A 72,089-nucleotide genomic window follows, 5' to 3' on the forward strand; every position below is an offset into this window, starting at 1 on the left:
TCTGGTGGTCATTGTATACTGAACTTTCAGTCACTCCTCCTCATTCTAGAAAGATTTTCCTTACAGGTTTACTGTCATTCTCTCTAGCACCCCTCCTAACACAGACTTCAATGTCCATACAGATGGTACTTCAAACATGCTGGTCTTTCAATTTCATGAACTCCCTTCCACCTAAATGTTACCTTTTGTCCTACCATAGCCAACTGTTTCCCATGGGCAGACCCTATTAAAATAACAACAGCCCCCCCTCCCACATTATCTAAATTTCATGAATCCTATTCTCTGACTTCCCACCTGTCCCCTCTAGTTCCCATTCCAGCAGATTGCCTTGCTTCAATGAGATCGAAAGCCCATTAATATTAGCATCTTTTCATCGTCCTTCACCTCCTTTATTCTCTCATGTGTCTTGGTCTGTCATTTGCTCTTCATCATATTCTTCATATATTCTTCTGGAAAAACCTCAAGTTATAGGGGAAATATTTATCTTTTCATAAACTTCCATTAGAAACTAAAGCTACCAAGCTGGCAAGTGCCATTAATAATGATCACTATCATCATCATCCACAACATCTTAGCTCACTCTGTGCCTGGCAGGGCTCTAAATGCTTTAAAAACATCATGTTTGTTCTTCATAATACCTCATATAATGAGGTAGGTGCTATTAACTTCCCAATTTTTTTAAATTGAAGAAAGAATGTTCTGAGAAGCTAAATAACTTACCCAAAGTCACATAATGAATGAGTAGTGGAGTTAGGACCTAAACCACTGTTCGCTGGCTCTGATGTCTGGGCTTTTAATTGCTGTCCCATATTGCTTACAACTTAGGATTCACTCAGTAAAAAACATAAATCAAGCCAAACCAAAAAAGAAAAGAAAAAGTAGATGTGTTTGTGTTGGGAATGTTAATTGAGATCCATGTAGGGAGCCACTCCAAGTACTTTCATCAGGCTCCTTGAAAGTGGCTTTTTACAGTCACATTTATGTGTAGCCAGCATGAAATGAAGATCTGATAATGGTTTTTCTACTTCTCTATCTTTTCCCCCATTATAGGGATGGAACTTTTCTTCCCACACTTATTGGGGGAACTCCATCCATGTAACACTCTTGCTCTCTCTCTGCCCTCTCACGCACTCTGCCCTGGGGGGTGGAGTGTCTCATATGGCTGCCATGTTTGGGAGAATAAACAGAGCAAACATATCCCAAATTCTTTCCCTTCTCTCTTCTTTTCCTCCTGGGAGTAACTTCCTATGGGGAACGCTGGTTCTGTTCTGCTTCCCTGGGGGCTTAAACGGGGTGTCCATCCTGTGTAGCAATGCTGGCTGGGTAAGTCTCTAACTCTGATGTTCAGTTTTAGGTTTCCCACTTGCCTAGAGATTTAAGGCACGTTCACTAATATTGGCTCAATCCGTGAAAAGCTAATATTTTGCTTTTCCATTTGTTCCCTCTTTTGTCTTATTTTTTAAAAATATTTATTTATTTATTTTAGTACAAGAGTGAGAGAGACAGTGGGGGGGGGGCCATGGGAGAGGGAGAGAGAAACTCCAAGCAGACTCCCTGCAGAGCACAGAGCAGACATGGGACTCTATCTCATAACGCTGAGATCACCACTTGATCCAAAACCAAGAGTCAGATGCTTAACTGACTGCTCCACCCAGGGTCCCCACTTTTATTTTATTTTTTTTTAAAGATTTTATTTATTTATTTGACAGAAAGAGACACAGCAAGATGGGGAACACAGGCAAAGGGAATGGGAGAGGGAGAAGCAGGCTTCCCATTGAGCAGGGCTTGATCCCAGGACTCTGGGGTCATAACCTGAGCCAAAGGCAGACTTTTAACGACTGAGCCACGCAGGTGCCCCTTGTTTTAATTTTTAACTGACACAGAACCAGGAAGAAAAGAGGCATGGTATTTATTGGATGTTATTGAACTCAAAAATTCACTCATCTTATAGCAAAAATCCAGCATTTCCTTCTTACAGGTTCTTCAGACTTCCCTTTACAAAAGCCCTGGAGACTTAAAATCCAAAAAGGTAGTTGCACGGTGAAGTGGTTCTGAATGATGATTTCCTTTGCTGCCACTTGGTTTCCTTGATGAAGAATGACCCTACCCTGCATGAAGGGCAAGGTCACTGAAGCAGTCCAAGGCAAGTGATTTCAGTCTCCCTATGATAATTACCCAAGGTGCCCCTACTTCAGCTCCCAAACTTGCTGCTCTTAAAGCTCAGTTCCTTCAGTCTCCATGCCATACTACCTCTCAGGTTCCCCTTGGCCTAGGAGCAATTCCTCAGAACTGGTTCCCTCATGTGCGCCTTCAGGCCCTGAACAACCCTCCTTTGCCCTGAGATCCATTTCTGAGCTACGAAAACTTTCTTCCGTTAAGTTATCAAAATGCAAAGGGGCTGCTATTCTCTTAATTTTTGTCTTTCTGTATGATGGTGATATTTGCCCTATCTTGATTCTCTGTGATTGTTTGATCATCTGCAAAGTGGTATAAAAATAGTAGAAGTATGAAAAGATTATATATTATTATATACATTATATATATCATGGAAGTATGAGAGGATTAATGATTTAGTACATGCAACTTGTATATAGTAAGCATTTATTAAATAATGTGGAAATTACAATTTCTTTTTAGAGAAGGGGAGATGTTCTTATTACTTTATAATAGGTAATTGGCAGGGGACTGTAATTGACTATCATTGGTCATCCTTTTGTGGGACTAAGTAGACACCAGCACCAAGAAGAGAGAATACAGAGGAGGAGAATTTGGGAGGATAAATTATGTTTGAGCTGACTGACTGAAAGACATTTTCAGTAAACTTGTTTGAGTGTATGTTCCCTGCTCACAACTGCCCCTTTTCTTTGAGATCCACAATGCATCTGGCAGCCATATTTGTTGGTTTTCTCAGGTGTAACAGTCAGGAAAATAGAAGCCACTTTAGATATTTCATGTACACAAGATTTTTTTTTTAAAATTTATTTCTGTACACAAGATTTTAAGGAAGGGAATTAGAGTTTGATTCAATCAATGTTGGGAGCTATGGTCAGGTAAACTGCCACTGACAATGTCAGCCTATAGCACTGTGCTGCGTGGTTTTTAAGACTGATCCTGAAGGAGCTATGAGTTGTAAAAACCTTGAGAGGCTTCTATGGATCACTTCAGTTTGTGGAACTAAGGTGGGAAATTCTCTGGAAGCTTGCCCAGAAGCTTCTCTGAACCTCATATCTGTCCAGGTGCCTGCTTCTAGAGGATAATGGCCTCCCCTCTCTTCTACTTGAATCTTGTGCGTGTACCTGAATTGACCCATTCTAACCAGGTAATATACAAAGAACAGGATTCTGGGAAATGTAGTTTCTGGCTTCATTGCATCATCTCACCGGTGAGTGAGACCATAGAATGCATATGGGTTTTGGAAGGCTGACAGCAGGTGATGTCCCTACTATTTTATAAAAGGTAATTGGTAAGGGACTGTAATTGACTGTAATTGACTGTCCTCTTGGGGGATTGAGTAGAGATGATGCCAGCACCATAGAAAGAGAACACAGAGGAGGAGGCTTGGATGGATCAGTTAATTACATTGGAAATCCTGATTTATGATTCAGAGACAGTCGAGTCTCTGCCTCTGGCTAGAACCACAGGACAAGTAAAAACTCCAGAGCTCTGAGGTGGCCACCATTTGTCCTGTGAGGGAAGAAGCAGACAAACATGCATTTTGTGGAAGAGAAAGAGTGAAGCAAAGGGGAGAGGTGAAAACTCATGTAGTCTACTGTCAGAAAAAGTGAGAATGAGTTAAAAGGTCCTTTGAACTAGGATGAAATTTCTGCCTTGAATTCTCTGAGCAGAACCTGGTCCCTAGAATAAATTACCTTTTTTTTTAATGTTTAATTTTAATTTTATTTTGTTGCTTAAGGTAGCTCAAGATGGTTTTCTAATCCTTGTTAATAAATGATTCTTAAGCAAGATGGTATCCCATCAGTGATGTCCACATGGAATAGGATGTGTGGATCAGAGATTCAGGAGAGAGTTCTCTGCTGGAGTAGACTGAGGGGCTCTGAGCATAAAGAAGTAGTAAAACTGTAAGAATAGAGGAGCTTGGACAATGGCTTCTTTATTCGAAGGTGAATGGCAATGTAGATATAAAAGTCATAAGTGGATCTTTAAAATATTTTAGTGTTAGCACAAAAAAAATAGTCTGTGTTCTATGAACAAATGAATAAAACTGTATTGTGAGATGAAGTTGGAAGGATGGATAATATAGACAAGAATATGAATAAACAAATAGGTTTTACTTGATAAATGTTAGGAGTAAAGTATGTTTACCTGCAAGAATGCTTTTCAAGCCTTGATTTTTGGCACACACTTGATAATGAATGAAAAAGTCAAATTTCTAGCTTTTTTTTTTTCCAGTATAACTGATCATAAGTTTGAGCTTAGTATTTTTATTTATCTATTTTTTGTTCTGAGAATGCTGTACATTTTTTATGGTACTAGGTTATAAAACTTAAAAATTAACAGTTAAATTTTAACATGTACACCTATAAGATAATGGTAGTACCTTGAAAGCAATATTTATATATCTTTTATTTTAGGAAGAAGATACATTCCTATGTTCAAAAAACAGAAATTTCAAAGCTGGAATAACCTATTTCATCTACATACTAATGCTAAAATGTGATCCTGAGTTAACAGAACATAGTATCTAAGTTTAAAATAACCACATTTTTAAAGCTAATTTGTAAATAGAATATATGAAATGGACACCTATTATTTGTTTGTCCATCATCTTTTCTTCATCTGTAGAACCTAGTTTATGTTGTATACATGGTCTATTGAGGATCACCATATTTTTAAAAAAGATTTATTTATTTATCTGAGAGAGAGAGAGTATGTGTACATGCATACGTTTGGGGGTAGGGGCAGAGGGAGAGGCAGGATCTCAAGCAGACTCCCCGCTGAGCATGGAGCTCAATGCAGCCTGATCTCAGGATCCTGAGATAATGACCTGAGCTGAAATCAAGAGCCGGATGCTTAACCAGCTGAGCCATCCAGGTGTCCTGAGGATCACCATATTTTTTATGACTCCATAGTTAATTGTTTCTGGGGTAGGCACATGACTCAGTTTCGACTTAAGTCTCCTACTTGAATTTTTCTGGATGACTGCAGTAACCTCCTAATTGGTCTCTCAGTTTTACTCTTACTTCACTGGAGCCAAATTTCCTGATCATGTTAAAACATAGTCATTTCATTTCACTCTCTTGCTCAAAGCCCAACAGAGACTATCTCATTACGTCAAGAATAAAGCCCCAAATTCTTTCTGTGGCTGCATGATCTGACCCCTGGCTATTTCGCTTCAGGTCCAGCCACACCACTTTTCATGATATAACTCAATTCTGGCTGAAGAGGTTGACCTCAACCCAGGAGGACATTATGTCAAGTGAAATAACCCAGACACAAAAAGGTCAATATTGAATAATCTCATCTATATGTGGGATAACACAATTTAAAAATGCCAAACTCATAATGACAGTGGTGATTAAATGAAACAAGAGTGTGAGGGAAAAGGGAGAGAGATGGGAAAAAAAAAAAAAAAGGGAAGTAGAAGGGTGGTTGCCAAAACTTGGTGGGTAGTAGTTCATGGGGAGTTATTGTTTTACAGGTACAGAATTTTAGTTTTGAAAGATGAAGAGTTCTGGAGATGGATAGTGGAGATAGTTTCACAACAATATGGATGTAATCCATGCTGCTTATATTTAAAAATGCTTAGGATGGTAGATTTTATGTCATGTGTATTTTACTATCATTAAAAAAAAATAAGACAGCATTATCTCCTTCTCCTACTTTGGTTTTTCAGACAATAATCCCTACTTGACATTATATTGGTCAACTATGTGTTTAGGTATTGTCGCTCTCCTCCACTGGAATGCAAGATCCATGGGACAGGAGTTTTGTCTCTTTCCTTATTAAATGCTGCATCCCCCAGTGCCTAGAATGATTAGACATTGATAAGTATTTGATGAATTAGTTACAATGTCTTGAACTGGAATTTAAAAAGAAACTCTATTTGGGGGGCAAATATCTGTGAAATATGAAGCTTTGGAGGAATGTCTGACAACCAAAGTTCCTTCCAAGTGAAGGATGCTGCTCTGTGTAGGCAAGATTGAAATCATCTCATCAAGGGAAACAGAGATGAGAGCCAGAGAGGCAAGTCCTGTCAATAGTGGAGTCCCTGGTTTCAGCTGTCCCTGAGGTTCTACCCCTGTTGCTTTGCTTGTGATAAACACTCCTCTTGGATTAAAATAGTGTAGCTGGGATTTCCATCACTTGCTATACAAACAGTCCTGACAAATGTAACTTGTCAGTATACTGTCACTATTACCCAAAAATAAAGGACATAATGAAAATGTGGGGGGAAAAAAACCCTCTTAGGGAATAAATTTAAGGAGTGTTCACAGAATTTACCATTGTAGATGCAGCCAGTGCCTTGCCCTTGTCTTCTCAGGAGGCTCCTTTGCTGTCCTTACCCACTGCACTGAACTCTAACAAGTTACTGATTCTGAGGGTTTCTTTGGAAGTCCAAGGAAGGCAATGTCCCTGTGTAAGAGGAAGAGTTGGAAAATAAATACCCATACTTCCTTGTCTATTGGGTAGGACATCTTTAAGATGTGTTCTCTGCCATCGCCCAGGGGTCTTTTGTGGTGTGAGCCCTGTTGCCCACAGTGGCTCCTGTTTGTAAACCCCTCCCTCCACAGACTTCCTCCAGCTCCTGAGTTACCCCGTCCCTGTCTCCAGGCATCAGCACACAAATGATCCTTGCCTCAGCTCTGCCTGATATTGGTCAACCTAAAATAGTTTTCTATATAGGAAAATTTCCACTGGACATGAACAAATAAAAATGAAGAAATGTATAAATACAATTATTGAAATTGGTTTCCAACTGAAAGAAAAACATGAAACTAAAATTTAAAAAGTGAACACACATTATTCTTACTCTATGCCAAGCATTGTTCTAAGATCTTCATGTGAAACTTTTTGATTCTCACAAAAAATCCTGTGATGTAGATGCCGTTATTTTCAGCTAAATTTAGAGAATTTAAGGAACTTTCCCACTTTTACCACAACCGATAAAAGATGGAACTGGGATTCACATGTAGTCTTGCCTCTATGTCTGTGTGGTTAGCCATGATACTATATAGTGAAAAAATAATTTTTTTAATTAACATATAATGTATTATTTGCTTCAGGGGTACAGGTCTGTGAATCATCAGTCTTACACAATTCACAGCACTCACCATAGCACATACCCTCCCCAATGTCCATCACCCAGCCACCCTTCAGTTTGTTTCCTGATATTGAGAGTCTCTTATGGCCTGTCTCCCTCCCTGGTCCCATCTTGTTTCATTTTTTCCTCCCTACCCCATGACCCCCTGTCCTGCCTCTCAAATTCCTCTTATCTAGAGAGATCATATGATAATTGTCTTCCACTGATTGCCTTATTTTGCTCTAGTTCCATCCACATGGCAAGATTTTGTGTTTTTTTGATGGCTGCATAGTATTCCATTGTATATATATACACCACATTTTCTTTAACCATTCCTCTGTCGATGGACATCTAAATTCTTTCCATAGTTTGGCTATTGTGGACATTGCTGTTATAAACCTTCAGGTACACATACCCCTTCGGATCACTACATTTGTATCTTTAGGGTAAATACCCAGTAATGTGATTGCTAGGTCATAGGGGGGCTCTTTTGTCAAATTTTTGAGGAACCTCCAAACTGTTTTCCAGAGTGGCTGAAAAAGTAACTTTTAAAAATAAATGTTCATGACACCATGTTATCATGCCAGTATTCTGTACAGTTAAATTGCATATATATATATATATATATATATATATAAATAATAGAAAACTAATGACATTTGTGATCACTATAATGTCAAGGAAGAGAGAGTCCTCATATAAATAGGAGCAGTTATGATATGAACACTTTCCTTAAGTGCCATGCCAATCAATCAGTTGTCCATGAGAGTGACTTGTCATTAGCATGTAACTGTGAGTGAGCATGGTCAGCTGCCTCTGTGATTGAGGTAATATGGCTCTTAGGAAAACCATGGGCAGATCTAGTGTCAAAATTCAGCACATATAATGACATATCACCCTGTTAGTTAGATCGGGCACTGAGCTGTAGCTAAAAACTCTAGATGTCTTCAGGCTTGTCGCCCTGGCTAAGTGGCCTTGCTGGCTTCATCATCCAGGCTTGGTGGTCAAGACTCACTAGACTCTGGAGCATAGCACTGAGCAGGCCACTCTGAGATGGACAAGGAGTCTAAGATGTAGACTGTATGTTCTAGGACCTTAACGTCTGGTGAGGGAGGCAGGCCTGTAAGAATAATTTGGATTTTTTTTTCTTTTTTATGAGAAAAATTTCAGGTGACATTATCCAGAACATTCCGCCTCATCTGGATTTACATGCATTTGCACAGAGTGTCTTCCTTGGCTTGAGCTGTTGCAGCTGTGGTCGTGGGTGTGACTGCCTCAGAAGAGGGGAGATGCAAAACAAACTCTTGCAGCTCTGGGAACTCTGCAGGTGTTTTTCTTAACGTTCTTCAACTAAGAGGAAGTCAAACAGCCTCTCGGTGTTTGACTCGGTGACAGAGAATGCTGCTCTGCCACACTGTCGCTAAAGGCCTTTGTCGTCTTGCAGAGGCTGATGTGTCTGTGAGTGGGCCAGACACTGTGCTGGAGAGAGAGAGGAAGTGGAGGGGGATAAGAGCAATTTCCTTCTTTCTCAGGGACCCGCAGGAAACAGAGGGGAAGTCAGGTCAAACTGGCTTGACACCTCTGTCCTGGGAAATCCTATCAGGTGACTGAAAAGAAAACTCACCTCGCCAAGTTACTGCTCTTTGCCAAGAGATGGAAGGTGCCTTGGGGGAAACCCCCAACCACAGGCCTGTAGAACTGAGGGAGGCTGGTATTGCTGAAAAAAAAAAAAAACAAACCAGAAAAGTACTTGTTCAACTTCAGCCTGGAGTGACAAATATTTCCATCTCGAGTCTTTTCACTTTCCTAATGGAAGTATAGACTGAATGCTTTGTAATATGTCATTTAGATTTCCCCTCTTGTGACTGTTGTTTTTTTTTTTTTTTCATTTTAGGAAGAAAATAATCTGAGAGAATGTGGGGTGTGCGTGTGTGTAAAGCATTTCCTAACGAAAGCACAAATGCGACCAGCATACAAGTCATGATCAATGACTCCAATTAGCAAATGACGTCTCTAATATTCAAGAAGGGCAAATCATATATCACTCAGTTTGAGGAAGCTGAACCTTAAATAAAGACATTGACAAATGCTTAGAGCTGTCTGGAGTAATAAATCTGCTATAATTGGAAAAGAAGCAAGATTACCTGAAGAAGATAAAAAGACGAGGTCTTCGTTTTCTTGATGTTTCTTTTCAAAATTAAAAGAATGAGCAAAATCTTTAAATGTCACCTCAAATCCTTTGTGGAGGGAGGGAAACAAGTTAAATCAAGTTAAATCAAGCAAGCACACAAGCAAATGAACAAAATATAGGAAGAAAACGAGAAAAATATAGGAAGTAAAGATACAAAATTGAAAATTTCAGTGCTTAGCAAATAAATAGACTGGCCTTACAGACTTCTCTGATTGAAAATGTCTTGGAGCTCCTATGTGGCTCTGTTGGTTGGGCATCTGACTCTCAGTTTTGGCTTAGGTTGTAATCTCTGGGTCGTAAGATCAAACCTCAGTTTGGGTTCTGCCCTCAGCATGGAGTCTGCTTGAGATTCTCTCTCTCTGTCCTTCCTTCTGCTTGCTCTTTCTCTCTCTCTCTCTAAATAAATTTTTTTAAAAAATCTTTAAAAAGAAAAAGAAAAAGTCTTAAGAAGGTAATCCTCAGAGGAAAGTGCGTGGACAAACATACTTCAATGTCAACAGTAAATATGAAGAGAATAGTTTTTAGGAGCAATGTAAGTCTGATTTCACAGTGACAGTATTTGCTTTAAAGCCTTTAAAAGGCATCTAAAGTTTTATTTGAAAATATGAAATACACATATGTGTTTATTTAGGTAAAAGCTGGAGTCAAGGTATGTGGCTTTAGTAGCTTAAATTAATGTAAATGCCTCTAAAATATATTAATAGCCAAAATCTAATAGCTTATTTCTTTGTCCAAAGTGAATATGTCAGAGAAGCAGGTATCTTTCCTCTTAGGAGCACCAGGCCCCTTTCATTCTGTGGTTCCACCATCTTCAAAACTTAGACTGTGGGTCACTGTGCACATTTGTATCGAGCTGGGATACAGAGAGGAGCAAGGAAGGTTGCACGTAGAGGGTGTCAAACATCAGTTACACTCACACTCCATGGGCTAGAACTCAACTCTGTGTCTACACATAACTGCAAGGAAAGCTGGAAATTTGAGTTCTGTGCCAGGAAGAAATAGGTTTGGTGAATGTCAAGTTAGTTTCTGTCCCCAAAGTCTTCCCAAGTGGAATGTACATAGCGGCTTCGGTACTGAGCAGTTACTGCAGTGAAGAACCTCTGTTCTCTTCATTCAAATGTTAAAAGCTTCAAGGGTTGCCCTAGACTGTTAAAATGAAAGAAGTTTCAGAATTCCATTGAAGGTTTTGCCATTCCATGAGGTCCTCTGAAAGTCCCTAGAGAGGCCGTTTTTCTTGTGGAACCAAACATCATCCCCCTTTCTAATGGCCCTCTTGTTTCCTTTTGGAGACTCTCATCACCCTCAATGGGTGTAGTCAGCCTGGTAAATCTGGTTTCCTATATACTCATCATAGGGTAACTAACTGGAAGATCCTTCTACCAGATTTTTGCTTGGTAAATCTGGTCTCTTATTTACGCATCAAGGGGGTAACTAACTGGAAGATCCTTCTCCCAGATTTTTCCCCCCACCCCACTCCCCCCAATCCATCACTGTAGGATTGACTGTCATTAAAGGGCAATCAACTGAGCCAAGATGAACCAATTTGACCCACTTCCTCAGGGTTAGAATTTGATGCAAAGATAGGAACAAAAGCTTTGTCGTCTGATTCATTCCTTCCAGGTGCCCTCAAGAATCATGGAGTAGTTTTGGGGCTGAGACGTGGGCTCACCAGGTACAGCTTACCTGTTCTACACATGGTTCTTCAGCTTCGTGGTCCATCCATGAGCTCCTCCACATACTTTCAATACATGCTCTATTTTAACTAAAATTAGTCAGATTTGTTTTTTTAATAGGTGTAAACAAAGAACCTTAAGTGATATAATATTGAACACGTCAAGCTTTCAGGACCACCTGAGGGAGCAGTGAGCAGCAGGCTTTCTATGATGGAGTACTGGCTTGGTTGCAGCCGAGTGGTTAACAGCAAAGCAGAGACCTCGGCCACACTTGGCTTTGTCACTTACCAACTCAGAGACCTTGGATGAGTTGTTTAACCTCTCAAAAAGCCTCATTTTTTTTTCCTTTATAGAATGAAAATTAATTTGTCTTTTTTTTTATTAACACATAATGTAATATTTGCTTCAGGGGTTACAGGTCTGTGAATCATCTTACACAATTTACAGCACTCACCATAGCACATAGAATGTCCATAACCCAAGAAATTTGTCTTTCTTAGACAGTTGTCATCATTAAATGAGATGATGCTCATAAAGCACTACCATGGGTAGCCATTACTCACTATTAGGTGTCAGTCTTTTAACCAGCAGAAATATTTGGCTGCACAAACTTCTCTCTTTCTTTCATTTCCCTGAAGTGAAATATAAATTTACTGAGATTTTCTTGCATTTTGCCTTCTTCACACTGAGGTTAGAAGCCTTCAATTCATGTACTGTTTTCACTTACAATGGCCTCATCTAATCTGAGAAATATTATAACATATACGGGAGGCTCACTCCAAGTAACCACAACTAAGCAACAATATATCACTTAGACAACATTAACAACATTTAAAAAGTAATTTATACTTTGGGGAACCTGGTGGCTCATTTGTTAAGCATTTGTTAAGCATCTGCCTTCAGCTTAGGTCATGATCCCAGGGTCCTGGAATTGAGTCCCAGGTCGTGCTCCTTGCTTGGCGGGAAGCCTGCTTCTCCCATTGCCACTCCCCCTGCTTGTGTTCCCTCTTCCACTGTTCCCTCTCTCTGTCAAATAAAAAAATAATAATAATTTCTACTTTTATCAAAGTAATTCATGTAGAGTCATTGCTGTCTTTTTTTTTAATTTTAATTGTTTATTTCTTTTCAGCATAACAGTATTCATTATTTTTGCACCACACCCAGTGTTCCATGCAATACGTGTCCTCCCTAAGACCCACCACCTGGTTCCCCTAACCTCCCCCGCCCCCCGCCCCTTCAAAACCCTCAGGCAGAGGCATTGCTGTCTTAACACATCATGTTTTGAAAACTTCATGTTCTGCAAACTCTCTAAGAATGACAGGGTTTTGGGGAACAAGTAGGTTTGGGACAGTCTATTTAATACCACTCCAGCTTCACAATCAGAACATTAACAAAAACAACAAGAATTCTCATCAAAACACAAAGATTGTTAAATCTCTAGAGAAGTTTCCTCCTATCATCACAGTGTATCAATCCTTTGTAGCCTTAAAATCTTGCTTCAGCTTCTTCTTTTGAGATGTAGGACCTGAGGACATTTGCCTTTGATAGAAAGCATTTTTTTCCAAGTAAAAACCTATCTGGGGTGCAGCTATTTTAATTTGTCCATTATTTGTAAACAGGAGGAAACATCTTTTCAGTTTCTTCATCTGTACTTCCTGCTTCCCAGAGAGTAAAAGGTAACAATTCTTGAACTCATGAAACCAATCACCACCTGCCCTAATATAAAATGCTTTTGTGACTTTCTGACTTTTTTCTTAAGGTCTTCAAATATCACAAAAGCTTTCTTGTAATGGTGAGAGAAGTTGTACTTTATTGTCTTTTCCCTTAAAATGGGAAGAATCCAGGATGAACCAAAGTGAATTCCACATTTTATTAACATTGTTTTTTTACTTACCATTTGGGTAGGAGGTAATCATATATATTATACATTTATATATGATTATACTATAATATACATATTATAAATGATATTAATGTTATAGCAGAAAAAACTGTATAAAAAGAAAAAAAATAGTATTACCCAATAATGAATTAACCTTGTCCAAAGAGAAAGATGGCCTTTGTCCTTCAGCTGCTGGGTGGTAACCTCTAAGCCTTGTTTGATGAGTATCATTGTTTACCTGGGACCTTGGGCTATGTCAAATAGTCTATGCTAACAATGCAATTTATGTCGGGGACCTTGGGCCACAAGGTATCAGATTGGCCTTTGGAAGGGCTGTGATGGAAGGTCAGTCATGCAGATAGTCAACTCTGTCTATAAAATCCCCAATATAAGTGGTGACACTAAGGCCTGAGTGCCTTTCCTGTTTGACAAAACTCCATGCATACTGTCACATATCATTACTAGGAAAAGTTGGCACTGATAACTCCACTGGGAGAGGATAAATGAAGCTCTGAACATGGAACTTTTCTGGACCCTGCCGTATGTGCCTCTTCCCTCTGAAGAAACCATAACCTTTTGCATAATAAACTGTGAATATGATGCTTTTTCTGTGCTCTGTGAGTCGTTTTAATAAACTGTTGAAACTGAGGGTCGTCTGGGGACCCCTGAACTTGCAGTTGGTGTCAGAAATGAGGCTGGTCTTGGGGACTCTAAAACTTAGCAAATACTTACAAAGTTTATATCAAAGCTTATTATACTATAAGCTCTCTGATCCATGCATTTCCATTTCTGAAACACACTTCTCTGAGACAATCAGTTTCAGTCCATTTAACTTCAGTTCTTAGCTCAATTTTTATTATATCACTAAACATTTCTCATATTGCATTTTTCCCATTTTTAGATAGCATCAATGTACTTCCTTCTATAGAAAATTATGATTGACTTGTTTTTATTAAAGATTTTATTTGTGATTGACTTGTTTTAATGTATATGCATATATTTAGCCTCCCTGCTCTCCTATCTTTCCTTTATAGCTATTTTACATTTTTTTGAGTAAAGTTTGCATTTTATTTACTTATTTATTTGACAGGCAGAGATCACAATTAGGCAGAGAGGCAGGTAGAGAGAGAGAGAGGAGGAAGCAGGCTTCCCGCCGAGCAGAGAGCCCGATGCAGGGCTCGATCCCAGGACCCCGGGATCATGACCTGAGCCGAAGGCAGGGGCTTTAACCCACTGAGCCACCCAGGTGCCCCTAAAGTTTGCATTATTATGACTAGGTAAATATTGTTCACAATATTTGTTGTATGTTTTTGCATTTATTTCTTGTACAATATTTGTTTTTCCTGGAGTTTACAGCTATTTGGTTGGTTTTCTCAGTTTTCCACATGCCCCTTACTAATTCACAATCTCCCTGCCCCAATCTCTGACAGGGATGAAATTTCTCTGTAGTATAGACAAACACATATTATTTACTTTTTTAAAGAATTTTTATTTATTTATTTGAGAACAAGAACGAGAGATTGAGTGAGAGAGCACAAGCTGGGGGAATGGCAGAGGGAAAAACAGGCAGGGAGCCTGATACAGAACTGGATCCCATGACCCCAGGATCATGACCTGAGCCAAAGGCAGATTCTTTTTTTTTAAAGATTTTATTTATTTATTTCACAGAGAGAGATCACAAGCAGGCAGAGAGGCAGGCAGAGAGAGAGATAGAGGAGGAAGCAAGCTCTCCGCCGAGCAGAGAGCCCGATACGGGACTCAATCCCAGGACCCGGAGATCACAACCCGAGCCGAAGGCAGAGGTCCAACCCACTGAGCCACCCAGGCGCCCCTCAAAGGCAGATTCTTAACTGACTGAGCAACCCAGGTGCCCCTTAATTACTTTTTTCTTGGAGACATCCTCTGGTTCTCCTCGTTTGGTTCCAACCAGTGCTGGTTGCTCTGTAGGCCTGCTGCACAACTGTCTTCCTGGGACTGCCTTCATAACTTGCTGGAAAATCTTCAAGCTTCTTTCCTGTGTTGGATTCTCTGTTTCTTGGATCCCAGGTCTTCTTCCTTGATCAATTTTTTCATTTTGGTTAAATACTTCCTAAAATTTCTCAAAATCCTTAATGAGAAAGGGTACATGGACAATAAAGCTATCAGATCTTAAATGAGTAAAAGAATGTAGCTGTTGATTGGTAGTTTGGCTGAGTATGAAATGTTAGTCTGGGCATTATTTATCAGATTTAACCAGATATTTGAAGGTATTGCTCCAACAACCTCTAGCTTCCAGAATTTCTATTGGGAAGTTAGATGACATTCTATTTCTTCATCCTTTATATGTGATCTCTTTTTCCCCCAATTCCCCTTCTTGAACTTTGAGGATCTTCTCTGAATCCAAGATTCTCTGAAATTTAATAATGGAGCCTCTGTTTTTACTTACTTTGCTGGGAATTCATTAGGCTTTTCATTTTGGAAGTTAATGTTTTTTAGTTATGGAAAGTTTTTTAAAATAATGTCTTTGATAATTTTCTTCCTTTAATGTTTTCCCATCTCTTTCTGGAGCTCCTATTACTTAGGTGTTGAGCTTCCTGAATCAACTCTTTAGTTTTTATAACTTTCTTTGTATTTTTCCAGTTCTCAGTCATTTTGCTCTTTCTAGAAGAATTCTTCAACTTTATTTCATAACCCTTCTATTGCTTTTTAACCTTCTGTTATTATATTTTTAAGTTCTAAGAGGTTATCAGTCTATAAATGTCCTTGTTTCGTGAACCTTCTTTTACTTTTTAATTTTTTTCTCTTCATTTTTTTAGAACTCTACTTTGTCTCTTTCTCCTCTGAATTTATTATTTTTTTTCTATTTGTTTTTTTGAAATTTGTTTTCACCCTATAGTATTTTCTGAAGTGCTTTATGGTCATTTGTGTTTTTATGTTTAATAATAAGGTCCCAATTATTGGAATGGGTACCTTATTTGAAATAGATATAGCTTCCTGACTTACAAGCATCCTAGCAGGTGATGCTTGAAACTGTCATATTTCATTAGGGGAAACCCTAACTGTCAGTTTGTCTTTTCCTTTGGGCTTACCAGTTTTCTTGAAGACAAATCTTTTAGTCACTTGCCTGGCAGTTATAAACTTGACAGTAAGCATTTTGGAATTCTAACTGTCTTACTGTTCAGTATAATAGCTTTCAATTAAATCTTAATCTTATCAAGACAATTCTTTCTCAGCTCTGCTAGATATCCAGGACCTTTCTGGAAAGCTAATGTTCAGTTTTCAAACAAGGCGTGGCAGGGGTTGCGGCTTGACTGAGTGGGCTGGAAGGGATCTAACTACATCTTACATATATTTCAACCGGTTGTCCTGTTTTCAATCCTACCCTGAACTTCCTATTTCAAAGACTGTTGATAAACCATAGGCCAATTCTTGAATCTTCTGCACTTCTGACACTGTGAATGGATTTTCATCTTATTTAATTCCTCTGCTCTGTTATTAGTCACGGTGGAGAAATCTAAAGTTGAAGTCAGTTATCACATGTTCAACTTCTATCCATCTTTTATAACTTTATTGACCTTTCTCATCTGCTGGTGTCTTGTTCTTTCTGTCTCTGAGGATTTATAGACTTTTTAATTCCATTATTATTATTATTGTTGTTGTTGTGGTTGTTATCGACATTCTGAAAGAAAGTAGAAGTAACCTACGTATTTGATCTTCTATGTTTCATCTCCATAAAATGTATGATCTCCACCACCACTGTAGCAAGGGAAGAGAGAGCTAGAAGTCTTCCCAGGGGCTCGGTCTTTGGCCCAGGTATAACACACATAGACTTAAAATAGACTGGCCAGGAAAAGTCACAAGATCCCACTTAACTTCAAGAGGCTGTGAAGTGTCCCATGTGTCAGGAAGAAGACTAGATCTGGCTATTAGTATATGTAGGTAAGGTTGACCAACATTTATCCAGCTCTTATTATAGGTCAGGTATTGCACTATTATGCATATTAACCTAATTTATACTCATGAAATCCTTTGAGACGGCTACAATTTATATCACCTTTTTATATATGAGGAAACTGAAGCACAGAGAAATTAAATAACTTGCTTCAACTTAAAAGAGAACGAGGAGCAAAGTCATGATTGAACCCAACAGTCTCATTCTAGAGTTTTTGGGCTTAAACACTGCATTATTTTTCCTCATATTTCATTAATCCACATTAGTTTACTGAGGTATAATTTTGTGCCAGACACTGTGATAAGTACATAGGAAAAATATGAAAGAATCTGCACAAAATCCTAACAGTATTTACTTATGGGTAGTAAAATCATAGATGATATTTTTCTTTTTTGTGCTCTTCTGGATTATCTGTTTTTTTATTTAAAAGATCCCCTTAATTTTATAAGTATGAAAAACTTTCCATTTGAAAACATATAGATGAAAATTTATTTCAGGTACTTCATGAATTGATTCAAGGAGTAAGGACACAGTAATAATGACTTACCAAATCCTGGTTTAAAATACTTACTATTTATTGAATGGTTATGGATTCAGAATTCCCTCTCCACATAGCCTGGGGAAAATGTAAATGTGCTGTATGAAACTTTTGTGTTGAGATATAGAAAGGTATGTCTCCTTTGGAAAAATGCACATGTTTTCAAAGCTTACTGTCATTTTTAGGGACCACCTGGAGGACAACTTACATTATGGGATCACTGGGAAAAGAAGTACATGGCCTTTAGGATTAACTACAAACTGTGAAGGGTTATTCCTTATCTGACCTTACAAATTCTATATATTTTTCAAGGCTCAGTTCAAATTAAAATTTCAGATTCATCTTAAATTCAGAACATGAGCCATGGATGAAATTCCTCAACATTTCCATCATTCAGACAATTACTTCTCTTTGAATTCCCAAGTTTGTTGGAGTTTGTACCTCATGTACCTTAGTTCTTAGGAATGTCTGGTATTCTTTGTAAATCATAGTCAGAAAAATAGAACGTTAGGAATGGAAGAAAACATTGTTCATTGGATCCAACTCTTCTTTCAAAGTTGATATAGTTGACATGTAAGGCACAGGTGAAGTCTTTGCAAAAATTCCACATCGTACCAGTAGCATATCTAGGACCAGAACTTGAGATTCCCTTTTTAGGTCAAAGATCTTTATTACTTCATGGGCTGTAATGATTTTCTTTAATACTAATATTCTCAGAGTGAGAGATAATGTCTTTTACTTCTTTGCAATTTGAAAGAATTCATCTAGCAAATTTAGGTAAGAAGTATAACAACAAGTAAATCTTAGACCCCAAAAGAAGATAGATAATGAAACATCAATGAATTGGAGTACCTACATAGACTTCAGTGTTGAAGAGGATTCACAGGTTAAATTTAAGCTTCGACACAGGAAGAATGCCATGATTGACTAGTAATACCTGCCATAGATACAGGAGTAGGGAGCAATGCATATGTCAGGCATGGTACAATAGCCAGTTCTCTTCTACTGTACGAACCAGCCCCCTACCCCCAGAAAGATGCACATGGAGAAAAGGAGGAGAATATAGATACACACTCAGTATCTAGAGTGAAGGAATCAATCCTGGTTACCAATGTGGTGACATATGCCTGTTAGATTGTCTCACTGCTAACTTCTTTTAACCCCTAAAACTATAGGCATGTAGTAGGTGCTCAATAAGGACTTACTAATTGATTGAAATTAGGATATAACAAATACTTTCACAACAGAGCTGTCCCACCTTTGATTTCCCTGTGCCAATCATAGTTCTTGGCACTTACTTGGTGCTTTAAAATTCCTTGTGGAATGAAAACACTGCCTTCCAAGCATGCCTTTATCTGTAGATTATCAATGCATAGTCCCATCTGATTTACAGTTGAGAATATTGTGAGCCGATGACTGTGTTACATTAGTGTCTTCTATATTCTTTGAACCACCTCTCAAAGTTGCCTAGATGGCATGAAAGAAAAAGGGGGATTCAGAAAACTCTAACATACGGGATTTTATGAGTCAAATTGCGGGGAAAATCTGACTCCGCATGGACTTCCATTCTGTATGTCATTCTTCCGTAGGCTCACTTTGCATGATGTCAGGAGTTCCGGGAGTCAAAATAGCGTGGGGGCATAGATCCAATATTGACTCATACTCGGTGGAAGAAATCTACACCAAAGTCTGGATGAGATAATTTGGTTGTGAGTGCTAGGGATATGACTGCTGATCACAGAGGAAAAAGGGTAACCAAGGTGTAAATTTTGTCTTACCATTAGCTACTCAGTTAAGAATGAGGAGAGTATGAGATACGATCAAAAATCTTGCTGACGCCTAATGCATGATCATAGCCAATTTTCAGAAACAAAGTCCAGCTGAAAAGAAAAAAGAAAGTTTTCAGCCCCTTTGTTTTAGTAATAAGGTCACACTTGGGCTCCTGGTGGGTTTGTAAAACTTTTAAAGGATATCTTGGTGGCAAATTATTCTGCAGTCTCAGTGTTGGCTGAACCAACAAGGTGTGAAACCTCTAGTTTGCATGTGTAACATAAGGTGTTTTACAGGCAGAAAAGAGAGAGAAATGTCTTCTTTGGTAAAGTTGACAAGACAGGAAAAGATCACAAAAGGAAATACTATTGTAGTGACAACATTCTGAACCAAAGAATCATATGTTGAAAGATGAAAATCTAATTAAATATGATTCAATTCTAGCCTAGGATATAGGACCAGTTACAAAATTTGCAGAAATCAGTATGAAATGAAAGTGGAGCTTTCGTTTGTTAAAAAAATTATTAGGAATTTTAAAGAGGTAACAAAAGAGAATTTAAAGTAAATGTAGGCTCTTCCAAGTACAGAATCTTGATAGATTGTGTCTCTTGTCCATGTAGTCTCATGTCTGTCAAGTTGGGTCTCATGGGATATATAACTGAGAATTTTAAAACTTTTATTTACAGTCTTACTATTTTTTAAGAAATTAAAGAATGACCATTACCTCACAAATTCTACAGAAAAAAAAATTCCAGACACCAAACCTAATAGGATGTAATTATTTGAATTCACATGTCTAACACAGTTGAAGACATATACAACAATATTAATGGATATTGACTGATTGGGAGACAGATAGATTAGGGGAAAGATCTTGGTTCTATACTTGGTTCTACATTATCCACTTGAATGAATTTAAGCACATCACTATTTTTCTGAGTCTTGATTTACAAATCTAAAAAGTGAGGAAATGGGCCATAGATAATCTCCCTAATTCCATAATTCTATGCTGTGCTTGGTCATGTTATATAGTTATTAGAGGATGGATTTTAGCCATGTAGTTACCAATTGCAAACATCTGACCATATGTAAACATATGCTTAATATATATCAGTAATTTTGAATAGGCATGCCCAATTTACAAACACCCAGATTATGTATAATTCCAAATTATGGCCCCCACTGCTCTTAACTCCTCACCCCCAACACCATATTTCAGTGGATAAACCAAGGGATGGGCAAGACCAATCTTTACTTCTTTTCAGAAAGTTGGGAATATTCCTTCCAGTAACTAGAAGTTTGACCATTGGTTTCTTAGATGGTGGTGAGTGCCTGCAGAGTGTTCCAAGGTTCTGAGAAGGATTTCTTGCCACTATGTCATGCTGTGAGCACATTATCTGGGCTGTACTTTTTTTCTGAGGAGAGCTACAATAGAGCTTTGTGGCCAGCATTATAATTTCTATACTTTTCACTTGTTTAACATGAGACTTTTGTCCCACAGGTAGGTTTTGATCTTGTTTATTCTTTGGGAAGATAGCTCCCTCAAAGAGTTTTCTGGCCCTTTGGACATAAAATAATACATGAGATTGTCCCAGTAAGCAGAATTTGGCTAAAGAGGCATAGCATCATGTTTCCAACATTGACCATAAATCCTGTTTAATTCAAAACCAGTTTCCTACAGGTTAGGTTTGACAGCATTATGATGAGAACTTAAGGGAAAAGAACTCAGAGTAGATCTTCAAATAAGCATTCAGATTCACATTTATTCAGAGCTGTCTATGGGTACATCTCCATGTTAAAATGCTTTTATGGAATGAGAGATGGTTATAGAAGTAATACAACAATTTCTGGTTTTAAAAAACTTGGTCTAACAGGGGAGAGAATACCTGAGTAACTGAGAATGAGGGGCCAGGGCTCTTTAAAAAGTATGAAGCAAGTGCTAGGACTGAATGGAGGATATAAGGTTAATTTTAAGAAGGAAATTTGGGGAGAACTTATGGAAATAATGTATTTTTAGGCAAGGCTTGGATGGATGGGTATCATTCCCGGTGGCCAATGAGGGGGAAGGTAACTCAAGATCAAACAAAGGAATAGTGTAAGCAAAGGATCAGGATGTATTGTTTTAAGGAACGACTGGTCATCTAACCTGCCCAAATAACAACAGATAACTTATTGTGTGCCTGACTGCATGCCAGGTAAAATTCTTAGTACTTCATGTGTACCAAGTAATTTCACTTTCAACTGAAGTCTAGAAGGAGATACTAATATTAGTCTTATTTTAAAGGTAAGGAAACTAAGTCTTAGAAGAATTAAGACGCTTCCTCAAAATCACATAGCCAGATAGTCATGGAGACAGGATTCAAGTCTGCATCCATAACACAATACTCCAGATGTATACAGAGTACAGGTACAAGTGCAATATGGGTTGGAACCAAAGAGTGGAGGACCTTCTGTACCATCCTGAGCGTTTTACTTCAAAAATGAATTATTGAGGGAGGAAAGGAGGAGAAAGTATCCTGGCTTTTTTTTTTTTTTTTTGTATGTGGAAAGAAAAGATATAAAAAGAAAGAAAAGAAAAAGATTCTCCATTATTAAGATTCTCCATTATTAATGGTTAATTGGAAAAATTGACCATCCAAGCTACACTGTTCAATAGGGTAGCCTCTAGCCACATGTGGCTATTGAGCATTTGGAATATGACTAGTCCAAACTGACATGTGCTATAGGTTTAAAATCCATGCTGGATTTTTAGGATTTAATATGACAAAGAAAGGTAAAATATCTTACTAATAAATTTTGTGTATTGATACATATTAAAATGATTTGGGGATGTATTGGATTAAATACAACATATTTTTAAAATTATTTTTATCTATTTGTTTCTACTTTTCTTCTTCTTCTTCCTCTCCTTCCCCTTCTTCTTCTTCTCCTTCCCCTCCTTCTCCTTCCTCTTTTTCTTCTCCTCCTCCTTCTTCCTTTTCTCCTTCTTCTTTTCCTTCTTGTACTTCTTCTCCTCCTCCTCCTTCTTCTTCTTTTTCTTCTCCTCCTCCTCCTCCTTCTTCTCCTTTTTCTTCTTCTTCTTCTTCTCCTTCTTCTTCTCCTTCTTCTTCTTTTTCTTCTCCTTCTCCTTCTCCTTCTCCTTCTCCTTCTTCTTCTTCTTCTTCTTCTTCTTCTTCTTCTTCTCCTTCTCCTTCTCCTCCTCCTCCTCCTTCCTCTGCTTCTCCTTTTTCTTCTTGTTCTTATTCTTGTTCTTGTTCTTGTTCTTCTTCTTCTTGTTCTTGTTCTTGTTTTTCTTGTTCTTGTTCTTCTATTATTTCTATTGGTCAGTATTGGTCCAGGACAATACAAAGTTGTGGTAGATATTTTACTAACCAACTTTGATGAAGGACTTCCTTACCACTTTGGCCTTTTAACCACACTCTTTCCTTGCTTTCTGGTCATTTGCAAGAAAAATTTTAAAAGGCACCCCCCTTTGTAAAAGTTTGAGCTCCTCTAGAATTTCTTTTTTTACTTGCTCCTGACCACAAACAAATGATCAATGTACTCTGTGGACAACAACTCAACAATTTACAAGGGCAAAGGATAGAGATGTAAAAAATTTTCCAATCCATGAATGGTGTGAAGTAAAAGTGCTTTCAAAGGATCCCACAAGAATGGCACAGGTGGGCATAACGGGTCTGCCTCATCGTCAAAAGACCCAAGGAGTTGAAAGGAAACTCTAACTACAACACCAAAATGCCACAAAACCATAGTTATTAATACAAACTAGCATCTCCGCCTATCTGTCACCATCTCATCTAAAAAAAAACTTGTGAAAATACGTAATCCTGAGGACTTCAACTAGGTATAAATACCAGCAGCAGAAGGAGATGCAGTACAGTTTTCTGATTGTCTGTAGGTCGGCTATTAGAAACGAAAGATCAGCTGAGTCTTTCGGACCTGATCAACTTAAACTGGGAGCTACTGATTTCAACTACTTCAGCCTAACTACGAAACAATGAATTATACAAACTATATCTTAGCTTTTCAGCTTTGCGTGATTTTCTGTTCTTCTGGCTATTACTGTCAGGCCATGTTTTTTAAAGAAATAGAAGACCTAAAGGAATATTTTGTAAGTATGATCTTTTAATAACACTTGCTGGTGTTGAAATGACTGAATGTTGACTGGGAGTTGTCTCTATGATACGCTGACATCTCTAGGCCATAGTCATCTTGAGAAGACTTGGTGTTATTTTGACTGTTTACTATGCATATTTTTAACTAAATGATCTAGATACTGCTTTTACCCTCTGCTCAATGTGGTATAGAGACATAGGGGCTTTCACTAATCTCCCAAAAGATGGGAATAATACGGATATAAAGCACAATGTTGATAATTTTGTGGTGAGAATTCAACTGTGATGTCAAGTAATATGCATATTGAAACAATGACTAGCTATTAGTTTCTGACTTCTTAGAGTACTACGGGGGTGCAATAAAAGGTCAAGATTAGCATTAAACATGGTAATCTGAATTGATCAATTAAACAATATGAGGTCCTTCAAGTTTTGGCTTAAAAAAATTATAGGTGTTTCTCTCCAAACAATGGTTCCAAAGTTATACTGCCCTGTCTATGTTATCTTTGGATTATACTTGAACTCAGTCACTTGCTGAGATTTTGTAGGAGTTATAATCTGGCTTATATGAAAATTTTAGTTTGTTTGTTTTGTTTTACGAGTTTTTAAAAATGTTATTTGTGGCTAATTAAAATCATTTTTGCATTTTAAATATTTTATGACTTGTCCAAAATGTAGCTATTATAATTGTAGCTATTATATTTAAGCATTCTCAAGTTTTTTTATTGTTACATCATCTAAACAATTTCACACACACACACACACACACACACACACAGAATTATCTTTTAAAGCTGATAATACCGTATAGGAGGACATCAGTAGATGTTATGGAGACCAGTACCATAGGGGGGCAGTATTTTATAGTGCGATGATTTTTTTTCTTTTTTAACTAGGCTTGAAAATACTTTCCTTTCCTTACTATAGTTATTTGGGACAATTGAAGTATCACTGGCCTTGTTGAGTTCATTTGTAATATTGAAATTTAAGAGCTGTACTAGGAAATAAGATAAAATGTCGTGATAGTATTTGGTTATATTCAACATACCAGCTTTACTAAATACGGTTGAAAAGAAAATCAGTGACTATTGTCAGCAATAAAACTTGAAGTACATTTTTAGGGATTGTAAACCATTTTTCTTTCTTCTTTTTTAGAATGCAAGTAATCCAGATGTAGCAGATGGTGGGCCTCTTTTCTTAGATATTTTGAAGAACTGGAGAGAGGTAAATGAGTATTTCCATTTTGCTGCTTTCCCTGTTGCTTATTTTCTGAGGCATAAATTCATAGCAACATTTCTTTGTGCTCTTTTCTTCCAAGGAGAGTGACAAAACAATCATTCAAAGCCAAATTGTCTCCTTCTACTTGAAACTGTTTGAAAACTTTAAAGATAACCAGATCATTCAAAGGAGCATGGATACCATCAAGGAAGACATGCTTGTCAGGTTCTTCAATAGCAGCAGCAGTAAGCGGGAGGACTTCCTTAAGCTGATTCGAATTCCCGTGAGTTGATCTTAATTCTTTCTTTGATTTCATTGCAGAGGCTCTTGCAAAACACAGAATTTCCAGAAAGTAGATTAGCTACTGGGTATAGTTGTTAAAACTGTGAAGTGAACCCATGGCCAGAACTTTTCCTTAGTAATTCCATTTGTGCTTGTGGGTGACTTTGCCAAGTCAATATGGAAATCATTTAATTTTGTGAGTTGGGGGGAAATGCTGGCGTTGTGTCTTTGTGCAGAGACAGGTGAATGGACAAATCCTGTGAGGAGGAAGTAGTGAAGGAGCCAAGGGGAGTGCTGAGAAGAACTTCTCTCATTGTTCCTCGTTTGTGTGATGGAAGTCTCCTGCTTAGGCTGGGAGACTGCAGGTCTTAATGGAAAGGGCAGGGGTGGGGGGGGTGGAGAGGATTTGTGTCCTCCTCCCACATTGGTCACCAAGGAAACTTGTGACCCCAGATGAATCACAGGCTTGGCTAGGGCTCTCTTTCCTCACCCTGAAAAAAGACTTTTGGGTTCACTCTAATTTCTCTGTTCTCCTTTACTCTAAAACTGTACCATGCCATGGATAGAAAAAGAGAATGAGATAGCAAAAAACTCTGGTCTCTGAAAAGGCACTAAGCACATTCTCTTACCAGGCTCTGGTCAGCCTCTCCTATGGTACAGCCCAAGTAGCAGAGAGAGTGTTTGTTTTTAGAGAAGAAAATAGAATTTATACCTTATGAAGAAATTGTTTTATCAACTTTTGGATACTTAGCTATCTTAGCTGGAGAGATCCTTAGCTTGTCAAGCCTTATCTCATGAAACTGCCTTGAGTCTTTAAAGTTATGGCTTCCAGAAGCTGAGAGATAACTTTGAAGCATAAAGATAAATCACATTTTCCAAAATTTTATCTAGGAGACAAAGGCCACTAGATTCTTTTGGGTTTGGCTTTGATGTACAAAATTTGAATGAGAAAGGGCAGGGTCTTGTGATGACTTGTCCTCTCAGGATGTGTGGCAGCTGTCATTCTTCCTTGGCCTGTCTCTCACCCCTCTCAGATCAGATAAGGGCTTGTTCTTCAGGATTTCTCTAGTCTCGAGTATGTTAGATGGTACAGAAGTGGTTTGGAAAATTATTAAGACCATTACCATTTCCCACTGATAGTGTTTTCCAATGGTCAGCGGATCCTTTCTGACCCCAGGCTGGAGACTGAAAAAGCACTTGTTCCTAACTCAGGGCTGCCCTTTGCTTGCTGTTCAGTCCTAGATGAGTCTCTTGGTTTCTTGGTGATACTCGGAACACCGGAAAATAAAACTTATCACTGGAAAACACAGCTGGTAGAAACTTTTTCCTACTCTGCTGTAACGGGGCCTTGAAAAAAATCTGTGGGTCCCATCCTTCTGGAAGCTCCAAGCCTCCTGTTTCATCATGGGCAATTTGAGTGAGCTCTCAACCACTGTCTCCTTTGGCTGAGTTGCTAGTATTTAAGAATGTTATGCTTTTTAATAATTAGTCCTGAAGCCTAGAATCCCTCTAGTTATTCTCAGAAGTGTGGCAAGGTGGTCACAGTCTTTCCAGTATTAGAAAGAAACATAGTGGCAGAGCCAAGATGAAAGTAAATGGTCCCCATTTTAATAAAGGTGAACTCACCTAAATGTTCCTGCAGGTTAGAGTGAGGAAATAGTTGAATTTGCTTGGATAGAAAGGTGCAGTGAAATTAGCTGCAATCCCTAATTTTAAAAGTTTGTGCTAGTAATTGCTTATTGCCATATGAATATGCTTAGTGTTTACTTTTAATCCCATTGTAGAAATGATGAAACTGACCAAATTGGGGGGAAATGAAAAATTATAGTATTCATCTTAGACTTGGTGTTTACAAAGTGCTGAACCTATATTGGTGGTTCTCAAACTTTGGTGAGTAACAGAATCACCTGGGGAGCTTAATAACCACACAACTGCATAGGTCTTCTCTGACTTCATGCATCTGGGTCTCTGAGTTCTTCATTAGGTCTCCAGGTTATTCTGCAACACACTAAAAGTGAGAACCATTGACCTATAGTAACTCATTTGATACTTACAGCAAAGACTAATTAAAGTACAAGGTGGATAGAATTGGTAGGGAGCCTAGAGATGATTGAAATAATCTCCTCATTGTTTAGATGAGAAAACAGAAGTTCAGAGAGGTCAAGTGACTGGTTTAAAGTCAGAGTTATTGCACACAGTATTCAAACCCACATTTTTTGTCACTCCACTTCACTCCACTAAGGCTCTTTTCACTATATAATTTTGAGAATTCCATGGCAGTAAATTTGAGGATGTATCATGTATCCCATCATATTACAGCATAACTGGCAATTTATTTATAATTTTCATCTTAATAAGTGAAGAAACCACCATTGTGTATTAAGATAATATATTGTCAGTGAAAATCATTTGTTTTGAAGGAATACTTCTATTTTCATGATATTAACAGCATAATATTCTGATGGCTTGTATGTCTGGAATTAATTTTGCTGCTTTCTTCCCCAATAGGTGAATGATCTGCAGGTCCAGCGCAAAGCGATAAATGAACTCATCAAAGTGATGAATGATCTCTCACCAAGATCTAACCTAAGGAAGCGGAAAAGGAGTCACAGTGTGTTTCCCGGCCGCAGAGCATCGAAATAATGGTCATCCTGTCTGCAATATTTGAATTTTTAAATCTAAATCTATTTATTAATATTTAATATTTTACATTATTTATATGAAGAATATATATTTAGACTCATAAATCAAAGTATTTATAATAGCAACTTTTATGTAATGAAAATGACTATTAATATATGTATTATTTATAATTCCTTTATCCTGTGACTATTTCATTCAACCCCCTCCCTTCTTTTTTCTGACCAACTAGGCAAGACTGTGATTTCAAGGCATAATCTCAGGAACCAACTAGGCAGCTGACTTAAATAAGACTCTGTGGGTTATGCATTTATTTCACTTGATACCATGAGCACTTATAAATGAAATGATGCCATCCAGGCGCTGCCTACTCGGGAACATGTCTGTATTATGAGCCACTGCTCTAATGGCATGTCAGATGACACTTGAATGTGTCAGCTGATACGACTTGTCTCCTGATTAAGAATATAGCATTTCTTCTCATGCCTGGTGCTTCAGAATACCACTGACAACTATGACTGTACCCAAATGGAAAGTTATTAATTTGTTTAGTTTATCAATATTTAATATATATGAATAAAGTATAATTTCATAATGATTTGTGCTGTGTCAGACTTTTTCTAAGAGAGGACTGGGGTAAATGAACTACACTCTAATGAATTAGTAGGAAGAAAGTCATTTTTTAGCTGTGGAAATCTTAGAATTGAATGAAGGCCCAAATGTGCTACTTTTCTCCACTGGGAATTTCTTGGCTTCCTTTGCACCATCTGACAGCTGTTTGAGTTCTCTTTCCAAAATATAAATTTAATCATGTTACCATTTACTTCAGAGAGTCTGCCATAGAAAGTAGTCCAAGTTGTTTAGCTTGGCATGCAAAGATTTATTTCTGTCACTTCCTCAAATCCCTATTGCATCATTTATGTAGGTATCCCCCATCTCCTCTGTCTACCTTGGGCAAATACCACTGGGTATGGAATAGTGAGTGTGAGCTCTAAGGAAAGAGGCCTGGATTGGAGTCTTGGTCCCACCATTACAAGTGGTGTAAGTTTTAATTAATTCCAAGCTGCAGTTTCTTTAGGTGATAAAGAATAATTGTGACTTTCTCATAATATTGTGGTGAAAGTTCATTCTTTCATTCAAGAAATATTTATTGGAGCAACTACTATGTGCCTCGTGATGTTCTAGATATTTAAGATTACACCGGGAACAGGACAGAAATCCCTGCCCTTGGAGAATTTAAAATTTAGCCAGGAGAGAGAGATAATAAACCAAATACATAAAATATTAGTAAATTGCATGTTATGTTAGAAGGTGTTAGGTGCTATGCAAAAGAGTAAAGCAGGATGGGGGAAATTGGGAAAATTATATGTAAGGCTAAGTGAGTGGGCTATAGGTTTAAACAGAGTGATTAGAGTTGACTTCATTGAAGAGATGACATTTGAGGAAGCACTTGTAATAGGTAAGGGAGATAGCCACTTGGATTCCAGGCAAGGGGAACATCCTTACAAAGGCTCTGAAGTAGAGATTTGCCTTGCATGATATAAGAAAATCCAGTAGACCAGTGTATAGGAGCAGAATGAGTCAAGAATAACTCAAATTTTTTGACTGAGCAACTAAAAAAAAAATGAAGCTGCCATCAACTGAGATGGGGAAACTAGAGTGAGCAGGTTTGGGGAGGAAAGTCAGTTCAATTTTGAATATGAAGTTTAAGATGTCCATTAGAATTCTAAGTGAAGATGCTGAGGAGGCAACTGGCCAGATCAGTCTGAAGTTGGTAAAGAACTGGACAATTGATATAAATTTGGGAGTTGAGGCATAGAGAGGTTATTTGAAGACCTAATACCAGGTGAACTCATGAAGGTCATGAGTTTACAGAGTGAAGAGGAGTGCAAGGATTGAGTCTCCAGGCATGTCATCATTAAGAGGCTAAGGACAGCCCGTGAGGGAGACTGAAAAGAAATGGTCAGTGAAATAAGAGGACAACCAAAAAAAGTGAGACATCCTGAAAACCAAGTGAAGAAGTGTTTCAGGAATAAATTTGTCAAGTGCAGGTTGGTCTAGTCAGATGAGGACTGAGAACTGACCCCTTGATTCAGCAAAGCAGAGGCCACTGTTGATCTTGGACAAGAGCAATTCTGATGTAGGGTGAGGTTGAAAGCCTGCTTGCAAGGGGTTTAAGAGAAACATTACAGACAACAACCATAAGTAACTCTTCTTAGAAGTTTTGCTGCAAAGGAGAGTAAAGGAAAGGGTAGCTGTCAAGGTAAGAGTGATCAAAAGAAGTTTTAAATTTTTTAGTTGTTGCTTTTGATTGGGGGAAGACACCTCATGTTTATGCATTGGTGGAAATAATCTAACGAAGGAAAAAATAATAGTGTAGGACAGAGAGGGGAGATGTGCAGAGTGGTTCCATGACTAAGTAAGAGAGAGCAACTGAGGACACAGGAGGAATTGGCTTTAGGCAGGTACATAGAAAGTTTATTTTTATCAATATGTGATAAAGTAGATTATGTGGATTCTGATTTTGGCAGGTGGCTAAATGTGATGGTGAGAAGTTTTGGAAATTTTAGCTAGTTGTTTAGAGTTTTCTCAGTGAAAGAGACTGAAGTTTAGAGAGGAAGTATTGGAGGCTTGGGAAGAGCAGAAGAATGAACAGATCAAGGGAGGGCAATGTGGATTGCCAAGCAGCTTTAAGGACCCACTTGAAGTCCACAGTTCATGAAGTTAAGGGACATCAGCTGGTATAATGGTTTTTCTCCATTTATATAGAGCTGTGGGTGAAGATCGAGAGTAGGCAGAAAGTTACATTTAACAGACTTAATTTGGCCAAGGAAGTAGGACAAAAGAAGAAGACAAGGAGGTCATGGGAATAGTAAATTGGTGATAAGCTCTGAGCTGATTAAAGAGGGAAAGGAATATATCCACATTGCTGAAGGAGGGTGAAGAAATGATTAGAAGTAAGGATATCTGCCCCACCTCTAGGCCTAAAAGATGAGAGAGAGAAAATCAGCCAACCTTTGAAGGAGATGAAAGGAAAGCAGTGTCCTTAGCGGAGAATCTTTGGAGTATGAGAAAGTTGAGGTATGATGACTTTAGTTGGTGCTGGACTGTGAGTTTCAGAAGACCCAGTGAGTAGGGATAGGAGGGGGAGGTCATAAAAGGGGAGGTACATAAAGGTGATTGTGAGTCTTAGACTTATGATCACTGACATAAACAAGGATAATGGATATAATGAGATCAGTTTTGCTGGCTTTGGTGGAAAGATTGTGAGTATCAAGGACAGAAAGGGCTAAGTGCCTGGGACTTCCTTCTCAGCTATTTCACTTAACCCTTTCACAACAGTAGGAAATAGTGATGAGTAAAGTGAAATAGTTGGTTTAAAGGAGTCAGTTAAGTCCTTGAAAAAAAATCAGAGGTCATTATATTGATTACTGGGTAGCTAAGTAAGAGTGGGTGAGACTGGATTCCAAAATTTTCAATCTCGATCAGGCAAGATTGAAAAGAAATTGGGGGGCACCTGGGTGGCTCAGTGGGTTAAGCCTCTGCCTTCGGCTCAGGTCATGATCTCAGGGTTCTGGGATCAAGCCCCGCATTGGGCTCTCTGCTCAGCAGGGAGCCTGCTTCCTCCCCCCTCTGCCTGCTGCTCTTCCTACTTGTAATCTCTCTCTCTCTCTCTGTTAAATAAATAAATTAAATCTTTAAAAAAAAAAAAAGAAAAGAAATTGGGCTGCTCTTGGCACAGCTGCAACTGTTATGAATTGCTGTTGGTGTCTGCACTCATTAGTACTTAAGACTGATTGATGCAGAATTTATGGTATCTACAGATGGAGGACTACTGTGAGATTATCTTGTTTGGACCACAGAAGCAGACCAGACCTCTGTGGAAAGGGAGAAATTCCAACTGTCCTTTGTCCTGAGAAATGACTAATCATGAAATGGGAAATGAAGCCCCAGGAGGTAGGCCTTGGTTCAGAGCTACATAAACCATCCCCCTCCCTGAGGTTGGTGTTAGTTTGGTACGATTTTGAGACATGGAGTGATAAAGACTGTATTAGGTGATATGATGGAGGCTGGGACTGAGACAGAGAGAAAACACTGTAAGAGAATTTGAGTGGGCCTATGCAGCAGTTATATTCTCTGTATTGTATGTTTCCTCCATTATGTGCATACCTAGTCTAAGATGTTACTAAGGGGCTTAGAGAAAAGATAGCCTGTGTTTTAGACTAAGGAACCAAGCGTTGATTCTTGGTTCAGTGCCAGTAGGGGAATTCATCTCCTTGGGCTCATGAGCAGCAGGGGCAGCAGCCTAGACCTGGAATGGGAAAACCCTCTTATATAAAGTCCCACCCTTAGGGACTCCCTGAAATAGCTTGTATACCCTTGCTGGCAGGGTTCTTTTGACAATGAGGCAATTGGTAGGAAGCATTAAGAATCAATGAACTTTCCTCTTCTTTTTCTTCCTCTTCTCCCCATTTTTCCTGTCCCTTCCCATCTTGAACAATGTAATCCTAAAGCAATTAGGTGCATCAGAATGAAGTAGGCATCTGCAGTTTTCTACTATGGGAAGTCAAATTCTAAGCAAGATGAGAACGGTGTACATGCAGGAAAAAAATCTGGAGTGGAAACGTTAGAGGCTAGGAGAATATGGAGAATGTTCAAGAAGATACAAGAAGTATATTAGTTCTGTTGCTGTCACAATAAATTATTATAAACTTAGTTGCTTAAAATAACACACATTTGTTATCTTATCATTTTGGATTGCTTAGCTAATGGCCTCCTCTTCCTCCTTCAAAACCAGCAGATTATTATCTTCTAATATCTTTCTCTTTCTCATTCTGACACTCCCACCTCCCTCTCTTAAGGGCCCTTGTGATGACATTTGGACCAATTATATCATTCAGGATACTATCTCTATCTCAAGATTTTTACTTGATTTTAAGTAAAAATCAAGATTTTTACTTTCTTTTGCTATGAAAAGTAACATTCAAGAATTCCAGGAATTAGGATATAGACAACTTTGTGTGTGTGTGTGTGCGAGTGGCAGGGTGGTAATTATTCAGCCTACCAAGGGAGGCAACATGAACTACAGCACAGTGAACATCATTAATAATGGGATAAATGAAAGGTGTTGCTACATGATAGGATGCAATGAAATGAACACAGCCTATCTTTAGTGGTATCTCTGTGAAAGATGCATAACCTAGTCATAAGAAAACTTTATACAAGCACAAATTGAGGAATATTTTACAAAATAACTGGTCTACAGTCTTCAAAGTATCAAATTTACGTAAGTTAAGGCAATACCGAGGACTGAGAAACAGGTTTTTTTTTTAAGCCTCTAAAAGTTCTAATATATTTTTTTAATTTTTAAAAATTTTTAATAAACATATAATGTATTATTAGCCCCAGGCGAACAGGTCTGTGAATCGCCAGGTTTACACACTTCACAGCACTCACCATAGCACATACCCTCCCCAATGTCCATAACCCCACCACCCTCTCCCTACTCCCCCACCCCCCTCAGTTTGTTTTGTGACATTAAGAGTCTGAGAAACAGTTTTATACTGAAAGGGATTATAGAGATATGACAGCTAAATGCAATGTACATTCTAGACTGGATCATTTAGCTATAAAAAGCATTTTTAGAACAACTGGTGAGGGTTGAATGGGATCTGAGGATGAAATGGTAGTAATACATCATTTTAAACCTCCTGATTTGCATAATTGCAACATGGTAATGTAGGAAATGTCTTTGTGTGGGAAATGCACACTAAAGTATTCAGGAGTGATAGGGTTATCAGGTCAGGAACTTACTTACTCTGAAATGATTTAAGGAACAGAAAGCTTTTCTAACTCTTCCATAAGTTGGTGGTTATTTAAAAATAAAATTATGAAGAAGCCACTGTGAGATTATTTCAGAGTTACAAGCTGGTGAGGTCTAAAATTCTTGACTTATTTTGTTCCAATCACACTACATCACTTAGAATTCCAACATATACATGTGACAAATTAAATTTTCCAAAGATGACCACATCAATATATTTACTCCATCCCCATGCTCTCCTTACAAGGGGACTGACATTTTCCCACTGAGAGGTGAAGTGAATGTCCCTCCCTAAATGTTGGGGCATGAGTTACTGACTTCCTCTACTTAGTGGAGTGTATGTAAGTGATGTTCTGTGACTTCCAAGTCTAGGATGCAGCTTTTGCCATGCCTTACCGTACCTGCCTCTCTGGCCCCCACCCCCTACCACCTCTCAAGACATTTGCCCTTGGAACCTACCATCATGTTGAGAAATTCAGGCTACTTGAAGATGTTCTAGTCATCAGCCCCTGGAGGCCTCCAGACAACACCAATATCAATAACCAGATGTGTGTGAACAATGCTTCGGATGATTCTAGCTCTAAACATTTGAATATTCTAGCTGAGTCCTCAGACACCAAGCTGCTTGTGATAAAAAAAAAAAAAATCATGGCAGACTTTTAATTTCAATTCTGACATATAAAGAGCTTGGAAGTTGTTACTCCAGTCCTTAGAATAAGAAAAAGCTGGGCAAATAGAAAACTGATGACTTTTCTTGATCCCATCAGAGAACTGAGTTTGCAGGACAAATTGCCATCACAAAATCTTGAGGGACAGGCAAATTCAGAGAGCCACAGCCAATATCTACTTATAGAAAGCAGAAAACACTGGAACCAAATGTGTCCAGAAACAATGGCCTTCTCTCCAGGGGAAAGACCTTACTAGAATCTTATAAGAGAGCCATGGAGGATGTTTCTCCAACTCCAGCTCCCTCTGGTCTTTCTGCCTCACCAAAGCTATATCAGAAGAAACACATGTGAGGATCACAACCATAAGACACGGTCCTATGAAAACAATGAGATTTAATGGAAAGATCATAGAACACCTTCCCATGTCTCTATATCTCACTGCTCTGGCATAATATTAATGGATTACAATTAAAGAGCTTGCATGAGATAGACTCATTCTGAAGAATGGTACTTAGGGAAAAACAGACATAAAGAAAAGAGACAAAAACAAAGACACTAGAGGCGTTTGAAGTCTTTGGCATGTTAAGAGGTAAGAAAGAATCACAAGCCATAGAGATAAAGCAAGCATCAGAACCAGATTCTGATATGAGATATGACACAGATGTTGAAATTATCAGGCAGGAAATTTAAAACAACTACAATTAATATGTTAAGAACTCTAGTGGATGAAGTAGACAGTATGCAGGAACAGATTGGTAATGTCAGCAGAGAGATGAAAATTCTAAGAAAGAATCAAAAGGAAATTCTATAAATAAAAAGCACAGAAACAGAAATGAAGAAAGCCTTTGATGGGCTCATTAGTAGATTCAATGCAGCCAAAGAAGGAATCAGTGAGCTTGGAGATGAGTAAATAGAAATTTCCCAACCCAAAATGCAAAGAGAAAAAAAAGTGGAAAAAAAATCACTCTAGAAAGAAACACCCAAGAACTGGGGGACAGTTTCAAAAGATATGACAAAATTACAGATCCTTAAGAATATGAAGCAAATTCTCATTAAACTATACATAGGAATATCATATTTAAACTGCAAAAAATTAAAGACAAATAGAGAGAAAGAGCATATGCACGGGGGCAGTGGGGCCATGGGAGAGAGAGAGAGTCTTAATCTGGCTCCACATCCTGGGTGTTATGGAGCCTGGCATGGGGCTTAATCTCATGACCCTGAGATCATGACGTGTGCCAAAATGAAGAGTTGGACATTTAACTGACTGAGACACCCAGGCACCCTGACAAGTAGAAAACTTTGAAAGAGGCAAAGGAAAAGAAAAACTCCTTACCTAGAAAAGTACAAAGATAAGAATTAAAACAGACATCTTGTCAGAAACTGTGTGTATTTGTTTTCTGTTGCTGCTGTAACAAGTTATCCCAGATTAACTTGTATAAAACAACAAATTTATCATTTTAGAGTTCTGGAGACTGGAAGTAAAAAATCGGTCTCAGAGAGTTAACATCCAGGTATTAGCAAGATTGTGTTTTTTTCTGGAAGCTCTGGGAGAGAACCTATTTCTTTGCTTTTTTTGACATTCTAGAGACTGCCTACATTGCTTGGCTCATGGCACCTTTCCTTCACCTTCACAGCTAGAAACATAAGGCTGAGGCCATCTCTCTAGTTCTGTTTCTTCTACATCCCTTTCCTACTACTTGTAAGAAACCTTGTGACTAAAATAGGCTACCAGATAATCCAGGGTAATTTCTCCATCTCAAGGTCGGGTGATTGCCTTAGTTCCATCTGCAACCTTAATTCTTATCTTCCATTGAATATAAAAAAATTGCAGATGAAAACAAAAGGTATACAGATGAGAAAAAATGAAATAAAACTTCACAGATTACATAATTGTCTACACAGAAAATTCCAATGAACAATTCAAATCTGAAGAGCACAGAAATAGACCCTCACAATTATAGTCAACTGATCTTTGACAATGGAATAAAAGCACTTCAATGGAGAAAGGATAGTCTTTTCAACAGTGGTGTGGGAACAATTGAATGTCCATATGCAAAAACAAAAATTATCCTGGACAAAGACCATGGCATCGCTACCTATAAAAATGAAAAAATTAAAGAAATTTTGGATCCAATATCAAGGACTTCTTATTTTTTTTCTATCCCTTGCATTTGCTATTGCCTATTAATTGTAAGACTCTTACAATTAAGAGTCTGGGGTACTAGGCTCTGGTATCTGACTTCTAGTATCTGGGATACTAGAAGACTTATATTTGTGCATTTTTTGGTGTTCCCTTGGAGAGAGATAGGTGCCTGACTGATGCTGATGAGATGTACCATCTGGACTGATGCCAACTTGGCAGCCAATTCCTGAAGGGTAAGACTGTCATTTCTACCTCAGTATGTAATATGGTTCATTAAAAATAGCAAAAGGAAAAATGGATTATAAACTCTTGTTTGTGAGAAAAGAGAAATAAACAGTTAAGTTGGAAATAACATGGAATCATGACCTTTTTTTTAAAGGGTCATTCCCTGAGGTCACTCTGTTCTACCCTGAGTGTTCATGTAAAGCAATTCATTAGTCATCTCTAGTACCTAAGATTTTGGTCTTCTTCACTAAAAAACAAGAGCTCCTTGAAGAGATATTGGTACCATATTTGGAATGGAAAAATTCAAGTTGAGCTCAGGATATTTTGTAGCCTGTTGTTTGTTACCTAACATTTTGTTGATATTCCTATCATTTTTGTAACAACTATGCAAACTGTCTTTATGCTGCCTTATTCATTATGTACTTAGTATATGCTAGGCTCTGCACTGTACACTTTATTGTTGCCGTGAACTCTTGACGCCTCTAAAAAAAAACACCTCTTGACTAACCAAAGCTAAGTTTATAAAGCCTTCTGCATAATGGAAAGAAATCTTGAGAAAGTCTTACTAATGTTGCAGAAAGGGGAGGTCAATGATAGATATTAATAGAGCTTAGGAAGTATGGGCTCAAGTGCCTTGAGAAGACTCTTTCAACAAAAGGGGATTGAGCTCGGGGAATTTTGCCATATAATAGTTTAGGTCTAGTGGAAATAGTGAGGCAATTTTCCATTAAATGAAAAAATTTACCCAAGTAAATTTTAAATATCTAATCGGCTTTATTAATCAATTTATGAATTGGGCAGCATCCAATCTAGCAAGTAGAGGGGAGCTCCAAATACCTATAGAAAGGTATTTAAAGGCAGGACAAGGAAGTCATAAATAGAGAAAAATGATTATTTCATGTGAGATCCCTCTGTTTGGAGAGAAAAGGGTCTTAGTAGGAAGATTATGTTATCTTCCTTTGGGAGATGAAGAGGACCCATATGGCAAATTACCTTACCAGTGCTGATCAAATAATTCCTGACTGACCAGTGAAGACTACATTTTTAGGGGGTTGAAACTGTATTAGGTTAAGTATTAAGTCTCAGTTTACTGACTTGAGGCCTTAACCTAAGTGACACCATTTTGAGTCTGTGGTTTTCTATAATAGTTCTTGAAGGAAGTGTTGATATATAAGCAGTTATTTGATTATTTGTTTACTAAGGTGAGCAATCTATTTTCCCAAGAAGAAGGTTGTTCGTCCTAAATTGATTTTTGATAATTTCCTGAAGCAAAGAGTGAAAATATTTACTGGTTTATAGCTTTATTTTCTTGGGAAAGAATTTCCTGGAACAAATAGCTAAATCAACTGACCCAGGTATTTTCATACTCATTCCTGCTAGTTAAGCTATGTGGATGCAGGCAGTCTCAGTTCTCACTATGACATAAATGTCATGGATGTCCTATGTCCTCTGACTTCTGTATCAATGTGTGGGGTCTATTTTTGACATATTCTAACCCAGACCTAGAGCTTAGCTCCTCAAACTAACACACTTGGACAAATCCATTAATACTCATTAATTTAGGATGTATTCTAAAGGTTTCATAAGGCATTGGAATCAAGAACAACTATCACATATTCAGAAGATTTCTGTTTTTCAGTTTTTCCCTAACTGTACTATCAGAGGGGATAAGGATCTTCCTCTTTTCTCCACACAGAACCCAGTGGTTTGGTTTTTTTTTTTTTTTTCTCCTCATCAGCATTTCCTTGGAGAAACTTTCAGTTCCTCACTCTTTTGTTATAGAGGGTTGTTTTTCCTCTTTCTTAAAGTTTGATTGGCATGGAATCCATTCCCTGGGGCTCAGCTACTAGTCTAAGGTTTATCAATCATTTCCAACAAAATCAGACTTTCCCATAAAAAAGTTGTTATACTAACTACTAAAAAGAATACGGTTTCCTTTTCGGTTTTGCTATCTTCTTTTATTTTTAATGATAATCTTATGTGCTAGACATTATCAATAATTACTCTGAATGGGTGGTTGATTGAAATAATTGAAGAGAATTGAGGTAATCTTGGCTTATCTGGAATGTAATTGACATCTGAGAGCGAAAGGATGGAAAAATATCTTTTTTCTTTACACTTCTAAATTGTTGACTCCTTGTTCCTCCTGTAACAAAAGACAGATTAACTAGAGAAAAAGCATATTGTTCTGGTTCTAGATGGTGAGGTAGGAAGAATTTGAACTCACCCCATCCACAGAATACACCAAATTACACCTATTAACAGAACAATTCCTCCTGAAAAAAGAACTGAGGGCTGCCTGAACAGCCAGTGAACAACCAAAGAACAGCAAAAGAGCCAGAAACTCAGTAATGAAGGGAATGGCCCCCAGTGGGGAGGGATAGTTCTGAGGGACGGGGAGCAGATCTCTCAGTCCTGGGCACAGAAAAAAAAAGCTATGGCTTAAAAGAGCAACTAACATAGAAGAGAGACAACCTTCAAACTCTGTCATGTGCTGGAGAAGCTGTGGGAAAGGTCTACTGGTCAGAGGGACTAGAGAATGATAAGGCTTCTGTTCTCACCCCACCTTAAAACCCTAGACCAGAGCAGGGTCTGGATAATGTAACAGGTGGGTCCAGTTGTCTCAGTGAGTTTGTGACTTTGGCCAGCTGGGGGTCCTCAAGCCCACACCAGCTCGTCACACTGAAGGTCACCAATACAAAACTGACAAACCCTTCGCCAGACTCATCAAGAAAAAAAGAGAAAGGACCCAAATAAATAAAACCAGAAATAAGAGAAGAGCAGTAGCAACTGATACCACAGAAGTACAAAGGATTATAAGAGAATACTATGAAAAACTATGTGCCAACAAACCAGACAACGTAGAAAAAAATGAATAAATTCCTAGAAACATATAATCTTCCAAAACGACCAGGAAGAAATAAAAAATCTGAACAAATTCATTACGAGTAATGAAGTTGAATTGGTAATTTAAAAAAAAGAATCCCAAAATAAATGTCCAAGAAAAGATGGATTCTCAGGTGAATTCTACCAGACATTTAAAGAAGAATTAAAACCATCAACAAAACAAAAAGACAACCCACTGAGTGGGAGAAGATATTTGTAAATGATGTATCTATAAAGGGTTAGTATCTAGAATGTACAAAGATATTATACAACTCAACATCCAAAAACCAAATAATCCAATTAAAAAATGGGCAGAAGACATGAACAGATATTTCTCCAAATAAGACACACAGATGGCTGACATATGAAAAGATGCTCAATATTGCTTTCCTCAGGGAAATGCAAATCTTAACTACAATGAGATATCATCTCATATTTGACAGAATGGCTAAAATGAAAAACACAAGAAACAGCAGGTGTTGGCAAGGATATGGCAAGAATCCTTGTGCCCTGTTGGTGGGAATGTAAGTTGGTACAGCCATTATGGAAAAATATGGAAGTCCTCAAAAAATTAAAAATAGAAATACTGTATGATCCAACATTTTCATTATTGGGTATTTACTCAGGGAAAATGAAAACACCAATTCAAAAAGACATATGCACCTCTATGTTTACTTCAGTATTATTTACAATAGCCAAGACATGGAAGCAACCCAAGTTATCATGAATACATGAATGGATAAAGAACACACACACACACACACACACACACACACACACACACGAATATTACGCAGCCGCAAAAAGGATGAGATTTTGCCATCTGAGACAACGTAGATGGACCTAGAGGGTATTATGCTAAGTTGAAATAAGTCAAACTGAGAAAGACAAATACCATATGGCTTTTCTCATAAATGAAATCTACCAAAAATGAATGAAGAAACAGAAAACAGAATCAGAACTACAAATACAGGGAATAAACTGATAGTTGCCAGAAGTGGGGGTAGTAAGCAAAATGGGTGAAGGGGAGAGGAAGATAGAGGCCTCTAGTTATGAAATGGGTAAGTCAGGCAAATAAAAAGAAGTGCACCAAGGAATCTAGTCAATGATATTTTGGTAGTGATGTAATGGGACAGACGGCAGCTACACTTGTGGTGGAACATAGCATAATGTACAAATTTGTCAAATCACTAAGTTGTACACCTGAAACTAATGTAACATCCCAGTGTCCTGGGATGTTTCCCCACATCGGGTTCTGCTTAGCAGGGAGCCTGCTTCCTCCTCTCTCTCTCTCTGCCTGCCTCTTTGCCTGCTTATAATCTCTGTCTGTCAAATAAATAAATAAAATCTTAAAAAAAAAAACTTAAAAAATTTAAAGAGCAGAAAGCATAGAAATTTCTCAAATTCTATATAAATTTCTCAAATTCCTGCTGCTTGAAATATTCAATACATTAAGGTGCTGTATTTTGGGGTGGTGTGTCCTGAAACCTGTCTTGTTCATAAGAGAAAATACGACAGCAAGAGTTCTTATCTTGCTCTCTTTACCTAGAATAAGAATCTGACAGCCTCATGACAAGGCTTCTCTAGGGCAGATAGTGATAAGTTTTCAAAGGTGAAAGTGACCCCAGCATCTGAGTGGCAGATATAAAGCCATGTCAGGGAGCCATAGGCATCATGGGGATGGCCACCCTGTGGGACGTGTACTAAGCCAGCGTAAATAATACTAATGAACAACTAGTGAATATGTACTGTAGTTAAGAGCCCTTTTGCAGGATTCAGTAGACCTAGATTTTGTCAGGTGCAAAACTTAAGGAGTGTTATTTACCGTATCCAAGACTTACTTTTTTGTCTGTAAAATGGGGATCATAAAGCCATAGTGAGGATTACATTTCTTTTAACATTTATTTGACAGATAGAGATCACAAGTAGGCAGAGAGGCAGGAAGAGAGAGAGAGAGGAGGAAGCAGTCTTCCCGCCTAGCACAGAGCCAGACACAGGGCTTGATCCCAGGACCCTGGAACCCGACCCCAGCCGAAGGCAGAGGCTCTAACCCACCGATCCACCCAGATGCCTCGAGGATTACATTTTAAAAACTGCATGTAACATGCCTGGAAGAGAGACAATAGTAAATATTATTGCTACTTTAGTTGACTATCAGTCAATCATGGTTATCAGCTTTCCCACTGCGACTTTCTTTCATTTTTCTTGATCTGAAGAAATTTTTACTTCTAGAAGAGAAGAGAGAGAAAGCAAGCAGTCAAGGTACACAGTCAGAAGCCACTGGTTTTGTTTTGTGTTTCACTGACATCATGTACTATGACGTAGGCTAGTATGTAAGTTTCGTGAGGCCTCATGTCTCAGTGTCAGCAGGGAGAAGTGATGGGGTGGATAAGGCTTATAAAACTGACCTGGCTTTAGAGATTTGGTTAGTGAGTTAGTGAGACGCAGTGACATGGCAGTTTGAGGAGCATGGGTGGGAGCATCTAGATTGTAATTCAAAGCTGGGGACAGGTGTGGTGAGTGTGATTTTTAGAGATCTGTCTATAGAAGGCTGGACCCCTGACTGTTGACCTGGATCTTGTCCGAGCAGGGAGATTGCACGAGGGTGAGTGGGTGAGGTGCTGACATCAGGTCAAGTGCACTACAACAATGCAGAAAGATGAAGGAGCAGTGAGTCTTGGGCCTGAGAGATCAAAAGAGTGTCAGAGCTTTTCTGTTGCATCAGATCCCTGCTGAGCTCCTGTGGCTACAAATTATGTCCCACCCATATCAGCATTGGCACAGGCCCTGGGGTATGAATGGCCTGAGACAACCCACAGCAAGCTGGGAAAGGCCAAGATAGGGGCCTGACAGTGCTCTATAGATGGGAAAGGAAACATGAATTTTTAAAAAAAATATTTTATTTGTTTTTTTTTTAAATTAGCATATAATGTATTTGTTTCAGGGGTACAGATCTGTGAATCATCAGTCTTACACAATTCATAGCACTCACCATAGCACATACTCTCCCCTATGTCCATCACCCAGCCACCCTATCTCTCCCTCCTCCAGCCCCCAGCAAACCTCAGTTTGTTTCCTGAGATTGAGTCTCTTATGGTTTGTCTCCCTCCCTGGTCCCATCTTGTTTCATTTCTCCCTCCCTTCCCTCCATGAACCCCCGCCCTTCCTCTCAAATTCCTCGTATGAGAGAGATCGTATGATAATTATCTTTCTCTGATTGACTTATTTAATTGTTTTTAAGAAAGAGAGCAGGGGGAAGGGACAGAAGGAGGGGGGAAGTGGGCTCCCTTCTTGGCAGGATCCCAGGACCCCAGGATCATGACCTGAGCAGAAGGCAGATGCTTAACTGACTGAGCCACCCAGACACCCAAAGAAACATGAATTGTTAAGAGCTTTGTAAGAAATCCAAATTAATCAATGGCCGTATTAGGATGAAAACTCTATATGCCTGAGGTTATGACTCTTCTTGGAGCACTCACTTTCAGAAATGCCAAGTATTTTTTAACCTCTGGCACCACTAGGCATTAGCTGTGTAACCTTGATTAACTCAAAAGATATTGGGAAGATCAAATGATGTAATGTTTGTGACTGTCGAGTACAAAGTTCTGTGTTAACTGTGAGGTAGTGGGATGCTAACACAATTCCTGGGAGGAGCCCTATCATACTTTGGGGGCCAAGACTCATGAACTGTATGAGATGAGGAATTACAGCAGGTTTTTTGATTTTTTGAGTTTCTTTGGGGGCTTAAACAAAGTCTAATTCTTTAAAATTTGTCGGCTCTTACTTCTAAAACTTTTCTTTAAAAGGGTTTTGTGGTTCATGTTAAAAGAATGTATTATAGGGGCACCTGGGTGGCTCAGTGGGTTAAAGCCTCTGCCTTTGGCTCAGGTCATGATCCCAGGGTCCTGGGATCGAGCCCCGCATCGGGCTCTCTGCTCAGCAGGAAGCCTGCTTTCCCCCTCTCTCTGCCTGCCTCTCTGCCTACTTGTGATCTCTGTCTGTCAAAAAAAAAAAAAAAAAAAGAATGTATTATAAAATTGTTTTGAATCTTTAACTCATTTGTTTTCTTTGTATTTGTTTGAACTTGAACATTTCCTCCCATTGAAAAAGACCATTCTGTGCTTGTTGTCACAGAGAAGTGATGTAACCATGGAAAATGGAGAAAAACCAGTCCCCACTTGAGTTTCAAAAGCCTAGGATGTTAAAAAGTACAAAAAAAAAAAAAAAGATTTATGTTATAAACAAACAACTCTAGAGAGAAAGCATCATGAGCTAGAAGAACAAGGCTTACCCCAACCCTGACAAAAGACCTCCTTGACTAGAAGGCATAGGGAACACTAGAAATAAAGGGGAAGTGAGAAGTGGTGAGCTCTGGGATAACAGAGAACCTGAGAAAATCACTGGACCAGAACAGAATTTCTACCTGCCAGTCAGCCAGCTTCTGTTTGAGCAAAGTAACCATACATCACCTAGACTCAAACAAATAACATTTTTCTAAGGGAATTTTCCTTGATTTTTGCAAGGGAATCTGAGAAACCATTCTATTTGAGGCTAGAAAAATCTGTTGATGTCTCACCAAACCCAAGAATATGATTTTGTTTCCTCTTTAAACAAATACGGTTGACGTTTTTACTCCTTGTCATTGCAGCAGTTAAGGAATCATACAATGGACGCAAGCATGTAAGAGTAGGAATAACATACTTGCTCTTTGGCCCTGAGAAAAATAGTGATTAATGGAAACAAATTTGTCTATGTTCATATAATTTACACACACTGCTATTGATGCCTCAAGACATTTATTAGAATAGATAGAAAAACAAAGGATAGTAAACAACAGCAAAATTATGGATAGAAATATGATCATTCTATGCTTGGAGAAACTTTCGTGGGCTGGAATATGTTTTTGGTAGAATCCAACAGCTATGTATAAGTCTGTCTCTCATCATCCATCATACTTGGTGACACCCACTAGCAGATACTTAGATTCAACTGTTATTATTTGCACATTGTTAATGTTAAGAAGGTGAGCTTGTTGACTCTAGCAAGTGCTAGTTATTAGAATATTCACTGGGCCCTGGATGTCTCCACATGCAACTTACTACTTCTAAGTCTTTAGAAATGGGCGAAACCACTGCTGCTCAGGTGTTCTGTGGCCTTGGCCTAGACTGCTAGAAATCTCTCTAAAAATTAAGGCATCCTTTGGTGAGCTAATAGAGACCTGGGACATAATGATCTATGATTTAGGCCTTCAGGTGCAGTGAAAATGAGCCAATATTTGTATTATGGAAACATTTTTTTAAATGCTAGATAAATACAAAGGAGCAGGTAGGATTACATGATTGTGTGGGTGGTCCTACCTATCTTAGATTGGTGAGGTAAGAGTTGTCTTTTGCTTTGAAGAGCAGATGACATAAAATAAACAAAGAAGCCTCAGCAGAATAGACTTCACACATGGGAAAGTGAAGTAAGCTGACTCAAGGGAAAAGCAAACTCGTTACTCTCTAAAGGTGAGAGTGTCCAATCAACTCACACCTCATGAGAGGAGTAAGTAGAGGCCAATCGATTCAATGGGAGTCTTTCACTAATTGCTAATATAGCAATCGCCCAGTGCACTTTAGTTATAATGTTTAGTCATTAAGATTATGTGAGAAAGCAGATTCCATTTTTATTTCTCTTTCTCAAGCTTAGGTAGTTTTATATCACTTATACTTGACCATAGGGATTAATTAAACACCTTGACACGGTGCTGTTTCCAAAAACCCATGAAAGGAGAAAATTATTCTATTGGAATCCATTCAAAGACTGCAATATTTCCTGCTTGAACCAAATAGAATTCAATATTTGTCCTAATATATATCCTGTTAGAAAAACAATTTACCTTCAGGTCTATTACTTATTTGAAGCTTATTTGCTAAGAACAGAAAGCCTACTAGGACATAGTCTATTGTTCATATATATCTGTAGTAATGAAAATAGAAATGTTTAAATTTGGTGGGGGAAAAAGAAATGAATCTTTTGTATCTTATGAGATTTTACTTTGTGATTTAAAGAGAAGTGGGAAGTGGTAACAATGTTCCTAGAGCATCATAAGGATGTACTCAGTGTATCCCAATAGGATAATGGCTCAAAACTATCTTAACACAATTGTGAGCTTTACATGAACTTTCAAGGGATTTTCTTAGAGTTTATGAATGTTTTCATTCCATTTGAAAATAGCATGAGTAATTAATCCTTGAGCCTTTCTAGGAGACTTTTGGTGTCCAGAATGATTGCTCACTACCTTACATGGTGAGTTATCTTTGATGTTGTAGTGAAGGTCTCTAGAGAAGGTCTTTATGTGCCCCATGGGGATGTGAAAAAGTTGAAGAAATTGAAAGAGGAGTACTGTCTGAGTATGTTGAAACAGAATAATTAATTCTAGAGATAGAGTTAAAAACAATTAGGAAGGATGAAGCCTCCTTATTAGACTCCAGAACAGTTTGTCAGATGGGGATCAAAGTAGTATCTATAGGATCATTGTGTGAATTAGGAGAGATTATATATAAGTTGCATGGGAAATAGGGCAATTCTTTATTGCACAGAGCTGTTTCATGCATTGCAAGATTTCTAGCATCTGTGGCTTCTTCACCTGTGAAATGCCAGTAGAACCTCTGGAATCATTGTGACAATCAAAGTTGTCCATGTACATTTCCAAAATTACTTAGGCAGGCATAGGTTGGTACCAGTATTTTAGCTCTAAAAGCATTGAACTAATTGAATTTTAAAGAGCCTTCTAGATCTGTACACATGTGAAACCATAACTTTGCAACTTTGCCTTTCTTATGTTTCTAATCAATGGTATGTGATTACGCTCTCAATGGGTTTGACGAGATCACTTCAAATCTTTTCCATTCAGTTTTTTCATTCACTGACAGTACTATGTACTGAGTAATACACATTGAAGGCACAAGACACTGAAACCATCAGGGCAATAGGAATCATAATTGCAAGTAACTGTTCTTAGGTGAGTTGAGAGACACCAGAACTCTTGGGTAATTGAGTCTTAGCTATTTTTGTTTTTGTCATTAAGCTGAGGAACTATGACCCAAGTAGAAAATGCTGCATAATTGGAAAATGACATGCTGGAAACTCTGGTTCAGGAGTTAGGAAATCCCCACTGTCAGTTTCTTTAGGCTACCATACAGGGTTTGAGGTGGGCATGGCTGAAGGGGCCAGACCCCAGAGTCTTCTCAATCTGCAAGTGTGCCCATGTATATATGACAACGGGACCATATGACACTCATGAGTTTATGGAGTAACATCAATGAAGATGGCTTGTCATGATGTACTTAAAAGCAATGACTGTTTCCCTGAGTTTGTTTTCTACTTAATTCCTGACTCAAAACTACTGCGGATGAATTAGAAAAGCAGACAAGACGTAGAGAAGGCAGCAACGAAAAGGAATCACACCATCAACAACCAGAATCCCTCAAAATGTCCATACAACTTTTAAAGGGTGGTTTCAACACCTGGGACTTGATATTTTTCCAAGGACATCAAGTTATTAGATTTTTAACCTACGTGTTTATCCGAGAGAAATGACCTGTCTCGTGTAATTCTGGTTTGACTTCTGTTTCAATGTCATATTTCAGCTTTGATAGCTGAGCCTGTGGCCACTGCTGTTTCAGCCTTGCTGTTTTGTGCCCATTTCCCAAAAGCTCACATTGCAAGGCACAGAGAAAGCCAGACAATTTGTTACTGACCCATCACTACCATTTCCGTGACAGGCCAGTGACCCAGAGTCCCTCTGGAAGTGAGAAGAGGAAACAAGAGGCATGAGGAGTAGCTTTGAGGGCACAGTCAAGGAAAGGGGGTCTTCATGGGTCTCTATTTCTGAAATGAGAAGACCCTGAGTTGGGAAACAAGGCTCTACACTTATCAGATTTTTTTCCTGCCAAATACCTTAAAGGTCACAAAGCTATTAGTATAAGAATGTTTTTAACCACACAAGTTTCAGTAAAATCAAAATCAAGCGCTATGAAGGAAACCAGGGTTTTCTTGTTTTTTTTGTTTTTTTTTTTTTGAAGACCGAGTTAGCAAATAAGGAAAATTGCAGCCTAGAGGGCTGAATGACTTGAGGTTCTGATGGTATGACAGCACCAGGGAAACCGCAGACTGGGTTTGCTACCCCAAAATGTGGAAACATACTTATTTTCATCTTTTTCCTATCTCAAAGACTAGACCAGGATATTGGTATCAAAACCTGATTTTCATATGGCTCACCAAACCAGTAACACCCCAAAACAGCAAAACACAAAGGGACTTGCTCCTGGCAATGCATGGACTTCAGGTGTGGCTGGAGGAGGAGCCATTTCTGGATTCTGCTGACAAGGAGGGCTACATGTTTGCTTTCTGCTCCTCATTAGAGACAGTCAGTGGGAAAGAGGTAGTCTTTGAAGAGATGACAGGAAACGGCTTCTCAGAAGTGAAATGAGAGGCCGTATCTAGATTTATTAAATGGGAGTGGGAGGGGAGACAGGAAGGCAGTCTGGTAGAAGATTCGAGACTAAATGAAGAGGGCCTATCGGTGCTTCACTGGATGGCAGGAGGCAGGGGCAGGACAACTCGCCTGGATGGGATAGATTGCTCCCAGGTCTGGAAAGACTGGGGAGCAAGTGGGACTGTACAGGGTCTGTAAAATGGAGATGCTAAGAGTACATCCCACGGAAGAGTGAAGAAGGTAACGCAAGTCACTAAAAATTTTTATCACAGTGCCTGACACAAAATAAGCACTCATAATTGAAAGTCATGATTGATAGGCACAAAATAGCTTCTTATTTAACACTTGCTGATTGGATGATTACTTGAGTAGTCACAGAGGTAGTAGTGTTATCAAAAATTTATTTTGTGCTTACTATGCATGCAGGTACTTACCACCATATGCCAGAAATGGGACTACACCCTTCACATGGAGCTCTATGAGAGGAGTGTTATTACTATCCCCTTTTTACAGATGATGACACTGAGGCCCAAGATCCCTCAGCTAGGAAGTAACAAAGCCAGGGCTCAGGGACTGGGAGTCTGGATCCAGAAATCACGCTCTCCACTAGGACACACAGCAGGAGAGAAGGGAAAGCTAGTCAGGAGCTGGAGGATTCTGGCGCCTGCTGAGGGCTGTGTCTGGGCAATAAATACTGGAAATATACTTAACAGAGATGAGTGGGTCTCCTTTGCATAGCAGAGAAGCCCTTCACCCTTAGCCCAGACAGCACTCATGAGGAGAGAGGGTATATAGGGCCACAGCAGGAGAAATTGGGCCAGTAGCCTTTTATTAATTAATTAATTTATTTATTTATTATGATTTTATTTATTTATTTGTCAGAAAGAAAGAGCACAAGCAGGAGGAGCAGCAGGCAGAGGGAGAAGCAGGAGCCTGATGTGGGACAGATTCTAGGACCCTGGGATTCTGACCTGAGGCAAAGGCAGATGATTAACCTGACCTGAGCAGAAGGCAGATGTTTCACCGAAGTGAGCCACCCAGGCGTCCCAGCAGTAGCCATTTATTCTGCTGTGATGTGACCTGTGTATAACCTGTTCTGCCGGCCCCTGCACTCCTGGGCCTGCAGCTCCATGGCAAAGCCTCTGAAGTGACAAGAGGAAGCAGCGTGGCTAGATGTCGCAGTAGCCACAGTAGCAGGAGGGCGACTGGTGCAATCCATGGGGGAGCAGTAATTGCAAGGTCTTAAGCAGCGTTTCGTGGGCCTGGAACCAGAGGAAAGGTAAAGCTAGGCAGGGAAGAAAATGCCCTGGGGAATTTGCAATGTAGGAAACATGCATCCTGGGCCCACTCACCTCCTCTTTGTGAGTCTCCTTCCTGACAGCTTGGCCAATTCTGGACCTCAAAGCCCTATGTTTATCTAGGATCCCTTAGTGTCATGGTTCACTTGGGCTGCTCCCCTTCTACAAGACCTCATGCCTAGAGCACAGTCTTCTTGTTTTTCCTATCACACCTTTTACTTGCTCTGTAATGCTCTCATCTGCTGACCCAGGGGGAAGAAATTTGAGAGGTACTTTTTCCCCCTAAGGAGCTGGATTAAATGCAGGCTTTTGAGTGTCTTATCCTAAGGATATTAATATTTTGAAAGAATATTCCTGAATGTCAATGGCATTCAAAAATAATCAAATTCTAAGAGTGGAGCTTCATGCCCCATAGCAGGGGGTGGGGGTATTTTTGCACATCCCTTACATTACAAGGCATCAGTGACGGAATCAGTCTGCTCATAGGCAAAGCTGCAAGCTCTCTATGGGAAGCATTTTAAATGAGATGCATGGTCTACAATGCATTGGATTTTATGCTATCTGTGCTATTCTGTATTTCATCTCTAAAACAGATTATTGGGTTTTGGGGGGGGCAGGAACAATTTCTCATACATTTCTTTTACTGTGTAAGGAAGATACTCAACAAACAGATGTCCCTCTGTGTATCAAGAGGGATTTAAGGAAAACTGTGTAGGAGGATTCATTTTAGGAAAAGACAATCTTAAGGCTGCTATAGCCCAGGGCAGTTCCACCACAAAGATATAACCCTTGGTGAACTCCAACAAACTGAATTCAATCAAGTCCAAATACTGCCACCATCACATACAACTAGATTTAACCTTCTAAAAAATGAACTAGGTTTTCATCTATTGGACATTTTACTGAGTACCTCCATAACCAAGCACTGTTACATGCATGGGGTCCTTGTGAGAGATGATTCCTGCCCTGAAGGAACTCCTAATTTAATGGAAAGGCTGACAAGTAAATGTATAGTATAAGGTTTCTATAAAGTCACAGATAGTTCAAGTGTTACAGAGTAACATTGTTCTGGGAGAATTGAATTTTATTTTTGTTATGCCCCAATAGTGGGTCCGTGATTAAAGGAGTGAGACTGATATAAAGTGAAGGTCAAGCAAAGCTTTATCTTGCGCCAAGCATCAAGAATCTAATCGAACATTCAGGGCACCTCTTGCAAGAGAAGGCGACCCTTCTCTGTTTCACAGTCTAGCTTTTAAGGGCAAAGGCCATGCGGTTGGGCCTGGCCACGCACAGGTGGCCAATGAGATTGTAACACACACAGGAAACTCCACATTGATGCTAGGTGACCGATTGAGTTACAATTAACCCTAGTAGACATTTGAACCAGCCTATTATACCTTGATTGGGATTGGCGCCCAAGGGGTGGGGCCCATACTCCTTGGTAACCACAGAGACAATATGCATCCCCCCACTGATCGGATGTCTCCACCTGGCCTGATCCACCTTTGTATCTGGGCTTTGTTAGTTGAAGCTGGTTTCCGGGACTTGTCTCCAAGTAAATCCCCTGGGGGACGGGGAGCAAGGACAGTTTCTAAATAGGTCCTTACACTTTTATTTTATTTTTTTAGAGCTGCATTTTAATAGCAGTCTCTAATTCACAGATCATTGAGATCTCACTGTCTCCATGAATCTTTTTCTCCTAAGGAATCTTTCCCCTCCCTATCACTAGAGGAGGAGGTGGTGCTGATAAGACCCTGTATGACTTGGTTTCTGATAAAACCTAAGGAAGACCTGCCAAAGTGACAGAGATGCCATATAGTAGTGTGATAAAAATAGTTGTTCAAGTTCTCTTTTACGAAATAAAGGACCCCATGGTTCTTCCCTAGCCAATTCTTCCCTGTAAAATAGTAACTTATCACTAACCTCATCTTCTTAATACAATTTTGGGAAAAGAAGTTTTAGTTGTTAATCAGAGTATTATCTTTTTCAGCACATTCCTTGGGACTACTTTAAAGAACTTCACTCTCGGGGCACCTGGGTGTCACAGATGCTTAAGCGTCTGACTCTTGGTTTCGCCTCAGGTCATGATCTCAGGGTCAAGAGGTTGAGCCCCACATTGGGCTTAGGGGAGAGTCTGATTGAGATTCTCTCTCCCCCTTCCTTTGTCCCTCCTCCAGCTCTTGCCCTCTTTCTCTCTCCCCCAAATAAATTAATAAATCTTTTAAAAAAAAGAACTTCACTCTTAAATTCAATTTCTGGGGGTGCCTGGGTGGCTCAGTGGGTTAAAGCCTCTGCCTTCGGCTCAGGTCATGATCCCAGGGTCCTGGGATCAAGCCCCGCATCGGGCTCTCTGTTTGGCGGGGATCCTGCTTCCCCCTCTCTCTCTGCCTGCCTCTCTGCCTACTTGTGATCTCTGTCTGTCAAATGAATAAAAAAATCTTTAAAAAAAAATTCAATTTCTGCCACCATAATCTTGCAACTAGATTTGACTTCTCTGGAAATGAACTAGGTTTTTACATATTCAACAAAAATTTCTAGAGCACCTCCATAACCAAAGCAAGGTGACTGTTTTCTGTCTCACAGCCTTCTTAACTCTCTGAGTCTGGAGGAAGGGTTGGTAGGGATCCTCTTTGCTTCTCACTGCCTCATTTCCTTAACTTCCTCTCTTCAGATGTTCTTATCTGTCATGCTACCTCAGTCACTTACTCTCATAGTCATAACTTAGACCTTGTCCTTGCAAACAGCTGTAACGTTTTCCTAATTTCAAGGTCAAACATTCTGTTTTCTGAACATTATGTCTTCTGTGTTGATGACTAGATTTATTTCTCTAGGCTCATGTTTCTAATGAGTCATAGATTCAATAGTTGATAGCTTACTTAACTTCTCCACTTAGATGTCTAACAGACATTTCAGATTTGCAGTGTCCAAAACAGAATTCTTGAACCCCCACCCACTCCAAACACACCATCTGTTATTCTTTGTATTACCCTCGTTTTAGCAAGTGACACCATTCTTTGTTCATTTCGATACAAATCTAGCCATCATTCTCAATGTCTCCTTTTTCCTAAATACTATTATCCCCTCCATTAGCAACTCTGGCTCTTTCTACTCACAAAATGTATTCTTAAATGTGTCTAGTTCTCTCTGTCGTTGTAACTACCCTCTAGTCCAAGCCACCATCATCTTTTCCCTGGTCTATGGCCCCAATTGCCCTCCCTCCACACCTACTTCCTTCCCACCCAATCCTCCTATAACAAGTCACTATATATATATATATAGATATATACTTATATATCTATATATATATATAGCAGACTAAAGGACCTTTGTAGATCAGATCAGATCATGTCACTGCCCCGGTCTAACACTTAGATTTCCACTGCAGTTAAAGTCCAATTTCTTTATCATGGCTTACCTGGGTCTGCAAGCCTCTGACCCTCTCTCTGCCTCTCAGCATCTGCTCTTGTCCTCTCTTTTGTTCATTGTGTCCCAGACACCAGCCTCCTTTCATTTACTCCTCTACATCTCCCCTTCTTACAGCATGAAGTCTGTGTTTGATTTTGATATTTCTCTGTCTGGAAATCTTATCCTTCTCTTTGTTCCAAAGATAACTTCTTGTTGTCCTTCAGGTTTTATTTTATACTTCAGCCTTTCTGATTTGCCCTCCTTGATCACACTCCCTAAAAACAAGCCCCCCAAAGTACGTCTTTAACTGCCATTTGTTTATTTCCTTTATGACATGTCTCATTCCTTTCATTGATTATTAAACCATGTTGCTATGTTATGGCTTTCTCTTCCACATGAAGTGCAGTCTTAGGATTTTTATGGACCCTGTTGTCTGCCTGTTGTATTTGCTTAAACTAATAAATTACTTAACAGGACTCTTGGGGCAATTTGCCCCAGATTTTGTCTTAAAGATATCAAAGTCTAAATCTCTGCTGAGCTTCTTAATTTCAGTATTGCTAGGATGCCATACAAATCTTTCAATTTATCTCTTATATTCTGAATGTCGTTGATGGAGTTATTAGCTTCAGCAATCTTCATTTTGAACTCTTGCCCATTAATATTTTATTGTTCTCTTCTTCCTGCAGCTAAGAAGATTAGGTTACTTGACAATGGGAGAGGTTCTGTTTTACAAATGTGTGCTCTTTCTTTTATTGAAAATTTAGAATGTGAGATTGTACTTTTCTGTGTTATCTGGTACCATTATCCTAATTCAGTTTCATTGGTACACTTGGAAGATAGTGGAAAAACATTTGGGCTTTTGGTTTTGACCAACCTCTACATTTACCATCTTGCTCTTCCAGAACAAAAGTGAATATATTCATGACAACACTGATAGTGTTGAAAAGACATGATGAAAGACATCAGAAAATGTGAGATTTTGATAAATATCTGATAGTAAGAAGTAAATAGAATCATAATGAGGTAAAGCAGAGCTAAGCAGACACAGCCCAGAAGACATGAAAGGCCACAGTGTAGGTAGTAGAAGTTTACCCACAGCACATACAAAGAACAGGAATGGGAAGTAGATCAGAAATAAAAAGTATAATTGAAGGCTGTGAAGAGAATACAGTACATATCAGCATCCATCCATCCATCATGTATGCAGTGATAGGGTTTATCCCTTTGTTGAATCCGGGTTATATTAAAAAAAAATCTGTATGAGAGGATATGGTATGCTAGTCTGAGAGATGACACGTGGGGCTGGTGGAACATTCAGGCCGGCTCTCAACTTATGAACCTAAGTTAAAGGCAGTTGTGGGATACTTCTACCCCCATACAACGTGCTTGGATTGGCAGATTCTAGGGAAAAAATGGATGAGTAGATAATGTGTTGGCATCTATAGAGGGACACATGCCAGCTATTTATCTTTGTGATAAACTTACACTTGAGGTAAGGTTACACTTTGTGATATACTTACACTTGAGGGACCAGGTTGATTAAGTGTAAATTTGAAAATACACAAAGTAGTGCCAGTTATTTTAGGAAATCAGGAGTACAAATAAAGGCCTAACTGATCGAATAGAAAAACTGACTCCAAGGACCAGAAAAGAACTTTATACATTTTAAATGAGTGCCCTCAGAACAATTTGAGAAAGTATCAGATTTATAAAATTTTCAAATTTTACAAAATTGTATTTATAAAATTTAATACATTTAAATGCTAAAATTAAAAATAAAATCAATGAAATGCCACAAGAAAACTTTGAGGAAATCTCTTAAGACATAAAACAAAATGATGAAGAAGATGGAAAAGATGAAATAAAGTTAAAAAAACTTGAAGGGCAATCTAGGAAGTCCAACATAAATTTAACAGAGAAAGGAAATTGAAGAGAGAAATTAGAGAGAAAGCAATCATCAGAGAGACAATATAAAAAAGTTGTCTATATCTGATCAATACTATGGCTTTGTATTAAAATGATCCACTAAGTTGCCAGCATTTTGGATTTTAGGAATTCTACATCTACACACACATGAATTTCCAGAAACCTGTGATAGAACACAGGTTGCATCATCTTCCAGAGATTAAAAAAAAAGAAAACTAAAAAAAAAACAGTCACTACAGAAGAATGAGAATCAGACTGGCACAACACTGCTCACCAACTAGCAGTCATGAAATTCTGAAAAATAATTTTTAAGTATGGAATTATGTGCCTAGTGAAACAATTAATTCAATGTGGAGACAGAGTATGATATTCTGGAATATACTAGATTTCAGAAAATTTACTTTCTACACATCTTTTCTGAAGAACATTATTTGAGATGGACTTTGACAAAGCAAAACAGAAATCCAGGAAAAAAGGCAGAGATGGGATCCAGCAAACTGGGGATTTAATCAAGAGTGCCATGAAAAAAATAAAATTCCAGAATCACAGTTGTATAGGTAAATTAGTCCATATATGAACAGATAGTCACAGGCTAAGAGAGAACAACTTTGGGAAGAAAGTGAATTTTCTGTAACTATAAAATTAAGAAACTAGAGTAAAAAGAAAGATCATTAGAAATCCCAACACAAATCAAAACGTAATATGAAAAAAAATCATTGCCTAATATGAAGAAACTCAAATGGACTAATTATAGAGCTGTAAGAAATGAGAACAAATTTGTGCATGATTCAACAAGCACCTCAGTTTTAGTGACATAGGGTTACATCTCTTTTTCTTTGGATTCAATCCCATTATTTGTTGACTAATAGTTGACTATAATAACTGTAATATTTTGAATATGAATTGGAATCATTCTATGGACAAACTTCTGAAAAACTCACTTCTTGTATAGAACAGATTGTAAATATTCTAAGACTTGACATGTGAAAGTAGAGTTACAGATAACAGGTTGGATAGTGAAACAAGGCAAGTAAATTATCTTATTTTACAAATGGGAGTTAAAAATTGGGTCAAGAAATATCTACACTGTTACAAGTAGGAGTATGACCATTAAAGAAGTAAAAATACGTATTGCTAAGAAAAACTGGAAGAAGCAAAGGTAGTTAAACATCTTTATCTCTCATATAAAGGAGTTCAAACCCTTGTATAAAGCTGGGAAATCACTGAGCTAACTCAAAATAATGAACATTTTATTTAAAATTATTTTAAAAATCAGAACAACTAAAAAACAGAAATAATTAAAATAGTTCTCTTTGGGGAGTGAAACTAGGTAGAAACTAGGAGGCCAAGGAGAGGAGAATTTAGCTTCACGTTTTGTGTCTTTCGGTATTGTTGGATCTTTTACTTCCTTATGAACATATTATTTAAAACATTCAAAATTAGACTAGAAAATAGTTTCCAAGAAAAGGAGTGAGTTTAACAGTAACACACTAAGTTAGAAGTTGTATAACACTCCTTTAGGTCAACACAGCGTGTTTGTTCTAGTGCGACAGATGTTTTTCTAATGCTGGTGCTGTGTTGGGGAGCAAGGTTAGTGTACGTCACAGGAAGTTGTGCACATCTAATCTGGTTAAATCAGTGTTCTCCCCGCCGCATGAGAGCGGCTGAGCGGGAAGCTTACGCACTGCCTGACCTGGGGAGCGTCGCGGCGCCCCCTTGCCCTGCGCCACTCGGCCCGGCGCCATTTTGTGAGCGTCTGCGCGGCTGTCAGGGTCTCATGTCCCTCACAGTATGGAAGCCGCGGCCTCGTTCCACTCCCGCCCACAGATTCTTCTCTGATTTCAAAGGTAAGGCCTTGTTTTTACCTCAGCATTTATTACAAATTTCACGTTGAAAAAAATGATACTCTTATGTCCATTAGGATTGTTACTATTTGTCTTGGCGCTTTGGTTTCGAGGTGGCATGGTTCTAAGTGGTCCCTACCTCTACCTTTCCTCCACAAATACAGGTGTTTTTGGAGTGTGATTTGAAGTTTCTTTGATGTCACTTACATTGAATTATAATAGGAAAATCTGTATTTCTTTGTAAATGCTTTTTTATTATAAAAACTTCCACACATGTACAGAAGTAGACTCAGTGGTATATTGAACACTTATGAACTCGTTATCCTATTTCAACAATAATCAGCTCCTAGCGAGTCTTATTTCATCTCTGCAGTCTTTTATCTTCTCTCTCATAATATTTTGATGTAGATTCCAGAAACGTTATCATTTTATTTGTAAATATGTATCTCTAAAATGTAAAGAGTCTTTCTGTAACATAACCATAATTCCATTATGATACCTGGAAATATTAAAATAATTTATTTGAACAGCCAGTCAATACTGTATTTGTACTGTGTGTGTGTATGTGTGTATATATGTATATACACATCTGTATATGTATGTATATGTATATACACATATGTATATACATGTATATGTATAGATGTATATATACATATGTATATGTATACATATGTATATGTATATATGTGTGTATACATATACACAGATGTATATGTATATACATATACACACACATATATAAACAAACACATATGTATATATTTGACATAAATTAAAATAAAATTATTATTGCCCTAGTATTAGAAAACAAAGTATGCTTGAATTGAAACTTTAAGTTGTGACTCCCCTTTCACTTCCAAATTGAGTTATTATTTTTATTAAGTGCAACTCAGAAAGGTATCTTCTTACTCTTGACGATACTGGGCAAGAAACATTCTATCAAGACAGCAGCTTATGCCAAGGGTAGGTGAGAGGCTGGTATAGTCAGTAATAACTGTGGCTCCAAGGTCCAAACGTCCCAGAGACCTTGGGAGAGTGGAGGTGAGCCTCCACATGACAGTTTGCTTCTCAGCAGTTTGACCACTCCAGTCTTCTGTGATACTTCCAATCTTCAAAAAGGATGACCACCTTCAAGAATATTTACATTTCTCCGCTAGATAAAAAGCATCCTTGCTGCTCTCATTTTTTTAAGAAACTTAGTTGTCAGTTTTTCATTTTTTTCTCACGTCACCTCACTGGTTTCATCCTTTTCTCAATCCAAAAAAAAAAAAAAAAAAGACAAAACACCAGCCAGATGTGTGATGCCTCAGTATTTCTCCCCAGTATTTCCTTGTTTTCCTTAGCACTTCACCACCCTGATGTTTTGTTTGTGGGATTGATTTTACTTTGACTCTAGTTTGAAATAAGTAAATACATATAGATATATTTTCTTTCTCTCTCTCATGCATGATATCTAATATCCATCATCTATCTATCATCTGTTTATCTGTTGGCAGAGTTCTGGTTTTAAATTACAGACACATCATTTCCTAACCATGTAAGTTTGGGAAAGTTATCTAATCTCCTCATTTGTCAAATGTTATAGGGTTGCTAGGAAGATTACATGAGTTATGTGTAAAGTGTTTAGTATAGTGACTAGAATATGGTATATGCTCCAGGAAAGTTCCTAATATTATTAACTACTTGCCCAGTAAATAATAGTGTACTTAAATAGCTGCTTAAAACTTTTAAAGTTGTCAGCACTGATTTTTCCTTATGTTAAAATACCAATCACGCAGTAGTTTTGTGATTTATTCATTTTAGCTTCTATCAGTGGATGTTGCCTGTGGTAATTATTAGTGTGATGTTCTAATGATGCTTTCTTAATTTCCCTTATTCCTTTTATGTTTATTAATTGTTTATTAATTAAAATTTTTCTATAGAAGAGTTATCCCTTTCCCCCCATTTATTTACTAATATAGTTATATATTAATATCAGTATAGATTTATGGATACTTAGTTTATTGTTTGGGTTTTAAAAAATAGTATTATCATTTATTTTGTTACTGTTCTAACTTTGGCTATTAGGAGCTATTTCAAGTTGTCTCCTGCTGTGCCCTTTCAGTATGTTTTTTTGTTTGTTTGTTTGTTTTGCCATTTCCTTATTTTCTGGCAACACAAGATGCTCCAGTATCATTTACATTTTCTCTGCCCCAGCACTGAAGTCAGCCAGGGGAATACCATATGGAAGAATATTTAGAAACCAAGATCTGGGTGCTAGATATTGTTAAGTATCACTGTTTCTGGTTTCTTTCAGTGAATGGAAGACGGAAATAAAAGTAGGTACACTTACTCATTCATGCACATACATATATATTTCTGTTTCTTTTTCTCTGCATACATAAAAATAATACTGTGAGTTATATTCTAGCCTTGACACTTATTTCTTTTTTCTCCAACAGTGAGAAATCTTCCTTCCATTATCTGCAATGTGTTTGTGTTTTTTTCCACCTAATATACAAATAAAGTAGTTTTAGAATTGCAAATCTATACTCTTGGAAGAAACAAATTTATCAGTTAGAGTACAGTGTTTAAATTCTTTTTGTTTTGAGTCTTACCATTATCTAGCACTGTTTTCCAAAGTTACATCAGCAGTGTTTACTCCATCCTTCTTCATTATGGTTATGTTATTCATTTGTAATACAGTCTGCATTGCATCTTTCCCATCCTCACTGATTGGTTTTAGTTTATGGAAGGCAAAATTTACTGAGTGTTGCACAGTTCAATGGATTTTTGCCAAGTGCATAGAGTTATATATCCTTCATCACATTTTCAGTCTATTCCATTAGCCCCCCAATTCCCTGTGCTGTTCCTTTGTAGTCAGCCCCTCCTCTCACACCTCAGTGCCTAGTGGCTACTTATTTGTTTCCCACCCCTGTAATTCCGGAGCATTATACAAATGGAATTATCTGTAGCCTTTACATCCTGGCTTCTTTCTCTTAGCAAACTGCATTTAAGATTTATTCATATTGTTATGAGCAGTTCGTTGTTTTTTATTGCTAGATGGCATTTCATTGAATGCATGTAACACACAGTTTATCCATTCACCAGTAAAGAATCTCTGGGTCATTTCCAATTTGGGGGGCTTATGTATAAACCTGGTGTAAATATTTACATGCAGATTTTGTGGGAACATAAGTTTTAATTTTTTCTGAATAGTTACTTAAAAGTGGATTGTTGGATGATATGATTGGTGTGTGTTTAAATTTTTTTAAAAGATTTTATTTATTTATTTGAGGGAGAGAGTGAGCATGAACAAGGGGTAGGGGCAGAAGGAGAAGCCGACTTCCTGCTCAGCAGGGAGCTGACTGGGCGCTCAGTCCCAGGACCTGGAGATCATGACCTGAGCTGAAGGCTGACGCTTAACTGAGCCACCCAGGTGCCCCAGGGTGTGCTTAAATTTATAAGAAACTGGCTGTACTTTGTATTCTTATGAGCAATGTATGAAAGTTCTACAATATACCATTTTGTCTTTTCTGTGAATACCCATCTGTCTTCATGGAGAAAGAGCCTTCTAGAGGGTGCAGAATTCTTCAACTTCTGGAACTCCCAGGGGCTTCACACTGTCCCACTACCCCTCATTCGACCTTCACAAGTTTGTCAGTTATTCTGCTTCACCTCTTCTCCCATTTGAGGAAAAGGAATATAAAAAATTAATGCAAGAATGAAAAGGCACATGGAATAACAAACATCAAATTAAAAGTAGTGATTATCTCTGTTAGGAAGGAAGAAGTACAAGTGGAGATGGAAATGTAAAAATCTTCATTGTATTGATAATGTTCCATTTCTTGAGTTGGGTGATGATATGATTATTATATTATCCTTAATACCCTTGTGCATGTTTAAAATCACATGAAATTAAATAATAAACAAATAGAACAAAATAAAACTAAATTGTAAACCCTAAGTAGAAGCCAATTTAAAAAATAGTGTCATGGGATATTTTTTCTCCCTTATGTATGTCTGTATTACTTTATTCACATATTATTTTTGTACTTTTTAAACAAGATTTTATTTATTTATTTGAGAGAGAGAGCATGAGACGGGGAAGGATCAGAGGGAGAAGCAGATTCCCCGCTGAACAAGGAGCCCAATGTGGGGCTCGATCCCAGGACTCCAGGATCATGACCTAAGCTGAAGGCAGTTGCTTAACCAACTGAGCCACCCAGCACCCTTATTTTTGTACTTTTTAAAAAAGCATGTGCCCTTATTTTTGCAACCCTTGGGCTTGCCAGGTTTCACACATTTCAGTCACTTTGTTGATATGAGAGGTGTCATAAAAGCCTCCCTTGTTTATAAAAAGATCAGGGGAAGTCAATTATCACTATGCTAAAGGGTTGAAATTGGGACAGGGTTTGGGGCTAGACTGATGTGGAAAAGTTCCAGAATATCACAAATCTTGGGTTTATTTGAATCGTCCCCTATGCAAAAGCAACATGTTTTGGAATCAGAGATACCACAAAGAAAAATCAGGTCTTCCTTTCTCACTACATGAAGTTAAATTTTTCTTAACTTCCATTTCCTTAGCTTTTAAGTGGTAATAATAAAAACTCCCCTGTACAATTATTTTGAAGTTTATGGATATCTGACATGTAACCCAGTTGTGCCCAGGATTTAGCTGCATTTATCAAGTGCTCAGGATCCAGACAGGACTGAAGATCTGGGGTTTCTTATCCTCCTGGTGATAGCTGAAGTGGGAGTAGATGAGATCACTAGGTGGTGTGTGTAGAGAACAGGGACAAGGACTGAACCTTCAGTTACAGGTAGCATTGAAGGACAGAAAGACAAGAGGGGGCTAAAAAGAGGTGGCTAGGGTGTCAGGAGGAACCAAAGGAAGCCAAAGGAAGAAAGTGAGGTGTGGTCAACAATGTCAAATACCGAAAAGGGGCAGGTTCTAAGACTGGAAACAAGTCCACTGATTTGCCAATTTGTGGTCACTGATGACTTTTGGCAGTCACAATTTGAAAGGTGTTGGGGCAGGGGTGGTGCAGAACTTAGATAGCAGTGGGCTGAACAGGCAAGTGAGAAAGAAGAGACCGACCTCGTTTGTCTGGTTCTTTAAGCTGTGGTAATCCAGTGGGGTGCAGTGGTAGTGCTGGGAAAGGACTGCTTTTTGGTCAGCATAGTACTTACTTTGGCTCATTTTAAGTATGATCAACTAGGATCTTTCTCTCTCTTTTTAAACCTAGGTAAGCCAGTGCTTTTCTGTCCTGAATGTGTATAATCATTTTTAAAGACACCTAAATGGAGAACTTTAACATCCAAAAAGCACCTTGTTAGTTTAAGTCAAATTTTTTAAACTCATTCTGAAACCTGATTTCATCACTATTGGCTTTATAGTCCGGCCTCGACCCTGCTTTTTGAGCTTCCCAGACTTCCCCTAAGGAACTGGAGATGAAGGTGCTCCTGTTATTGTAACTTTTGGGCATAGAAAACAAGAATGAGCTCAGTTTTATTCCAAGAAAACAAAAAGAAACAAATTTTAACAAGGGTTCTATTTATTTACTCAAGGAGAAAAAGATACCCAAGAGTAGACAGAAACATTTTTATATCTAGCTCAGCCAGTGGTGTGAAGTTAGTGGTAGTGAATGTTGGTGGGACCGGGAACGCTGGTTACAGTGAGGCAGAATGTGGGCAGAAGATGCTTCCTCCCGGCTGCCTGGCAAGCTGTTCCTGCACCACTCTTGCCTTTTCACAGACACAGGTTCAGTGTCTGTACCTGAAGACCGGTGAAGCCAGAGCTGGGTAGGTGTGGACCCATGTACCTGTGCCCCCTGGCTCTGTGGCATGCCACTAGCGCATGTTAGCAGGGGGTTGTTTGGGGACCTGCAGCCTATGGACAGCAGACGAATGGCCAACATGCTTGGGTGTATGCTGACTCATTTTAGAACAACTGATTTAGAGAGCTGCCGGCGTGTGGGTGTTAGAGTACTGTGGTTGATTTTCCAGCATGCTACCAAAAAAGCAGTTGATGGAAGTGGCAAGTGATGAAGTCAAAGCACAGTTAGGGTACTGTTCAGAGTCTTACCTAGTAGTGCTTTCCTTTTGAAGTCTGTCTTTTAGGATGCCCCAGTAATTAGCCCCTAAATTTCAGCAACATTTTAGAAACACTGAAATATGAAGAGTAAACATTTTGAGCACTTTCCAGATGCCAGGCCTGTTTCTGAATGTTTCATATGCATTAAACAATTTTCTCCTTACAACCACCTTCTGAGGCAGATGTAATTGTCAGGTCCATTTTGCAGTCAGAGCAGCTGAAGCTTGGGGATGAGAAGTAACTACCCTCAGGACAGGGAATCCATGGTGGAGCATGACATTGACTGATGTCATGACATGACACATTGAGGTCTGATTTAAGTCTATGTTCTTTTGTTTGTTTGTTTTTGATTTTTAAGATTTTATTCATTTATTCAACAGGGGGGGGGGAACACAAGCAGGGGGAGTGGGAGAGGGAGAAGCAGGCTTCCCCCTGAGCAGGGAGCCCAACATGGGGCTTGATCCCAGGACCCTGAGATCATGACCAGAGCAGAGGGCAGATGCTTAACAACTCAGCCACCCAGGCGCACCCAAGTCTATGTTCTTAACTATGAAATGCTAATGAGAGTTTAGTTTCATTTAAACAGAAACCAGTGGGCTGTGCTTAGTATTCTGCAAGTGCGATTTCTATATCCCTTCCTGATTTTTTGCACATACCTGTACATAAAATAGAAGATGAGTGTTTGTCCATTTACTCTGAAAATGTACACTAAATTGTGATTCAATTAGGCACACGAAGAAGGGACTATAATCTTTTTACATGTGATGAATAGATGAGTCCCTTTATTTTTTTTAGGTAGTTAATTCCTTCTTAAGGATGTTCTGTAGGACACCTCTTGCTATGGAGGGAGAAGCAGGTGGGCTGCCTTGGGCAGGGCTGGGCTTTGCCTCTGGGGAGGCCCAGGGATTCCTTAAGACAAGAGTCTGTCAGAGAATCCTAGCTCTGTAGAGAGAGAATAGTTAACAAGGAGGGATAGCTGAGGGTGAGTGAATTACTCCAATGGCATAATTTAGTATTTCAGACATGACATTTAATCATCTGTAAAGTCTTTGTTGATTCTCTCTCAGAGTTGTGGGAATCTTCTTTCCATGGGCCTACTGCCCTTGAGCAGTCTGAGGTGGGGGAGCAGTTAGGGGCAGAGGGCTTTGACCCACATGTCGGAAACATTAGTATGATTCCAAAACAGAGGCATCTTTATAATTAAATAAATTTTTTAAACTGCTTAAATTATTAAAGTCTGAACGGCTACCCTCCTTTTGGACGAAATGCTAGAGATGAGCGCCCTCTGCCTAAACTATTCTCCCACTACACTGAGAGCTCTCTGTGGAGGAGTCTTGCTTCCCACCTACCTCCTCTAGGTCCCTGGTTCCTCCTTCTCCAATCACTGACACTTAGGGCTGAACTGCTCTGGTCACCCTGTTGTCTCTTGGGGACCATCTTCACACTCTCTCCTTGACCCCTGCTTTCCCATATGCCAGCCTGTATGAACTGTGGGGCAGGCCCTTCCATAATTCTCCGTAATACAACTGAGACCAAACACATAAGCAGTAAAATTTAAATAACCGTTCTTCTAACTGTGGCTTTTCTTAGAGCCCTCAAAATTGCTTAGCTTCCAATTGGCCACCACCTAGCAGAGACCAGTTCCTCCCCATCACCCCACCTATAGGAAGGTCCTAAGCAATGGAAACCCTGTAAAATTCCCCTAGACCCCAGAGACAGGAAACAGAGTTTCCCACATTCTGTGTAAAGCCACCATGTGATTATATTTTCTATACTGGAATTAATGTCCCTCCACAGTGAGTGTCCAACTGAGAGTATCCATTTCCTTAAAGGAAAAACCTACCCCTATTTGGTGTAGGTTTAACCTTCAGCTCCCCCAAATCTTAAGAACATTTGGATCACACATTAGTGCTTCCCAGCTTCTGGGCTTTTCTTAAATAAAGTTTCAGTAGGTCTCTGCACACTGCCCTGGGTCACAGGGTCCCAGACTCTGCCAGTATCCTTTTTATGATCATTCCTTCAGCAGGACAGAAAGGAGGTTCAAGCCCACACTTCCTCATGTAGGTATATTCCTCCCAGTATCCTAGCTCCTACAAAGAACTCAAAACATCGACACATCCCATTCTGTAAGGAGGCCCAAATAGGATATAAGTTTAATAGGACAGATAGCATGCTTTCCGAGAAGGAGATATTTCTGTCTCTGAAACATAATTTGCAGGAATAAAGATTTGTTTAAAGACACTCCCAGGTGACATTATATGGTATAGTGTCTCATTTTGAACGGTGACCAGCACACAGAGGTACTCGGTAAATATGGAGTGACTAAAGGTTTGTTAACATTAGGAATGTTTCACTGCATTTGGATCTTCCCCAGATGAGGTGGTGGTTGTGTGCTTCCTGTCTACCTAACAGCAGAGTCTGTCTCAAATATTTTTTTTTCTTTCGCTTTTCCCAGAACAAAGGGACTGACAGAAAAATGAATTCAAATTTTTAGTCTGGAATACGGCAGTTTGCTAATTTTAAAATGGTTATTTCCCCCATTTATTTCAGAATCAGCATTTACCCATATTTTTGTTATTTTAATGTGGCTGAAGTGGAAAGAATGCCAGATGTGGAATTGTTTAACCTGGATTTGGATCCTGGTTCTGTACTTCATTAGTTTTGTGATGTGGGACGAATTATAATCTCCCTGAAGTTCAGCCTCTTCATCTTAAAGTGAGAATAGTTACATCATGAAAACTAAACATAATATATTGCTTGGGAAGAATAAAGTGCCATACATATGTAAATTAGAGTATTGTTGTTATCGTTGTAATTACTCGAGCTTTTATTCATTTCAGGGCTTCCAGCTTCATCATATTTTGAGACAAACTGCTCCAGGAAGAATGTATGGAAGGCTAAAAGTTTCTGTTTCCTCTTTTTAGCTTCCATGTCTTGTCATTCTTTTTTTTTTTCCTGTGAAGATTTTGATTATTTATTTGTTAGAGAGAAAGAGAGAGAGAGAGCGTGCGTGCAAGCAAGCACAAGCTGGGGAGCAGCAGGCAGAGATGAAGCAGCCTTCCTGTTGGCCAAAGAGCCTGATGTACAACTCGATCCCAGGACCCTGCTATCGTGACCTGAGCTGAAGGCAGGTGCTTAACCAAATGAGCCACCCAGGCATCCTGAGTGTCTTACCGATCTTTATCTCAAAGACATTAGCAAAGCTAGTTGATATTCCTTTTCCTCAGCTGAACAACTATTTATTGAGCAGTTACTATAGACTAGATGCTAATCTAGGTGTCAGGGGAAAATATGAAGATGATATATAAATTGTTCATGATCTTGTGGGGTTATAATTTATCTGGAAAGGCAGATTTTGACCATGTAATTCCATAATTAACTAAGTGTAATTGAGGCTGCTGTTTTGAAGGAAAAGAATTGAGACTAGTGTCCTCTGGTGGCTAGTCTGACCAGGCACCTGCTGCAGTGGCTCTCCCTCATTTTTGGCCATGCCAGTGTCTTCTGTAGCAATACTTGGGAGTCTTTGGTCACGTCAGCTACTTGAAGAAGAGGCTCTCAGGGATTCCTCCCAGGGCCATTTAGTCCCCAACGAGTCTGTCTCCATTTAAAATGGCTTCTGGGTTCTATGGAACTTGGACAACTAAATGTTTCCTATGCTGCTCAAGGTAAACTTGTTTCTGGCTGTTCCAGCAGTAGCTATGTGTCTGCAGAAAGTTTTAAGGAACTTGCTCAAAGCTCCGTTCAGTTGCAGTGGGGATGTCTGCCAGTGCAATCCTCTATAGTGTCTTGGGATAGGGATCAGCTTCTTGACTTCTTCCTCTGCTCAGAGTGAGCCATTAGGTTCTAGAGGTCAGGAGTGTAGAGCCTAGGTCTTACCCCTTAAACTGTAATATGATCCTGGGTTATGAAATGTTCTATTGCCTGACATGTAGAAATGTATTCATGCCAGTTAGTGATGATGTGGGTTTATTGGAAAGAGTACTGGAGTAGTTATCAGCAGATTGACCTTATCACCAATCAGCTGTGACCTGGAGCAAGACTTCAGCTCTGTGGTTCTCAAACGTGACACCTGTAAAATGAGTATATTCATCACTTAATTGATGTTTGTTAAATTATATGATGGAACACATATTTTTTATAATCTAAATTATTTGGACCTTGAATTTTTTTTATCATTAGAATATATATTATTTAGTGACTGGAAGAAAAAAAATGATGTATGTGCCTCATGGTCTATGTTACAGATTGAATATTTGTGTCCTCCTCCCCCTCCAATTCATATGTTAAAGCTCTTTCATCCAGTGTGATAGTATTTGAAGATGAGGTCTTTGGGAGATAATTAGGGTTGAATGAGGTCCTGAGGGTAGAACCCTGGTCTGATGGTTTTAGTGCTCTTAAAAAAGCAATACCAGAGAACTCTCTCTCTCTCTCTCTCTCTCTGTGCACGCACAAAGAAGAGGTCATGTGAGCACATGGCAAGATGGCTGCCACTTACAAACTAAGAGAAAAGGATTCAGAATGAAGCGGGCTTTGCTAGCACCTTGCTTTTGGACTCCTTAGCCTTTAGAACTGGATAAATAAATTTCTGTTGTTTAAGCTTTCCAGGGCTATGATAGCAGCCCAAGTGGACTAATAGAGTGTATAACAACATCTTCAAATATTAATTATAAAATAACTAAGCAATCATAAAATCATTTTTTTCTCACCCAAACTTATACAACATCATGATAAAGTCATTAATATCTTTCAAATATTGGAATCCTGCTTTCTCTTTCAAGAATTCACAGTGACATCAACATGAAGTTAGAAACACTGAATTCTGCTTAACAGAATCTAATTAATAAAATGCTAACATAATCATCAATGCATTTTGTAGGCTTCAACACTGGTATTTTTTTTCACTGTTCTGTTTTCCACTTTTTAAAATCATGGTGGGGTCATGAATGCCATTCACAAGCAAAATTTCATAGTTCTTTTTTTAAATTTAATTTTATTTTTCAATTTTTAAAAATTTTTATTTACTGCACTCACCATAGTATATACTTTCCCCAAAGTCCATCACCCAGCCACCCTATCCATCCCTACCCCAGCAACCAAATTTCATAGTTCCTTTTAAAATGTCAGTGAAGAAAAAAATCTACCCGTTGATCTTCTGCATTCTTTTCTCTTTTTTTGGCCTAGTAAGTTTCATTTTAGCAAGAAGGAAGCAGTAAAAGAGAAGACGTCTAATAAAACTTTTGGACCTGGAGAGAGTGATGAAAAAGACTGTGAATCCAATTGCATGGGCTTCTCAAGTTAGACCAGAAGTAAAATGATATGCTTTGAGTTTGTTGTTCCATAAAAAAAGGGCTTTCTAGTTTATATTCAGTATTTGTTGGGAATGTAATTAAAATAAGTCATGTAAACTATAAATTTTTTGCTAATGGGTGGCTAGGCTATTCAGAGAGAAAGATGAATGAAAACATAAATGCATAGATGCCAGTGACACATAATATATTGTTTACTTTCCTACCACATGATTTGTATTTTCTTCGGTTATGAGTTTGGCTTTATACATACTACTTTTTCTTTTCTAAATCTTGATTTGTGATGTAAATATCCATCTTATATTAACAAAGGAAAATTTTTCTCAGTTTCATTTTGAGATTTTCGTTGCCTGGAATTTTTGTATATCAAAAAATCTGATAAGAGTTAATTTTTGGATATGTAAGGTAGTTAAATGACTAGTGGTGGGAGCCAGCTTATTTCAGATAATCATAGATTCTGAAACTGTCTATTTGATATTTTTATAGACATGGCTATTTTCTTCTCAAGGATTGTATATTAAACTATGAACATAATTCTAATCTCATCTCAGGTGATCAAGTACAGAGGAAGAACTGTTCAGTGCTTGCTTTCTGAGTAAAAAGATCAAACAGCAGAAAACCTCCCACCCAATCTAAATTATCACAATTCTTAGTGCTGTATTATAACAAGGCCTTATCACCCATAGTTATTTATTTTCATGTATATACAAATCTGAAGTTACAGATTTGGGGGCGGTTTTCAATGTGGAAACATCATAATCTCTTTTCCTTCTGAGAGCTCTGGGCAGATCAGCCCATTTATAATGTAGTATCAGTTACATTTAAAAAGGAAATATTTTCTCACTTTTATTGTGAGACTTTTATAAATGTTTTTGCTCATATCAGCATCTAACTCCCTTTTTTATGATGATCTAAATTCTTTCTCTCTTTTTATTCTTTTTTTTAAAGTTTCTTCTAATTATATCTTTGTATGACCTATCTCATGAAATACAGAGAGTTGAGCTGATTTGTCAGAACAGAGAGGTTGCATTTCATTCAGAGCCACATTTATCAGAAGGTATATCAAATCAAGCTTTGATTATCTGGTTGTTAATGTAGTTTTTGAAAAGATTTCGAGTCCTTACGATTTCAATATTTTCCCCTTTTACCCCATTCGGTTGACTTGATTTCTCCTCTACTCTTCTCCACCTTCATTTTCATCAACTTTCTTCTCTCCTTTAATTGCCTCTTTGCACCAGAAGCAATCTTTTAAGAAATACCTACTACTTTCCCTGGGGTAGGGCCCTGAAGTGAAGGTTGGGTTAGGTTGTGAAGACAGACGACATCTACTTATGCTCATTTTGATCTGAGTGGGAGTTTTGAACTGTCATTGGAGTTGGTATTCAGACATGTAATAAATATTTATATGCCAGTATGTAATAAATACTATATGCCAGGTATAGAGTGGGAACCAAACAGACAAATTCTCATATCCTCTTGGGCCTGTGTTCTGATAAGGAAGCCAGATAATAAATAAGTGTGTAAATGTGTACTATAATGGGAGTTAGCCAGTGAGACTTAGGAGGAATAGTCAAAGTAGGATGTACCTGAGGAGATGACCTTTGAGGCTGAATGACTGGGAAGGAATCATTCAAATATGTGGGGGAGGAGTGTTCTGAATGAGAACAGCAAATGCAATGTCTCTGAGTAAGGGTGAGACAAGAGTGTTGGAGAACCTGCTCTGAGGCGGGTGTTAGAGGGGAGGGGGAACAGTGTAGTTGAGAAAATAAGCAGACTTAGAAAAATAAAAACAAGAAACATTATGTTCTATAGCCTAAGAATTCATTTGGAACAAAATAGACAAGAATGCTACTGGATATTCACTGTGGCCTGGGCATCAGTGAGAAAGACTTCCTGCAGAGGATGGCCTTGAGCTGTTCTCCTTCATTCGTTTACTCATTTTATATTTGTTGAGTGACAAATAGGTGTCAGGTTCTGTGGAAAGTAGTAGAGATGTAATGAAGAGCAAAAGAGACCAAACTTTTTGCCCACGAACTTACAACCTAGTAAGGGAGAGAGAAGTAAAGCAAAGAATTACACAAGTAAATATATAATTACAGACTGTGAAGAGTGCTACACGAGTACAGTGTAGCACATGTACAGGAAGAGTCTAAGACCTAATGTAGCCTGGAGGATGGCGGGTCATGGGGAAGGTGACAGGAGCTGGCCAGGCAGGGGTGTGCAAGAGCCACCTGGATAGAAGCAGCAGACAGTGGGGAGGCCAAGTTGGAATGGTCAGACCTGTTTGGGAAACTGAAATGTGGTATTGTGGCTGAGCACAGCAAGGGCAGGTGGGATTGGACTTCCCCAATTGGGGCTACACCAGATCATGTGGAGTTCTGGATTTTAAATTTTATTCTAGAAACAGTGGGAAGCAATGAAAGTAAAGGAGTGTCATAATCAGATTGATGGTCTGAGGTGCCCATGTTCCAGGCTCTATAGGAAAAAGTTTTGGAAGAGGTCAAAAGAGGAAGTGGGGAACTAATTGAGAGGTCATTGCAAGAGTCCAAGTTAGGATGATGCTGGCTTAGTCTAGAGTGGTGACAGTGGAGATCAAGAGGAAGAGGAGGTATGTTTTTGAAATATTTCATAAGGCAAATCTCAGATGACATGCAGAATTTTCTTTTATGTGGTGAAAAAATTAGAAATACAAAGAAAACAAGGCCCCAAACTTATACATTCTAACAATGAAAGGTGCTTAAGCCAGAAATCCAGGCATTGTCACTGGAGATATTACATCTCAGCAATAATTGTTTTATTTTTGTGAAGTCTTTGGGAGTGTGATTTGCTGTTTTCATGCAGATTGCAAGATAGCAATACACCTATTTGTTCAACAAATTGAACTCCTGCCATGTGCTAGGAACAGTCACAAGTGCTGGGAACAGAGTGGTGAGTGAATAAGTCAGATTTCTTCTTTCAAAGAGTTTGTATTCTGGTAAAACTTACCTTTCTGTGTATTCTTTTAAGAGGTATATTTTGGCCAAAAGGAAATAAGAATGGTATATTTCTTAAATACCTCTGTTTGATACAGGTAGGTATTAAATAATTTTCGAATTCCTATGAGAAGGACTTCAAAATTCTGTTAAAAAGATTTAAAAATTTGGGGCATCTGAGTGGCTCAGTGGGTTAAGCCTCTGCCTTTGGTTCAGATCATAATCTCAGGGTCCTGGGATCAACGGCTTCCTGCTCAGCCCAGAGTCTGCTTCTCCCTCTCCCTTTGTCCCTCCCCCCAACCTACTTGTGCTTGCTTGCTCTCTCTCTCTCTGTCTCAAAGGGATAAATAAAATCTTTAAAATTTTTTTTTAATTTAAAAAGTAAATAAATTAATATGCACATAACTTACTGGGAAAGTATTTTCCATGAAACTAATGAAAGAAACAATATTACCATAGAAAGATCTTGCATAAATCATTAAATAAAGTAGACTCTCCCAACAGAAAAGCTGACTAAAGTAAAAAGTTAAAATAAATAATACAAATAGCTTCCAAATAGAAAAAAAATTGAACTTAGTAGTAATAAAAGAAATGCCAGTTAAATCAACCAGGTGATATTTTCTCCTTTAACATTAGCAAAGATTTCTCCTTTCTGAATCATCATACTAAGTGGTAGGTGGGAGTGGCTGAGCCAGTGTGATTTGGGGTAACTTTTCTGGAAAGCACTTTGTCAATATGCAGGGTAGGCTTAAAATGTTAAATTCTTTTCTTAATTCTACTTTTAGGTATATAACCTAAAATAGTCAACAACATAGACAAAGATTTTTCTATAAATATAAGTGGGTAAAGTGTTCAAGATAGAGCACAGATATTGTGTGATATATTGGGTAAAGATATTCAAGATAGAGCACAGATAATTGAGCTTGGGAGGTCAGAAAATTGACTTTGTGATCTGAATTGTAGTTAGGTTTTTCAGAACTTCTGGAGTTTCATTTTGATCAACTGTGAATGGATTGAACAGCCTTAGGAAAGAGCTACACTCTCTAAGTTGGAATCTCCATTATCTATTTGGTTGAAGATGTTATCCTGATTTAGTCTCAAAATAGGACTGTAGAACTTAGGACTTCCTTATTCTCCTGCCTTCAAAGAGCTGCACCGACTTTCTTTTAGTCAGTGATTGAGTCAGAGCCTAAACATACCTGCTAGAAGCTCTCTGCTGCCATCTCCAGTCTTCTCTCTCTCAGTCCTACCTTCCATCTCCACTCCAGATTTTAGAACCCCAACACACACACACACACACACACACACACACACGCGTGCCCACAAGGGGGAGTGGTGGTAAGAAATAAAACAGTGGATTTGGAATTTGTAATGCTTGTATAGTATGTATATTGGGCGCTGTGTATACTGTGTTTGTTATACATATATAATATTTACACATTTGGATGTATTAACTAAGCCAAGCCTAACAGTAACAAAATAATAGTATCATGGATAGAAGTTATTATGATCCTCATTTTACAGATGAGG

The 72,089-nt window shown here is 38.5% G+C and overlaps 1 protein-coding gene and 1 long non-coding RNA gene across 3 annotated transcripts in view; both read left to right on the plus strand.

Moving 5' to 3' along the window:
- The first annotated feature begins 23,139 nt into the window (after positions 1 to 23,139).
- Positions 23,140 to 28,080, plus strand: IFNG (interferon gamma). Its single transcript, XM_032854875.1, has 4 exons — positions 23,140 to 23,357; positions 24,517 to 24,585; positions 24,680 to 24,862; positions 27,370 to 28,080. Exons 1-4 carry the CDS (start codon positions 23,244 to 23,246, stop codon positions 27,502 to 27,504), a joined length of 501 nt encoding a protein of 166 aa, XP_032710766.1. The 5' UTR covers positions 23,140 to 23,243; the 3' UTR covers positions 27,505 to 28,080.
- Positions 28,081 to 56,124: 28,044 nt separating this feature from the next.
- The window catches only part of LOC116866143, a 193,540-nt gene continuing 177,575 nt past the window's right edge, over positions 56,125 to 72,089 (plus strand). For both annotated transcript variants that reach the window (XR_004382345.1, XR_004382346.1), the window contains exon 1: positions 56,125 to 56,205. This is a non-coding gene — a long non-coding RNA (uncharacterized LOC116866143). The remainder of the gene's footprint in view (positions 56,206 to 72,089) is intronic.

This window comes from Lontra canadensis, unplaced genomic scaffold (genome assembly GCF_010015895.1).
Source record: "Lontra canadensis isolate GAN:19392208 unplaced genomic scaffold, GSC_riverotter_1.0 scaffold9, whole genome shotgun sequence".
Classification (NCBI taxonomy): Eukaryota; Metazoa; Chordata; class Mammalia; order Carnivora; family Mustelidae; genus Lontra; species Lontra canadensis.

Bases quoted from the DNA above. Each gene is read 5' to 3' on its own strand.
- IFNG (XM_032854875.1), top strand. From the start codon at position 23,244: ATGAATTATACAAACTATATCTTAGCTTTTCAGCTTTGCGTGATTTTC. The intron at 24,586-24,679 runs GTAAATGAGTAT...TTTTCTTCCAAG, and splicing joins TTTTGAAGAACTGGAGAGAG to GAGAGTGACAAAACAATCAT. The intron at 24,863-27,369 runs GTGAGTTGATCT...CTTCCCCAATAG, and splicing joins TTAAGCTGATTCGAATTCCC to GTGAATGATCTGCAGGTCCA.